The sequence below is a fragment of the Sus scrofa genome, chromosome 16, assembly GCF_054392235.1.
Source record: "Sus scrofa isolate SSC_HxYL_T2T_F1_AM1 chromosome 16, Sscrofa_HxYL_maternal_Yorkshire_Landrace_v2.0, whole genome shotgun sequence".
Classification (NCBI taxonomy): Eukaryota; Metazoa; Chordata; class Mammalia; order Artiodactyla; family Suidae; genus Sus; species Sus scrofa.
This window is the reverse complement of record NC_139398.1, coordinates 91109120-91177568: the sequence shown is the minus strand read 5'-3', so window position 1 is coordinate 91177568 and position 68449 is coordinate 91109120. Positions and strand designations below refer to the sequence as shown.

At 59.8% G+C, this 68449-nt stretch overlaps 2 protein-coding genes and 2 long non-coding RNA genes across 6 annotated transcripts; 2 read left to right on the top strand and 2 right to left on the bottom strand.

Moving 5' to 3' along the window:
- Positions 1-22772: 22772 nt before the first annotated feature.
- LOC146395719 (uncharacterized) lies at positions 22773-31299 on the bottom strand. The gene is made up of 5 exons (XR_014830852.1): positions 31174-31299; positions 29618-29694; positions 28547-28726; positions 25721-25992; positions 22773-25529 (listed from the first exon to the last, which is right to left on the bottom strand). It is a non-coding gene; the product is annotated as an uncharacterized LOC146395719 (long non-coding RNA).
- On the top strand, positions 23832-29837 carry LOC146395720 (uncharacterized). The gene is made up of 4 exons (XR_014830851.1): positions 23832-24022; positions 26722-26877; positions 27817-28491; positions 28643-29837. It is a non-coding gene; the product is annotated as an uncharacterized LOC146395720 (long non-coding RNA).
- Positions 31300-42675: 11376 nt separating the features above from the next.
- On the bottom strand, positions 42676-43939 carry MRPL36 (mitochondrial ribosomal protein L36). 3 transcript variants are annotated; one of them, NM_001435410.1, is given in 2 exon segments: positions 42676-43425; positions 43751-43939. In NM_001435410.1, a coding segment is annotated over 1 exon segment (303 nt). In that variant the 5' UTR covers positions 43413-43425; positions 43751-43939; the 3' UTR covers positions 42676-43109.
- Positions 43940-45461: 1522 nt separating this feature from the next.
- NDUFS6 (NADH:ubiquinone oxidoreductase subunit S6) lies at positions 45462-51511 on the top strand. The gene is made up of 4 exons (XM_003134167.5): positions 45462-45615; positions 46358-46411; positions 50292-50414; positions 51018-51511. Exons 1-4 carry the CDS (start codon positions 45487-45489, stop codon positions 51081-51083), a joined length of 372 nt encoding a protein of 123 aa, XP_003134215.1. The 5' UTR covers positions 45462-45486; the 3' UTR covers positions 51084-51511.
- Positions 51512-68449: the final 16938 nt, after the last annotated feature.

The window sequence follows — 68449 nt, the reverse complement described above, 5'->3', positions numbered from 1 at the left end:
ACAGCACAATCCATTGTGCTCACAGTGCCATAAATTTATGTTTTAAGTAATTTTTAATGCTTATAGCAGCTGGGGCTCTGAAGTGTGGAAATAGCTAACATTTCTCACCTTGTGCAGCCAAGGGAGAAAAATCTTTGCTCTTTAATTATACAGCCACGGAAGACAGCATGCGGGGAGCAGAGCAGACGTGATTACAAAATAAGAAATGATTGGCTAAGAACGTAGACCAAACGTTAAGTGTAAACATGGAGACGCCAGGACACCGCAGGTAAAGCCGGGGCAGAAACAAGCATTCTCCAAATTAATAAGCAGCTGTAATTTGAAGTCAACTGATTAAAAAAGGCAGCATTATTAGGGAGATGGAACTACAGACAGAGTGGAGACACTGCCTTCTAACCCAAGAGAGCGGGACGGAAGGGCCCAGGAAAAGGTTTGCTTCCATTTGCAGAGGAAGGAAGTGCCTGTGCCCAGGCTCACGTGAGCATCCAGTGCAGAGACACAGCCGTCCTGAGAGGTGGCAAGGGGGAGGGTCACCTGTGGCCTCCACCTGTCCCCGGCCTCCCAGAGAACTGCACTGAGATAAATTTACATAAACCTGTTACCCGACCCCTCCCTCAAGGGCACAGCACCCGGGGCTTCAGAATTAGGGAAGGAGGAGTTCCCGTCGTGGTGCAATGGAAACGAATCTGACTGGCATCCCTGAGGACGCAGGTTTGATCCCTGGCCTTGCTCAGTGGGTCAAGGATCCAGCATTGCCATGAGCTGTGGTGTAGGTCACAGACGCGGCTCAGATATGGTGTTGTTGTGGCTGTGGCTGTGGTGTAGGCCAGCAGCTGTAGCTCTGATTCAACCCCTAGCCCAGGAACCTCTCTGCCCACTGAAGCGCTAGGCTAGGTTCTCCACGGCGGTTCCCGTGGAGACTGGGCTCCCACGCTTCCCACTGAGCGGAGGGCACTCCTGTGCCCGGGTTCCCAGAGCTGCTGCCCAGCAGGTACAGAACACGGTGCACAGGTGCACGTCCAGCGAGAAGATGCGGGTGAAGGGCACTTACAGAAAGCATCCTGCTTAACCCAGTGCGTCCACAGTAGGTCACCCAGCGTGTCCTTAACAGACAGTCGTTACCGAGCAGGTTCTCCGACTGATGTTCCCGATCTCGGTCTCCCCACCCGGCGCCTCTCGGCTCAGACCCGGCACGTGGCGCGGGCTTGAGGGCTGCGTGTGGGTGGGGGGGCTCCCGGGCCTGGACCAGGAGGCTTCAGAGGACAGCAGCCGAAGCTGGGGTGACAGACGGCGACCCCACGCCCCAGAGGGTGGGAACCATGGCGACCGCACGAGGGTTGGGGGGTCTCTTGGGCTGGTCGGCCCTGCCTGTCTGGTCCTGGTGGGGAGCCCGCTGTCCCTTGGGGACCCGGACCCCACCCGCCTCCTTCTGATCTCCATCCACCCGGACAGGCCGGGCCTGCGGGGCGTCTGAGCCCCCCTGACAGCAGCGCGGGCCACCCTCCTGCCCCAGACAGGTGACTTTTGAGCCAGGACTGGAGGGGGTGGGGGGTGGGCCCTCTCCTCTCTGGGAGCCCCCCCCCCAGGGCTCTGGGTGACCCTCAGTCCCCACTGCCGCCCCCATCTCTCCGCCTCCGCTCTGGGTTAGGATCCGGGGGTTCAGGCTCTGACGCTTCCCTGAGCTTCGCCGCTCCCCCTGCCTGGCTCTGGCTGGGACCCCGAGGCTCACCCACCCAGGGGGGCCCCACGGGGACAGCACACCTGTCACCAGAAAGTCTGCTTTTATCTCTGGCCGAACCACCCTGAGCGCGGCGGGTCTCCTCTGGTCTTGGAAGCTAAGAAGGTGGTTGGGGAAGGTCCGCCTTTTATGGTCGCTCCTCCCCCGCCCAGACGCTGCCTGGGCCCTTCAGGGGAGGGTCTGGGTGCAAACTGCGCCCGGTCAGCGAGTGAAGGTCCCAGCGAAGGGACACCAAGCACCCAGCAGGTCGCCCGGCAGGAAAGGAGGCCTTGCTCCTGAAGCGCTGCCTTCCTTTAAAAACAGTGAAATTCCTGTTTCAAGCGCTTGTTTCACGGATGACACGCGAGCCCCCAAAGCCCTCTGCCGGCTCGGGCCTGAGGTTTTGCCTGAAATGGTTTCGGCGCGGCGGCGGTGTACACAGAGACAGAGCTGGCCTTGACGCCCTGGCCACGGATGCCCAGCCTTCGGACTGTGCCACGACGGCCGCTGTGGCTTTGCGGGCCCCGAGCCCCCGGGGGGTTGCCGAGTCCCAGCCGGTATGGGTTTGGGAACATTGAGCCTTGAGCTGGGAGAGTCTGGAACTGAGCGTCGCAGGAAGGGGCCTGAAGTTCTCCGGACCCAAAGCTGAGTGTTTTCTTCAGCGCCGAACACCTCCCCGGAGAAGCACCGCATCTCCCAGGGTAGCGCTGCCCACGGAAGGGTAAGCGTCTCCCGCACCGCCCCAGGGCTCCTTCCTCACAAGCGGCTGCGGGAAGCGGCCACTCCGCCCCGCACGCGGGGCCCAGCGCCCCCCCACCCCCGCGGGGTCTAGGCTCTAGTTTGAAGCAGACAGGACGCCAGGAGCCCAGCTGGCCACCCGGCGCAGCGGGGGCTCCAGGGAGCTGGGCCCTGAGGGGCCAGTGAGCTTTGGATGCTGAGGCCGGGCGAGAGCGCCACTCTGCCCGGGTCTGCGCGGCCCACAGTCGTCCCCGTCGGGAACCTTTACAGTGGCGGGAGGGGACGGTGGAGATGGTTTGGACTTCTGTGGAGGAGAAAACTAGCCACGGAGGGCAAAAAAGTGCGCATTACTCCTGGGTATGCATGTGTGTAAGGACTGAACATTTCACCCGGGGGACTTCAGTCTGAGTGCCAGCAACTGCCAGCGGGACCGACCGAGCCCAGTGGCTGAGCTCCGCGCAGCCCACAGCCTGGAAGAGGATGTGCGGGTGGGGGCGAGCCCCTCCCCCAGCATCCCCCCCACCCCCACCCCTGGGGTCTTGGGCCGAGCCCCCTGCTCCGACTTGTGAAAGGCGAGGTCGCCCCAAGCCTCCCCGCCTGCCTGTCACTAGGCAGGCCTCGGAAACAGACTCAGATCCCATCCCCGACAGGCGAGGCTCAGCTGGGTGTGAAGGCCACAGAGAAGCTGCCTCACCGTCACCTTCATGCGACGGGCAGGAGAGGACGGCTGTGGACGCTCCGTCCCCCGGCTCCAGACACTGCGGCTGAGCTGGCCGGCCGCCCAGGGTGGTTCTGTTTGGAACACAGCGCAGCCGATGCCTCCCAGTCTTTGCCCCAACGCGGTGACTCAGCCAAAGGTGGGCTGACCAGGGAACCAGGGTTCCAGTAAAATCCGCACCCCACCCCCAGCCTCCTGGTGGCTTCCTCCAGCGTCGAGGGACCAGGAAGGGAAGACTGCTTCTCGCGCACGTGGCCTCCTGGGCCCTGTGCCGGGCGGGTTGGCGGCATGGGCGTGGAGGTCTTTGCTCGCGGCGCCTCCACATCCCCTGTAACCACAAAGGGAGCGCTGGGAACCCCGAGACGGGCTCACCCACAGGCTCTGCGGCGGCCCTGTTCCTGCCCCCTGGCCGGGCTTGGGTGCCTCGGTCCGGCCGGGTCACGAAATGCCCAGGAGCTGACACCTCACATGGCGGGGTGAGCTCTGGAGAGCGCCCGCCGCTGAACGGGAAGGGGAACAACCAGTGATTTTGAGGCGTCCCTTCCTCCCTTTAATAGGAGAACGTGGTCCGACGGCCGCAGCCGGGGAGCCAGAGCAGGGCCCGGCCTCCTGCGTTATTGCGGCCGTTCCGCTCTCCCGCTTGTCATTGATGTATGCGGCGCGGGCATAAGCGACGCTCGTGGACCGCGAGGGCTGCGCGAAGACATATGGACGCGGCTCCCCCTTATCTGCGTTCGCAGGCCGCCCAGATCCATCACTGCAGGCGCAGCCCCGCTCCGGGTCCCGGGCCGCCGGAGGCCGGGCCGTGGACGGACGGCTCGGATGCTAGTCAAACGCCCGCTGTGCCACTTAGAAATTCCTACTGTGGGGCAGGGCAAAGGATCTATAATAATTTTAAGGACATTTCCCAAATGTTTATTTAGATTAAAGACGGATAACAGTAAAACTCCCGAACCTGCAGCCCGATAACTAGGTTTTATTAATGACCTGCCATACGCTGGGGCTGGATAATTAAAGTTTTTCTCCCCAAAGGAAGAGAGTGGACAAATTTATTTGATGGTGGGATAACCAGGGACACTGGTTGGAAACTGTTGATATAATCGGAGCTCATTCGATTTGCTCGCGACAGCCACCCCTATCAGCTAATTTCACCTGTGAATAGTTAATTACCCTGGAATGCATATGGGCGAGCCATTAATAAAATTTGACTCTGTCATAGTTTCTTTGTCACCCACATGGGCCTTTTATCTCCCGCATCGCCGTCTGAGTCTTTCTTTCCCCCTTTTCATTCCTTTCCATTCCCTCTTTAAAAAAAAATGAGGCCTGGGAAGACGGATGTGGGCCATGCGGGTTTCGGGCTGTGTGCGGACGGCCCCGAGCCCGAGGGAGCCCAGAGTGAGGCCCGGACGAAGTGGGGCGTGGGGGCAGTGCCCTCCAGACCAGGCCTGCGTGCGGCTGGCCTGGGCACGCCGGGCCAGGGCCTTAGCCGTGGACGTCTCGTGTGCCGGCCGCGGGGCGCGCAGCCCAGGAGCTCGCGGTGGGGCCGGGCAGCCTTCTCCCAGCCCAGCTCCTGCGCAGGTGGCCTCCTGAGACCCAGGAGGCGCTGGGTCTCTGTCACCACAGGTCTGTTCACACAGGGACTGTTCCGTCCTCCCTGAGCACGAAGTGCTGGGTCCTGACCTTGGAAGCGTCAGGCATTTCTCCGACTCCCTCAAGGTCATGGTATAAAATGGGGTTGATCACATGTGGTCCTGGTGAGTGGGGGCTTTAAAGGCACCGGATGCAAGCAGCATCTGGACAGACACCCGGGAGAAGGGGGCACAGAGGCACGGGAGGGGGTGGAGGACGGGGCCTCCTGCTGGCTCCCGCCCCCACCCCGTCTCTGGCAGGTGCACAATGGGAGTGGGGCTGGGGCAGCCGGTTCCCCCTCAGTGATTCCTTGGACCCTGCGGAGTGGGTTGGCCTCAGCTCCATCCACGCCGGATGGTCGGGGCTGTGTCTTCTGTGATGGAGGCTGCAATGGGCCGCAGGGAGGGCACGTGTGCGGCCCTGCCCCCAGCCGCGGCGCAGCTCAGAGCTGGCCCAGGCCAGGGTCGAGAGCTGGCTGCCCCGCTCACTAGCGGAGGCGAGGCGTGTGGGGGTGGGGTTGGCACTGGCGGGTGAGCACAGGCCCGGGAACCTGCTTGGTGTCCCACAGAGACCGGGACAGGAGAGAGTGGAGGCCCCTTCCCCCGGGACCCCAGGGCTTTGCCACACTGTTTCCTGGGCCCCCTCCCATTTCACCATGGCGCTGACAGTGCCCAGAGTCAGGCAGCCCTTCTTCCTCGTGGCCGCCCATGTGCCCGGGATAACGACAGGTGTGCGGCAGGTGTGGGGCCCATGCTTTGCAGAGGAAATCCGGCCCCACCCACGCCTGCCCCACCCCCTGCCCCGCCCAGGGGCCTGCAGCCCGACTGGACGTCCAATTTGAAAGAGGGAGTCAGATCCTGGTCCTCCACCGCTCACCAAAGGGAACTCAAAATGGATTAAAGGCTTCGAGGAGAGGCCTGAAAACATAAAGCTCCCAGAAAGAAGCTCCTGGGAGAACTCTCTGGCCGGGGGAGCCCAGCTCACGGGCCTTTAGGACCAAACCGAAGTGACACATCTACAAGGGAAGAGGTCGCACTGGCTGAGTGTGGCAGGATCCCGACGTGGGCAGGTGTTTTGGGGCCTAAAGAGATGGGAACGGGGTGGGCGGGGCTGCCCAGAAACCCGTCCCCTCGAGGTAACCATGCTGGCTTGACCCTTGGGCCCTGGCGATGCCGTGGTGGACGCCATGTGCCAGGTGAGCTGTCCCCAGTGGACAGTGAAGGACTAACCCTGGCACGATGGGATGGGGCCCCATTCAGAGAGGCGCCTCGCAGAGGTGACCCAGCTGAAATGAGGTCCTGGGGGACGTGATCCCACATGACTAATCCAGAGACGCGGCAGAGGGGAGAAGGCGGAGTCAGAGAAGGGGGGGCCTCTGCACCCCCATTCTGCATGGGCGGGTCTGCAGCCTGGGTCTGTCTGTGCTGGGGGCTGCATGGATCCTCCTCGGCCTCCGGAGCCACGTCCGAGGAAGGGAGAGCTTTAGAGACTCGGGGGCGAGAGGGTTTCACCCCTGCCTCTGCCCGCCCCCCAGACACTCGGGTGTGGAGGGTCAGGACGGGCCCGGAAGCCCGGCAGCCTCCGTCTCCAGGGAAGAGGCCCGGCTGGGCCGCGTCTGGAGCCGCTCGGACCCAGCCCTCCAGACCAGCCTGGGCAGCAGCGCACACAGGCGCCCCGCAAGCTGCCCCAGTGCACGGGGCGGCCCCGGCTGGTGGCGGGGGCGGGCGTGGGTGAGAGCCACGTGGAGGTCAGGACCCGCGGCTCCTCAGAATGCACAGGACGCCAGGCGCTCCCTGCGGGGCCCGTGCTCCCTCCGACCCGTTACGGAGCTGTCCCTGCCCCCCGAGCCCGGGGTCCATCCCGACCGTGGCCTTCAGCACCCGTCTCTGTGGGGCGCGAGCCATCCCGGACGTCCTCAGAGGGCAGGCTCCGGATGCCCGGCCCTGTGTCCCGCATCCCCAGCCCTAGGGCCCTGGGCAGGAGAACAGTGCTCCTGGGGGTCCCGGAAAGGACGCAGGGCCCCGGGAGTTGGGTCAGAGGCCTTGAGAGGGCAGTGTGGCCGGGGGGCCCGGATGGGGAGGACGGCCATTCTGAGCCCCGCAGGCGTCAGAGCTGCGGGCTGGGAGGGGCGCGGGCATTTTCTCTCAACTGTGAAACAGCGGGCAGCCTCTGGCGCCCCTGAGCTGGGCACATGGCCGGCGCTGGGACCCGTGGACAAGGTGCAGAGGAGTAAAGGCGCAGACCTGTCTACACGGCTGCGGTCAGGGCAGACGCAGGGGGAAGAGGGAGCAGCTGCAGGCCCCGGGCTCGCTCCGAGCCCACAGTCCTGACCGTACAGCAGCGGGCCGGCCAGCCCAAGGCTCCTCTGCAGCCCCAGGGTGGCTGTCCGGCGCTTCCCTAAGTGCTGGTGCCCTAATGCGCTGGGCTCTGGTCTCCCCAGCCTGCCTTAACCCGTGTCCACGGGTCACCGGCCGCCCTTACCTGCTGCCCCCGGGCCTCCAGACCCATGACAGCCGGGGCGCTGTGTCCATCCTGGAAGCCGGCGTGCAAATGTGTCAAGCGCCAAAGAGCTGCTAGGGCCTGTAGCCACGCGACATCCAGAGAACAAAGCCTGGCTGAGCGGAGATCTCAGGCCACAAAGGAGGCCAGCGGCCAGTTGGCTGGGGGGCCTCCCGGCTGGAAGGGCCCCAGGCTGGAAGGGCTGACAGGCAGCGATTGTAGCTGCAGCATCGCAAGGCCTCAGAAGCACCCTGACCTCCAGCACAGCTCTGCCCTGAGTAGGTGTGTGGGAGGGCACGTGGCACACAGGGTGCGGGTCTCAGCTCCCGCCGGAGTCTGCCCCCCGAATCCCAAGTGCCACATGCGAAGCCTGCTCGGGAGATGGACATGAAGGGCCTGTCGTGTGGGAGCGTTTCAGGCAACTAGGCTGACATAGGAACAGACCGAAAGCACACGATGGACAGACGGCGACGGTCCTGGGGGGCCAGGCCCCACGCACACGACCCCCCCGCAGACACAACACGTGCAGGATCACACGTCCAACCTGTACCATCCATGCATGCCTGACGCACGCTTGGGACATACAGGTCACACACACATTCACACTCACGGGGTCCCCCTCCTGCCCCCTCAGCTGTACCCCCCCTCCAGTTTCTCGGCCTTGCCGGGGTCTGGAGACCTCACCACACTCATCCCCTTTGCTCCCGTGACAGAAATCCAGGCCACTTGGAAACGTCACCATTTTCCTGGTGCTTTTTCCATTTTCCACCCCAAGGGCCGCCCTGCACCACACACACGCACGCACGCGCGCGCACACACACACACACACACACACACGCCTGCCCACCTGCCCGGGTGTGGTGCTGGGTTTAGCCAGGCCCGAGGGGCTCTGGCCCGCCGCACCAGCCAGCTGGGCCATCCCTTCTCCTGGACCCTCCGGCCGCCCTGACCTGGCACCTCGGCCCCTGCCGTTCAGCCACCCACCCGCCGCGGCCTCACTCTGTGCTCGTCAAAGACGCCACGGGACTTGGTTAGAGTGACTGTGTCAGGTTAAATGTGTTTCCGCGAACAAGACCCGGGCTCCTTTAGGAATGCCTGCAATTTGCTTTGTCTTCCTGAAAACAATGTTTTCCCCAAAGACCCCGCCGCGAGGGCCATTACAAAACGTGATTCATATTGCATAAGCTCCACGCGCTGGGCGCAAAGGGCCGCTCTGGCTTGAGTGAGGTATTTACGCTCTGCTGTGAACGCGGCATCTGTAAGTCACGCGGTCCCCGGGCGCGCGGCCCACGCCTCAGGCCCAGGCCGAGCAGGGCCCGCTCCTCCCCGCTCCGCACGCGGCGAGGCCACGGAACCGCTTCACGCGTGCGTCGCCCACCGCCAGTCGCTGGTCCCGGGCCAGCCCGCCGGCCCGTGACAGCCCAGGGCTCACGGAGGGGCGGGAAAGGCAGCCTCGACGTAAGTAAGTGACAGCTTGGACTCCGAGCAGACAAGGAGCAGGCAGACAACCGCAGAGGGACACAGGAAAGACGTGGGCAGGGCTGGCACGGATGACAAATCATAATGTCCATGTGAAGCTAATATGATGTCACATGCTGACTACATTTCCATAAGGAAAGACTTAGGGGGCACTTCACAGTGACCGGGGCTCAAATGGAAAATAAACTCCCGGGAAGACGCGAGGCCCCCCACCCCTGCCCCACGTCAGGAAATTAACACCCTGGTGGGACACATGCCCACGCACAGTGGGTGCAGGGGACGCACGGTGGTGAGGACCGGGCAGCACTGGATCGCCCTGTGACACACCCCGGCACACCCAGGCGTCACCCTGGAGAACCACGTGTTCGTGGGGCCAGGGCAGCCCCGTGGGACCTGGCGCAACTGTCCCAGGATGGAGACGGCTCAGATCAGCGTGGCACGAGTCAAGTCTGGGACCACGAGGGGATGAAACACCCCACAGCCGCGGATGAGCCAGTGCACCCCAGGCCATGCCATGAAGAGAAGCCCAGGGGGCTGAGACCAAAATCAGCGACTGTCTCCTGAGGTGCGGGTTGGAAGAAGACCCCTCCTGACACGTCCTGTTACAGCCTTGGCTCTGGACTCCTTTAGGCTCCACACAAACGAAGAATAAAATTAAAGCAAGAGGCAGAAAATGCAAGCCCGAAAATGGAAAACAAGCTAAAACAAAAGAACTTAATTATGTATCAAGTTGGTGACAAGACCCCGGGGAGAAAAGCAATGTTTCGAGTGACTTGAGAAGTCGGGGTTTTGACGGTTCCTTCCCGGGGACAAGTCTGTAAGGAAGTTCCCCTTAGGGGCTGGGAGGGGGCAGCCAGAGTCTGCGGAAGCAGAGGAGGGAGGCAGGGCCCAGGGACAGAGATGGGGCCAGCCCTCCCCACAGGGGCCAGCCCAGCAGGGGCCTCCACGCCCTGGCCAACCCACCCCTGCTCCCAGGGCGGACCTGCTTGAAGCCCCCGTGGTTCTGGGTGGCACCCCCTCCCCCATGCCTCCCCCTCCCCGGGTCCCTCGGCCTGGTGCCCACACGCACACCTAGGGCTCGTTCTAAGCCCGTGTGGGCCCAGGCCCATCCCCTCCAGCCCCAGAGGTGCTGAAGCGTGTCCAGGCTGGGGCCGTCTCTCAGCCTCAGCCCCCCTCTTGACCCCCTCCCGGCCCCTCCTCTCCTCAGCCAGCCTGGCTTTGGGCTCGCTGCCACCAAGGTGGAAGGGACGCTCCCAGACCCCCTCATCCGTCCCCATGAGCCCTCCAGGGTCCCCCGTGAGGACCCAGCACTCCCACTGGGGAGTTGCCTCCTCTTTCAAAGCCCCCCCATATCAAAGAGGCTCTGAGTGTCCCCTGAAGGCGGTGGGGGCAGCGGTCCGTGGCACACCACCTCATCGCAGGGGCTACGCCCTTCTCCCTGCACGAAGGACGAGGTTCCGAGTCCACCAAGCCTGGGGCCCGTCTCTGCCCCTCTTCTCCAAGGAGCGGCTCTGCCCGGCCGCGTGGCTGCGTCCCTCCTGCCAGGCTGGCGGCTCTCACGCACACTTTCTCGTGAATCCCAGAGCCTCGGGAGTGAGGCTCTCGTGCAGGTTCTCAGGGAAGGTGAGGTGAGAAAGGGCTGCGGGAGGCGGGATCGGGAAGCAGACAGCCCAGGAGTCTTCTCTCCAGGAAGACAGTCCCAGGAAACGCGAGCCCAGGGCACCCGCGGTCCAGTCGTGAAATGAAAGGGCCCGGCCGAGCCCCGACACAGCAGACCGTCCTTCCCATCCTGAGCCCGGACCTCGGCCACCCAGAGCTGGGGTGCAGACTCCCTGGCCCTCCCCGATGCCCACCCACCCCGCCTCCGGGGCTGTGGGAAGGTGGGAGCCAGGAAGGCACAGGGTCCCTGGGCAGAGGAGCCCCGGGAGGGAGGACCCGGCTGGGGTGGGGGACGCTGGCCAAGCCCTGCCTTCGGCGGCCTCTGTGCTCAGTCTGACCCACTGCCGTCTGTCCCATCTCCAGCGTTTCCTGGGCTGTGACCCCAGCCCCAGAGCTGAGCCCCTGGCCCCTTGCTGCACGGCTCCCCTCGCGGGGCCCTGGTGTCGGGGTGCCAACACGTGAGGGCCCTGTGCAAGCCTGGGTCTCGGGGACAGAAGTGTGGGTGGCACATGCCTCAACCTTTTGACTTTGAGGGGAGAGTGGGGGGCCGAGAGGGATGGAAGCCGTGGCCCCCACCTTCCCTCGCGGTGTTGGAGGCGGCTCTGACACCTCGCAAGCATCTTGCGTAACTGTAAGAAGATGTAACAATTCACTCCCTAAACATCGAGAACCAACTACCTGATCACCAGGGTCAGAGGAAGAAAGCCACACAGAGATTGTATTTCGAGGACAATTCAGCACCAAGGGATCAGGAGGTAGAAGCAGAAAAACACAGGCCAGACGCAGCCAGGGTCCCGCGCATGCCCACGGGTGCCCTGCGTTCCGGGCACGGGCTGTGAACGTGAGAGGAAGCAGCTGGGTTTAGGATGGTTTATCCGGAACCAAGATTTGCAGCCCAGAGAACAGACTTGAAGATGCATGCGGTTCAGTGAAAATCCAGGCTGAGCGGGAGCTCTCGGCCTCACCGCGAGTGTAATTCTGATGAAAAAGACCAGGGAGGGTCTTTCCTCCGAGAAATGTCCTGGTTTATGGAAAACGCAGGGGCCCAGAGGTGCCCAGGACCGGGACCGTCATCACGGTCCTGACGCCTGGAGGGGCCGGTCCCGTGGGGCCTTGCTGGGCGGACGCCTGTGCCCCGGCCTGGACCGAGGGCGTCTCACCTGTGGGCCGTGCCCAGTCCAGGCTCAGTGAGCCCTCCCTGGCACTCAGAGAAGGGGCTGGGGGCTCCAGAACCCTCCACTGGGTGTGAAGGGGACACGCATGCCCATGAGGTTCCCGTGGACGTGGCATATGCCCACCCTTCCTGGGCAGCCCTCGGCACCGGCCGCAGAGGGAACTCAAGAGAAATCCGGCCGGCACTTCATGAGCCACTCTGCCCTTGGCCTCTTCTCAGCCCGCGTTTCACATGCTGCTTCTCGGCATCCCGGCTGCTGACTCTCTCCAGGCACCAGAACACCCGCCCCTCCTGTAAGGCCGGGAGCTTTGGCCCCAGATCGAGGTAAGACCCCAGGAAGGGACAGCTTTGGTTCCCTAGAAGAGTCCGCCGACGCCTGGCTTTGGGACCCGGGTGCTCCGACCTAGCAGCTGGATCACCGTGGCGGGCCCTCACTCCATTTAGATTTTGTTTTGCCTTGTTTTACTCCGTGTTTTAATTACCAAACCTGTGTAAGCTCATTGTAGCAAGTCAAACAGCCTAATGAAAAAGGCAGCGTCTCTGCGCAGCCTTCAGACCCAGCTCTGAGGTACCGTGTTAATATCGTGTTGTTATCGCCGGGGCACTTCCCTGCACGCCTGCAAACTGGTGCTCGATTAAATTACACATATGAGCGGGCTCTTTTCTGTCTTACTAATTTTAAACAAAACCAGAACTCACGCCACACTTTGCCTTTGGCTCAAAGCAGATAAATTAGGAGGATCTTTTGAAAGTGACTCTACATCAAAAATATGAAACCCAGGAGTCCCCTTGTGGTGCAGGGGGTTGAGGATCTGGCATTGGTGCAGCGACTTGGGCCACTGCCGTGGCTCAGATTTGATCCCTGTCCCAGGAACTTCCACATGCTGTGTACATGGTTAAAAAAAAAAAAGAAAAGAAAAAAAAAAAAAAAGAAAAGCAGCAATTTCCTGTGGTTTAACCTACTATCTGGAGTGCTAGCTGAGCCGCCTCTGTTCCAGTGCTTTACTGGCGGGAAAGAGTTATTTCTTTTCTGCAGTGGACATTGTCAAACAGTGCTCAGGACCCAGGCTGCCTGGGACAAAGATTTATCTGGGTCTTAGGAACCGTGATTCGGGAGACAAACTCGGGTGAGACCAGAGGTGTGCTCCGGGGAAGAGAAGGGTCTGAATCTGTAGACAAAAGCCACGTGCCTGTTAGAGCTGCCTGGTGAGGGTGGGCTCGGCCCCGACAGGGTGGGTTTGTCTTCAAGGAGCCGCTGGGAGCTAGGCCGGGGGTCCCATGGGTAGATAGACTGGCACGAGTTGGCAGGGCAAGGCACTGGAGCTCCCGGCAGGTGTTGTGGGTGCCTTCATCAGGACAGTAAGTGGTCAAAGACCAGACGCCGCCGGCTGGAGCGCACCCGAGTCCCCGTCCTCAGGGGCCTCCAGCGGCATTGGAGAGACTCGGCACCCTGACTCCATCGTCACATCCCTTCCACGGCCTGGACCACCTGTTCCGCATGCGGGGGAGGCCGGACCGCCTTCTGTTCGACCTCTGCCAAAGGCCAGGCCATTTCCGAATTGATCCAATGGCCATCTTTCGACTCTGCTTGTCACACTCAAGTGCTCGCATTCTCTTTGATAAAGTCCCCAGCCTGACTGCTGGGAAAACTGTCACTTCCGATTTCGTCGACGTGGCCTGGTACCTTCTCCAGATCATCGCGGTTCGGGGCTCCCTCCAGGAGCACGGGGGGCCCTACCCCCAGCGCTGAGCATGCAGCTTTTGAAGATGTGCGGCTCCGGTGGGGAGAAAAGGGTCTCCTGTGACTCAGCTGTGTGTCCCCGGCCTTGGGGAGACTCTGCGTCTTTAAATCCTTGCTCGCTAATTTGCGCGGCAACTGTGTTGCGTGGCCAGATCCTGCCCTTTGCTGTTTCCCACTGGGTCTCTAGTCTTTTTCTGAATGAAAAGTGGGATAATTCTGTATATTAAGGAGATTAACATTTTCTCATACAACCTGCAGACATTTTTCTCCGTGTCATCAACTTTGGTATTTCCAGAACGTGTCCTTGCTGGATAAAAATACACAACCTCACATAGCAGAGTGTATGTGATATTTCTTTAAAGTTTGGGGTTTTCTGTCTTGGTTAAGAAAAGCTCTTCCAGGAGTTCCTGTCGTGGCTCAGTGGTTAACGAATCCGACTAGGAACCATGCGGTAGCATGTTCGATCCCTGGCCTCGCTCAGTGGGTTAAGGATCTGGTGTTGCTGTGAGCTGTGGTGTAGGTCGCAGACGCAGCTCAGATGCCACGTTGCTGTGGCTCTGGCATAGGCCGGTGGTTACAGCTCCAGTTTGACCCCTACCCTGGGAACCTCCATATCCCGTGGGAGCGGCCCTAGAAAAGGTGAAAAAACAAGAAAGAAAGAAAGAAGGAAGGAAGGAAGGGAGAAAGAAAGAAAGAAAGAGAAAGAAAGAAAAAGGAAAGCTCTTCCATTTTCCAGGTTATAACAAAATTATCTTAAAGTTTCCTTCTAAGGAATTGGTTTCTGTGTCACTACTGAATTTTAAGAGCGATGGGGCGCGACCCCGCAGCGGTCGGCAGGCACCGCACCCCACGTCCACCTGCCGGGTCCGCTGACCTTGGCCCTCAGGTCCCAGCTCGCAGTTGCCGCCCCAGAGATCAGACCTAACCCTCCCTTACGCAGGATCCAAATCAAACCAGAGGCCTGCGCCTGCGCCTGCGCCAGCGGCCCTTCCCACCCCCGCTTCTCCAACTGGCGGAGAGCATACGTAGAAAAAAACTGATCCTCAGCAGCACTGGGAAACAGCGCGGCCTCTTCTGCCCAGGAGATGAGACGCATTTCTGAAAACTGAGGATGAGATGAGATCAGGCTGAGCCAAAGAGAGAGACTCACGGCCCCAAGCCAGCGGGCAGGCCCGTAGAGGGGTCCAGCAGGGAGGGCGCCCCTCGGCATCCCATGGGGGTGCTGTGAATGGGTGTGGAGGGGCACCCCCTTCTGCTGGGCCACTGGTCAGGCAGAGGGAGCTCGGGGAGCAGGAAAGCCGAGAGGGTCCCTCAACCTTCGCCAAGACTTCAGACCGAATAAATACGTCGGCGAGGGGCAGACTCCCCAGGATGTTCCCCCCAGACCGACCGACCGACCCCCCGCAGCTCCGCCTGGTCCCCCTGGGCTGCCCCTCGGGACACAGCTGTCGGCTCCTGCTCAGGCCCAGGGTCCTCCCCCCACAGGGCCGAGCCGGCAGCGCAGGGCCTCCAGGACACACGAAATCCAGGGGGGCATTATTACAAATACTTTGCAAGGTATCTGCAGAGCTATCAGAGTCTAACGCAGCCGTAAAACTGAAGACACAGGCCTCACCCCAAAGCATCAGAGAGGGAGGAAACCCTATCAGACACGAAACGACGAGTCCCTCCACCCCACGCAAAACGCAGGAGCCAGGCTCATCCGCGGCGTGAACGCGGATCCAGAGCCCTCAGGACCCGGTCCCAGAGGCTTGGCCCCAGGGGTCCGGCGCCTCGCGGGGACTTCCAGGACAGAAACGTGGGCGAACGATCCGGGTAGGGACGTCCTGAGAGCTGAAGAGATCCGACTGTCAGCTTTGACGCAACACGAACCGAAACGGTTGGGGTGCGACAAGCCCCTGCGTGCTCTGGGCCGGTCCCCCACCGAAGGGCAGGAGCGGTGCCCGTGCCTCCCTTCTGGGGAGAGGGCACAGCCCACCTAGGAAGGAGGAAGCTTCCGGGCCCCAGACCGTCCCAGTGTCACTGGGATCCAGGGACCTGTGGGCCTCTGGGGGCAGCTCCAGGTCCTCTGGGACTTGACTGTCTCGTGTCTGGGAGGCTTTCTCAGGAACAGACTGGCTCGCGGGCACCGAGACTGTGCAGGGTTGGCTCGGAAGCCCCATTTATGTGATTCCGACTAGAACACGAACCTCCGCGCTGGGGAAATTCAGCACGTGGTGCCGAATCCGCACGCGGCCGTTTACAGGGCTGTGAGTTCAGGTAGGGAGGGGTCAGCACAGCGGGTGAGGGTTCCAGGCAGTAAGAGCCTATTCACACTTACAAGCATTGTCTCACACGCATATGCACATGCACACACGAGCCCACACACAAAGGAACAGGAGTACCAACACAGAACTATGACCTAAGACCACCTCTGGGAATTCCTGGGCCAGGGATTGAATCCGCGTGGCAGCACTGCCAACACCAGATCCTTAACCTGCTGCACCACCAGGGAGCTCCTAGGAATAACTTTGAAACTGTGATAAACCCCACGGCGTACTCTCTCGAGGCCCCTGCAACCCTAGGGGGCAGAGGAGCAGCTCTGGGGTTTGGGGGAGCTGCTGCCCTGGCCCTGGCCCAGCCCCGCCCTGCATTCAAACTCCCAGGTACAGCCTACTCCCGCATGGGGCCTGGGGGCCACGCGTTCCCTAGGCAGTTGCCAGGCCCCCATCTTCCTGGCTCCCGTGTGCGGGACCAGACAGCCCGTGGCCCGAGAGGTACTGTCCTCGGCCCGGGAGCCGTGAGCCTGTCGCCGTGAAGCCCAAAGCAGATGTCGAGGGCCAGACTCTGCTTGTCAGAGGCAGTTACAGGAAAGGTCTTTGCCCGGTTGACTGGGACTGTCCGGGTGTGGCTGGGGTCAGCTGGAGCAGGGGTGGTGTCTGTGTGGGTGTGTCTGTGTGTCAGCGTGTGTGCCACGTGCGCCCGTGTGTGTGCATCTTTGTGCACCGTGTGCCCCAGCCCTCGCCCTCTCCCCGGGGTCTCACCTGGACTGTCATTAGCCCCCCGAGAGTTTCAGGAAGCACCCCGACAGCCAGGGCTGGGAGCCCACTGCTGGGATCTGATGGACTCCATCAGGTGAGGCCTGTGCACACGGCAGGGAAGCCAGCCTCCGTGGCCTCGTGGCCTGGCCTCGTGGGGCATCAGATGGGCACCGTGACGGAGAGCCTTGCGGTTCCCGGGGGAGGCAGGCCTGTGCCTCATCAGCCCCATCAGGTCATGGGTGGATGAGCCGGGGCTGCAGCAGTGGCGGGCGTGGCTCTGACAAGGGCTGTGGGGCCAACAAGCCCAAAGGTGTTTGCGCTTTGGTCCTTTCAGAAAAGTTTGTCACCTGTTCTGCGTGCCGTGCCCACCTCGGGGGCAGCCGGCAAGACCTCCTCCAGGTCCGGGAGAGCAGGCTCTGCCCAGAAATACCTCGATCTATTTTATAGGAGGAGGTTACATAACAGACACTGAATTGTTCTAAAAAAGCGGGAAGCTGCATTTCTGACACACTCCGACAGCACTGCCTGCCTGTCCTAGTGATGGTGTTTATTTTGAGAAGTGCAAATTCTTTCTTTTTTTTTTTTTTTGTCCTTTTGCCATTTCTTGGGCCGCTCCCGCGGCATATGGAGGTTCCCAGGCTAGGGGTCGAATTGGAGCTGTAGTTGCCAGCCTATGCCAGAGCCACAGCAACGCGGGATCCGAGCCACGTCTGCAACCTACACCACAGCTCATGGCAACGCTGGATCGTTAACCCACTGAGCAAGGGCAGGGACCGACCCCGCAACCTCATGGTTCCTAGTCGGATTCGTTAGCCACTGTGCCACGATGGGAACTCCAAGAAGTGCAATTCTTATTGAAAAGTATTAAAAATTAATATTAAGTTCAAATCCGAGAATGATCCTTGCACGTGGGCAGTAAATTCCACATTATCTGAACTCTCAAGGCTCCTTTATTTTTAAATACGTTTTCCATCCAGAATATGAGCAGAACAAAATGGTGAGGTTTTTTAAGTTAAAAAGTCCCTTCCTGTCTAGGGTCTGGCAACAGAACCCAATGAAATCCTTTCCAGATTAAATGCTTTACTCCGCTCCGTTCCATAACGAGACGCTGGCAGAACTGATGGGATGGGGGGCGGGAGAGAAGCCGCATCTGGTTTAATTTATAGGAGAGAAATCCACCCCTATGCATTTTCAGATTCATGAAATCCTGACCCGTGGCCGTGACCCCACACCCACAGGGACTTCACAGCCCATAATACTCTACCGACTTAAAACCAGGCAAAGGGACGACCCCGCCGAAGTGGTTTGGGGAAAGTGCCCCTGCGCAGTAAGAGCGAGTTGCAGGGGCAGAGACGCTTGAAATACAAAGGGCGGCTCGCAGGTCAGGTTGCAGTGAGCCAGCCAGCAGGGCGTCCTGGCAGAGGAGGCCGAGGCGGCCTGGAGGCCAGTGTCCAGGGAAGGGCCTGCCCTGTTGTCCTCACTGTGTCTGTCTGTCTGTCTGTCTGCAGCAGGATTGCAGGCGAAACCCCAGGCCCTCCTCCCTGGGTGCAGCTTAGGGTCACACAAAGCCATTGTCAAGCTCTGGTGTCTGTTCACCTCTTGCTAAGTCAGGAGAATCTGGCCTTCTTCCGTGGAGCCGAGCCCCCTCCCACAACTGGGGTCTGGGGAGGGGCTGAGGGGAGGGCTCACGTTGCCGTGCGGTCAGCCAAGTCTTCCTGGGTGGCCGTCTGGGTGCCCTCAGCCCTGCCCCTCAAGGCCCTGTCCTCAGAGCTCCCAGGGCACAGGACGGGACACCCCCGTCGTCGCTCTGCAGATGAGGGACACGTGCAGTGGCCCCCGGGCCCAGGGCTCCCCAGGCTCTGCCGCTCAGACCCCGGCCGTCCACCCCGGGTGCACTGAGTATGGATCCTGCCCTCTGGGCGTGACCCGTGCCAGCGTCTCATTGCCCAGGAGCCCTGCTGGCAGCACTTCTGCCCACCTGGGGAAACCCATCTGCCCGTCCAGGGAAGGCATCTCAGGAGTGCCCGCTGCTCCAGAGCTGGGCAGGGGGCAAAAGTCAAGGCCCACTGGGTCTCGGCCGTGGCTGCCCTTGGAGGAACCTGGGCTGGATGTGTCACCCTCCTGGACGTCAGGGAAGGGCAGGAGCAGGAGAGGCCTGGCACCCTGGGGTCTGCAAGGAGGGTCACGGCAAAGGCCCCTCCCCTGGAGGCAGCACGCAGCCCACCTGGGGGAGGACGGTGAGCCGCCCCGCACTCCCCCTCCCCGGGGTGAGGCTGCTGCTGAGCCCTCTCCTAGAGGCCCCCCCAGGCCTTTCCCGCTGAGGGGTTCTGAAAGCAGTTCCGCGGGGCAGGTGGTGGGCACGGCCGGCCTGGGCAGGGCTCAGCCCTCCGCGTCCCCATCCCCAGGGCAGGGATGGGCCTGGACTTCCACTGACCCGCTGCGAATGTTTGGGAAGAGGGCTCCGCTTGATTGGGGTTGCGGGGGGGAGGGCAGCACGAGGGTCTCGGGCCCTGAGCCAGCAGGGTCTGCTGAGGCCGCCTCGACAGTGTTCTTCCGTGGGCTGGTGTCTCAGGAAGGGACCTGATCAGAGCTGTGGTCCCAGCCGCGGCTTCTGGTTTGGTCTCCCTGGAAGGTGCCTGCCGGCCGTCGTGGTTTTGCCCAGCCCTGGTGGCTTTGGCTTGTCCTCCCCTGCAGGGAACTCGCCTTCTGCAACTCAGCAGGCAGCGCAGCTCAGCAGGCAGCGTCGGCCCTGAGCCCTGGCTATGTCCTTCCTGGATCTGTGCGTTGGCCCATTGTGTTCAGTGTCTGCTTGTTCTCCGTCCCGGCCCCCACCGGTTAAATGGCAGCCACAGGGGCCTCTGAAATCTGTGTGTTGTCGCCTCTCTGCTGGTGGAGCCCTTCCCTCCCACAGAGGCAGGAGGCGGGCTCTGCCCCAGATACGGTGGCAGCACGTGGGGAAAACTCACAAAGGGGCTTTCTCGGCAGCTCTGCTGCTTCTGAGAGTCTGTAGCCCTCTCGCCCTGAGAATGTCCATTCCACGGGTGAACGTTAACGGCAAGGGGGGGTGGGCAGGAGGAGGGCCTGGACCTCGGAGTCCGCTCTGATGGGAAGCGCGTACAGAAGTTCCCAGGCCAGGGGTCGAATCAGAGCTGCAGCGGCCGGCCTACACCACAGCCACAGCAACACCCCATCTGAGCTGTGTCCGTGACCTACACCTCAGCTTGCAGCAAAGCCAGAAACTTACTTAACCCACCGAGGAGGTCAGGGATCGAACCCACATCCTCGTGGATGCTAGTCGGGTTCATTTCTGCTGAGCCACAGCGGGAACTCCTGCATACCTGCTTCTGCAGGTGCAGGTTTGCGGCCACAGGGAGCCGGGGGACAGGGACGCCAAGTCCATAGGGGGCAGTCTTGGTTTGCCGAAGGGACACCGTGACCTGGAGCCGCATTTGCTCCCACTTAGCAGAAAAATACGCTATAAATTTGCCTTTACAACAAAATCAACATGTTTTTTTTATTAAGAATGTCACAGAGCCAATTATTTGTGTTTATGTCACAGCTGTGTGTGTTGTTCCTTTTAGAACAAACAACACTCCCACTTTGCTGCAGAAAGAGCATGTGTTGATTTGACATGAAGGCGAGTAGCTGGGAAGTGGAACATTCCTGGATGCTGAGAAAACACTGAGTGTGGCGGAGGCTGCGGGAGGGCAAGGAAGCGCACGCGCCCACCCCTCCGGTTTCCCGCAGGCTGAGCGCGGGCCGTCCGCAGCCACGCATGCCGTGGGGAGCCACGGGCCCCAGCCTGTCCTGTCCCCTCACTCATCCTGCTCTCACGGCGTCCACCACAACCACCACCCCGTCCGCCCCCGGCCGGGATGTGCACCCACAGGTCAGGGCAGCCGAGGCGCACACACCCGAGCAAGGAGTTGGTCCTCCCGCTGGAAAACGCCATCAGACCCTCTCTCCGTGGGAGCTTGACCCTTCAGAGGAAGGCGATGAACAAAGGAGGAGTTACGGGAAAGGAAGAGGACGGGCGGGTCTCTTGGGCTGCCTCCTCCTCGTCGACTTGGTCGCTTTTGCTAGAAGACGTGCTTGTGGGCAACGCGGGGGCTGCCGTCTTGGTTCTGCATCTGATGCGTGTGATTCTTTTGGGGACACGCTGCCCCCGAGCTTCTCGCGCCGCTGCCCAGGCGGTCGCCTTGCCCACCCTCGCCCTCCCTGTCTCCCCCCCAACAGCCGTAACGTCCCGACCGTCTCCCCTCCTGGCCCCCCCATTCTCCTTCCTCATCAATTCGAATTTTGTCCCGGGCTTGCAGGTGCGGCTGATTGAGCCAGGCCCGCGGCTGGTGCGCAGGAACCATCGTGTTTAAGCTTCTAAAGAGGCTTCTGCGGGCTCCCTCCTCCGGACCCACGGGAGCCTTCGTGCACAATCGGGTGACAGCTCCATAAGGTGGTCCAGGACCTCGTCGCGGGGCTGTGCTAGCCTGTTACTCCCATCACTTTGTGACAGGTAGGAAGGCTAGAATTTTAAACACCTTCCCCTGACTTCAGTGGTATGAAAGACCCAGGGACCCAGCAGAGGGTCTTGGACACACAGGGCTCTGCCCCACCTCCCAGTGAGCTTACAGCCACCGAGCCTCACTTCCCAGGCTTCCCTCCTTCTTAGCTCTTCATGGTTGCAGAATGGCTGCTGGAGCTCCGGATGTGGGCCTGATCTCCCTTTCATCTGCACCCCTGTGATGGTTAGTTTTACATGGAAATTTGGTTAGGCCATGGTGCCCATTTGTTGGGTCAAACAGTCCGAAGTTGCTGTGAAGGCAGCTTTTGCTTATTTATTTATTTATTTATTTTGTCTTTTTAGGGCCACACCCGCGGCATATGGAGGTGCCCAGGCTAGGGGTCTAATCGGAGCTGAAGCCGCCGGCCTACACCACAGCCACAGCAACGCCAGATCCGAGCTGCGTCTGTGACCTACACCACAGCTCACCGCGCCGCCGGATCCTTTAACCCACTGAGCGAGGCCAGGGATCAAACCCACAACCTCATGGTTCCTAGTCAGATTCCTTAACCACTGAGCCATGACAGGAACTCGTGAAGGCAGCTTTTAGATGTGATTAACATTAAACCAGTGGACTTGGAGGCAGGCAGATGACTCTCGCAGTGCGTGTGGGCCTCGTCCCCTCAGTCAGTCGAAGGCCTTAGAGCTCCTCGCTCACCCCGCCAGCTCTGCAGCTTTCCCACCAGCCCGCCGCGTCGGGAGCCAGGTCCTCAGAATCTCCGTGTATGAGTGTAAGAACCGACACACACACCACGGATCTGCTCTCCACCCCCTCCTGTGACCCCACCCCTCCTGTGACCCGACCCTTCCTGTGACCCCATCCCCTCCTGTGACCTCACCCCCTCCTGTGACCCCCCCACTCTGGTGACCCCCCACCCCCTCCTATGACCCCACCCTCCTGTGACCCAACCCCTCCTGTGACCCCACCCCTTCTGACTCCACCCCCTCCTGTAACCCCACCCCTTCTCTGACTCCACCCCTCCTGTGACCCTACCCCTACTGTGACTCCACCCCCTCCTGTGACCCGACACTTCCTGTGACCCCATCCCCTCCTGTGACCCCACCCCTTCTCTGACTCCACCCCCTCCTGTAACCCGACACTTCCTGTGACCCCATCCCCTCCGGTGACCCCCCCACCCCCTCCTATGACCCCACCCTCCTGTGACCCCATCCCTCCTGTGACCCCACCACCTCCTATGAAGTGTGCCTGGAGCTGTCCTGCCAGACAGGCGGTCCCGAGAAATCCAAGGTGATTTCTGGAGCCGGGCTTCTATCCTCAGACGTTTTACCCCTAGCTGCTTTGCTTCAGATCGCTTCCAGAACTGAGCTGAGAGAAAAGCAAGGTTGTCCACTATTTATCTGTCCCTGAAATTCAGTGTTTGTTCAATTACATACAACCTCACAAGCAGAGAGGCCGAAAGTTCTCAAATCTTTTCACTCACAGTCATTGCTGTCCCTCTGTGTGGCCGGGTTAGAAGGAACAGCACAATGATTTCAAGAAAAAAAGGAAGCAAGTACTGACTGAATGGGAAACACCCTAATTAAATCGGTAGTGCCTCTAGATTGACATGGGCACACATAAAGGTGTGCGCGCAGGAAATAAACGTTCTGGTAAACGGAGCGTGCAAGGTTTAGTCAGCCTGGTACCCTGGAGGAACAGAAAGTCCTGGCCCGCAGAACAGCCGCAGGGAGACAGGGCCTTTTTCAAAATCAGCCTTGTGTCTACGCGCAGAGCCTGTTACTGAAGATTCTGAGAAATCAGCTGGCTTAAAAGAGCAGCTTTGGTTGTTTTTTTCTTTGGAAGCAGAAAAACAAATAACTCACTTTGGCTAAGATATTATTTTGGTTGGGAGTGAGAGAAAGAGATGAAAAAGCTCTTTATTAAAAACCAGACAACCAAATTAAATCCTGTAAAAACAGAAGCCACCTCTGGACCGACAGCTGGAGAACCCACCGGGATCGGCGGCCGCTGAGGCACAGCCTCGTCCCACGCACCCTGGCTCGCCGGGTTCCGCGCAGAGTCAAAGGTCTGAGCTACTCCGGGCGTCCGGCCTCTTGCACTCAGTTGGGGTCAGGTAGGGTGGCACCTGGGAACATGCACCCCAAGGGCCGAGGGCAGGGTCCCTGGGGGTCTGTGAGGTCACCTCTGCTGGTGGGGGGCAGTGTGGTCTCGGAAGGCGTGGTCCGGGTTGCCACGCCCACTCCGGTAGAAGTGGGGCCCCTCCCGGGTCAGGGAGCCCACTCAGGCCTGGAGGACAGGTGCAGATAAGACCCTGGATGACAGGAGGGTGTGTGCGTGGTGGTGGGGGGGCACGTCTGGATCGAGGCGCGCGGGAGACCCCGCCCTGCGGTTGGTTGTCCGGGATCCGCCAGACGCCTGGGTGCTGACCGCGATGCCCTTGTGTCGGGGCAGAGTCCGTGTGTGGGCGAGCTGCCCCCTAAACAAGCCCACCAGGCGCTCCTGCCCATTGGCCAGCACATGCCTCCAGGGCCGCGGAGAGCCGAGGGCGTCCACAGGACAGTCTAGCCCCCAAAAGGACCCGGTTCTGACCACTTCCCAGAGCAGAGGCAGTAAGAGACCCGAGGATGCGGGCGGCGCCGGCCCGGTCCTCAGCTGATGGAGGGGGCGGGACGGGGACCCGACATCCTCGGGCGCGGGCCCCACAGGAGGGCCCACGAGGCCTCAGTCCCTGACCCGCAACCCCGGACTGTCCCAGTGGAACCCTCGCCACGCACAGCGGTGGGGATGGAAGTGCGGCCGCTGCTTCAGAGCAGTCACCCCGTGAACCAGCATCAGCACTGCGGGTCCGCAGCCTGGACCACCGCCGGCAGGGGCTCCTGCGCATGCGCACAGACATCCGCCGCCCAAACGCACATGCGCGCTGGTGCACCGACTAGAGACGCGTCTAGTCTACCTACCTACCTACCTGCAGACAGATCCCACATGATACGAGCGTTACAAACGGGATATTATTCAGCCATAAGAAGGAATGAAATCCTGACACACGCAACAACACGGATGGGTGTAGAGACGTGATGCTGAGAGGAGCCAGACACGTCTGAGCCCTCAGCATGAGGGACCCACAGGAGGTAAGATCCCGGAGGCAGCACGCGGGTCAGTGTTGCAGGGGCCGGGGGCCAGCGGGTGGAGGGTGACTGCTGAGGGGCCAACTCTCCCTGGGGTGGCGAACATGCTTTTGGACTAGAGGGAGCTGCGGCTGCAGAGCAGTGACCACGTGCCACTGAGGGCGTATTTCAGGGTCACTTCCCACTCTGTGAGCTTCCCCTCAGCTGAGGAAGAAGAAACACCAACGCCCTGCCCATCCCTTGCCAGAGGCCACCGCGCACCTGACCTCGGCGTTTGACCTGTCCCTTCTGCCTCACCGCCAGGGCCAGAACCAAAGGTGACCCGGCCCTCAGGCCTCGTGCATAGGGCTCAACCCTGAGGTGACATCCCGTGTCCCCAGGCATGTCCAGAAAGCAGTGGGGCCCAGCCACTGTGACATGAGAGGGGGCAGTGAAAGCCAGGGCCAAGGCCTTCGGTGGCTCTGTGACAAGGTCAGGTCAGCGCCCAGGGCTTGGGCCCTCCACGTGAGCATGGGTCCCAGTGGGTCGGGAGGCGGCAGCCTGGTGACTACTTGGAGCCCCTTCTGGGGGGATTTTTCCTGAAACTGAATATGTTCAGGCTCCATGTTACAGGAAAATACTTGACGGTTGTGTGTAGACCCGTAGACTCACACACATCTTGTTTGTCTTATTTTTCTTTAATTCTGGGGCACAGAGTCTGGTTTTGCTAATAAGCACTCAGAAGCGTTGGAATCTGAATTCACAAATCCTTGCATCACGGGTGAAGCCCAGCCACTCGGGAGCGAGGGCAGAAGCGACCTCTTGCGCTCATGGGGCAGGGCCAGCGGATGGACGGGGAGGGGCAGGGTCAGCAGATGGCCTGGAGGCCTGCGGGGAGCCTCCCTTCCTCCAGGGCCAGAGGGGCTTCTGTTCCGTGATCTCCTCGCTGCAGTGGTGCAGATTTCTGAAAAGTTGCGTGGCAGATATTTTCCAAGTACATTTATGTATCACACGAGGGGAAGCTTAGCATTTAGAACGCTTATCCTTCTATGAAAAGGAAAGAATTTCTTTGTGGAACAGATCGCCAGTCCCAAATGTGTCTGTTCTATGACACTGACATTTTTCTCTGCCACTTAGGGATTTTTAACTTTGGGCATTTTGCTTAACTGCTGTGAGCCGCCAGTTCCTTGCTTGTGAAGTTGGGGTTGGAGTTCCTGGCCCACAGTGCTTTGCGAGAATGACGGGCCACGACCGCGAAGGGGACGAGGCTGTTCTGGACGTTGGTTCACCGCTCTGGCTCCTCAGATTCGGAGACTGATTCTGTAGTTGCTTGCTCTGCAGCACAGTGATGCTTTGCCCTGTCTACACGGAGGAGCTGCTGCCGCTGTTACGAGCAACAACTGACCAACACTGAACCCACCCGAGATGCATTTGGTGGCTGGAGAGCAGGGCCGGGGTCCAAACTCAGAAGAGAAATGGAGAAGCCCAGAGAGGCGCGAAATAACAGCTACCAAGGTTTATGAGTAAGACACTGAGGAAAGGCAAAACACGTAACAGAAATAATAAATTATGAGGTGCTCAAGGAAAAACATATCCCACCAAAGCTGCAGTGAAAGACTTAGAAGACAGAGATAAAAAGATTTCATCCCCCCAATTAAAACTGAAATAAAAGAGACAGAACAGTGAGAAAACAATAAGCCCGTCAAAGAACCTGTGACATACGTGCAATTGGAGTATCTGATGGGTAAACTGACGCAGTGGAGCAGAACCCGTCTTTAAATCTGTAATTTAAGATATGGGAGAAAATCCAGTTCTGCCCCGTGGAAGATGTTATCAGGTACCCCGGAAAATGGACTTGGACCATTCAAACCAAACACAGCATTGGCAGGATGCAGCGAAAACGTCTCTTCCCGGGAAACTTGTAACTTTAACACCAGAATCGGACACAAAGAAGAGCATGTCATCAGTTATCTTTGCTTTTCCTCCTAGAGAAGCTGGTGAAAGAAAGAATATTAGGGTTGCGGTTAGTAGGGAAAAAAGAAATAGTAAAATTAGGCAAGAAAATCAACGGAATATACAACAAACAACAGAGAAAATCTACAAAGCCAGAGTGTGTAAAGGTTAATAAAATCAGTAAGCTTTTAACAAGATAGATTCTGATAAAGGGGAAACACAAAGCAGCAGCAGCAGCATCTCACAGACCCAGCAGACAGAGAGCGCAAGGGCATGTTATGAGTTATTCCGTTCCAGTGCATTCGACAACATAGACAAACGGACACGTTCTTCTAAAGATATAAATTACCACAACAAACTCGAGAAAAACTAGACAGTTTACATAGCCCTGTGTTTGTGAAAAACATTGAATTAATAACTAAACGACTTTTTACATAAAAAGAAAATTTCTGGCCCAAATTTCCTCACTGGTGGATTCTGTCAAGCATGGGAGGGAGAAATAATATCAAATCCTACAAAAATTCTCAGAAATTAGAGGAGGTGGGAGTCCCTGTTGTGGCTCAGCGGTTACAAACCCGACTAGTACCAATGAGAATGCGGGTTTGATCCCTGGCCCTGCTCAGTGCATTAAGGACCTGGCGCTGCTGTGAGCGGTGGTGTAGGTCACAGACGCGGCTCAGATCCCACGTGCCTGTGGCTGTGGCGTTGGTGGAGGCTGGCAGCTGTGGCTCCGATTTGACCCCTAGCCTGGGAACCTCCATATGCTGCAGGTGTAACCCTAAAAAAGAAAAGGAAAGAGCGATTCGAGGAGGCAGTGTCACTTCCCAAAGTCTTCCACGCGGCTGCTGTAGCTCATTCAAGACGCGAGCCCCTCGCCTTACAGAAATCAGCCCCCCTGCGGGTGGTCACATTTGTCTTCTCAGAAGGTAACAGTAAATTTCCTTTTCTTTTTAACCCTGTCTGTGCTGTGTGGGTTCTCTGAAGTGACTATGAATTGCGTTTATAATTCAAAACATCAGATGATCCACCTTAGTCCAAAAAGTGAAAATACGGTCTGAGCTGGTCTCCGGTTACACGGTCTCAGCAGAGAGCAGTTTAGAGGCCCCCTCTCTTCTGAGCTATGTGGGGGGCTCTTTCTGGAAGAGCGATGAGGGTGAGCCCGAGGGAGGGGTGAGAGGCGGGGACGGTGGGGGGGTGGTCTGGAGCCTGGAGCCTGACGGCCATCAGGTTAGAAGCTGGCCTGCATCCCGAGTGTCTGGGGTGCTGGTCAGTGACGCGGTGGAGGCCAGGGCTGCAGGACTGGAGTCTCGCTGCCCGGCATCCCCCTCTTCCCGGCCACGTTACCGCCTTTCTCTGCAGGGGTCTTTTGAGAACAGGGCTTCCAGATCCGGCAGCTGCCCCTTCTCTAGCAGCTGCCAGGCCCGCACAATCTTTTGTTCCCATCAACACCAGGCCTCGGGGTCGGGTGGGGCTTTATCCCCCAGGGTCTCCACCTCCAAAGCCCTGAAGGAGGCCCAGTTCTTTCCCTGGGATTTATTGCAACGGCTGTGGCAACTGGGCGGGCAAGGCACCTCTGGCCCAGCCCCCCTTTCTCTTCTTTCCTCTGGCCCTTCTCCTCCCGGAACCCCCCCGATGGACGTGGCCGGACAGGACAAGGCGGGCAGCACATCTGTCAGGACTGCCCCCAGCCTCTGAGCACCCGGATCCCCGCTCCCGGATGCTCCCGGACAGCCGGGGACGCAGAGCCCCCGGGAGCACAGGTCTTGCCAAGCAGGCGACAGAAGGAAGTCAGGACACTCAGCTGGACGCGTGCTCAGTGGGGGCATGAGCTCAGGCAGGAGGGCGGGAACCCTTTCTTCTCTCAGAGCTCATGTGCACGTGTCCTGCGGTGTCCCCTGCTCTGTTCACCGAACTGGAAAGGACGACGCCAAGGGCTGAGCTGCGTGCCCTCCCCACACACCCACAGGTCGAAGCCCTAACCCCACCGTGAGCCCACTGGAGACGGGCCTTTAAGAGGTAGCTGGGGTTAAATGAGCTCGGGAGGGTGGGCTCCGAGCAGGTGCACGCGTGTGAACGTGTCTGGTGTGGATGCACATGCACACGGGCCGTGGCACATGCGTGAGGGCTAAGTGCCGGTGTGTGCGTGTGAGTGCATGTGGACACGTGCTTCCGTGTGGAGCAGCCGTGTGCATGCCTGTGGGTGTCAGCTGGGTGCCTTTTCCCAGGAGGGCGTGAGGTTCCAGGGCTGGGCTCCGCCGCTCAGCCCTGGGGCCCGTGGTCCCCAGACACCCGGACAAATCAGGCCGGCTCCGCTGGGGGTAACCCGCTCCCCACATTTACTTGTTTCTCCCAAACGAAAGCCTCTGTTTGGTTCTAATGAGTGGCTTTTCTAAAGAGAAACAGTCATAGCAGCAGACGTATAAACAGGTTCTGTAAACATGTAATCGCGCGTGTCACGCAGCAGGCAGCATTTCCCTGGAAGACAGAAGCCCTGGGAAATAACACGGACGGACGTGGAAGCAGTGTTTCCTTGACAGAAGGTAATTCTGAACTAAGTATTCCCTGAAAGAAAAGCGGAGAAACGTTTTTACATGCCTGTCATTTGTCCTTGGAGGGCACCGAACAAATATGTTTTTTAACACGTGACACCAGCATCATTCGGGTGGCCTCGGGCCATATGCTGTTTTCCAGTCCGCAGAATTGGAGGCCAAGAAAACAACTCCGCATTCAGAGGAACACGCAGCACAGGCTCGTCGTAGCCACGCAGAGTCGGCGCTGCCAGCAGAGAAGGGGCCGGGACCCGGGGGAGCAGGTGGGAGAGGCGGAGGCGGGAAACCGTGCTGGGCCGGAGACAGGTGACCGCGGCCGCTGCGGCGCAAAGGGCATCCCCTGCGCTGGGGTCCCCGGGGCTGGGGCACCTGACACTGTTGGGTCCCCCCGCTTCTGCAAATGTGGTGAAAGCTACAGACCATGAGCACAGACAGCGCGCCCTGCGTGTAAAATCAGGGGCCACACAGCCGGGCTCTGGAAGGCACTCTTGCAAGAGCGCGTATCTGTCCTGGGGGCCCCCCTCGCGGCTCCCCTTCCAGGGCCCAGAGGCTCCTCTGGTGTGTCGGCCTGACCCTGGGTGCCCCCTCTCCAAACCGGCCTGCAGGTGTTTCCCCGTCTGTCGTCGCTAGAGCCACGCCCACCCTGCAGACATCACACGTGTGCACACTCCTCGCTCCCACGTGCACACACGCCACACGCATGCACGCCCGTGCGCCTGCGCCCTGCCCTCCGCCCTCTAGAGGAGGCCCCGAGGATCCCTTCCCTGAAGGTCGGCCCTTGGGGGGCCTTGTCCCCGCAGGTCCCGGGGGACGGCCCTGGGTCTGAATCGGGCCCTGCACTGGGTGCTGCTCATGGTTCCCGGGAAAGGCCACCACGACCCTCGCCGCCGTGCCTGGCAGAACAGGTCTCGGCGCGGTTTCTAAAGCAGGTCACCCCTCTGTTCGCAGGTCACGATGGGCGCAGTGGCTTCCTGGGCCCCTGGCTCCGTGCTGGGAGGGTGGGGTTAGGGCGGCAGATTCCTTATGAACGAGGGGAATGGGGGCCCGGCCGCCGCCACCTCTGAGCCGGGAGGCTGGAGTCTGGCCCAGAGCGCCTTCTCCGCACGCTGGCACTCACCTATAAATAACAGCGGTGGCAGGTCCCCTGTCAGCAGTGCTGATGGACGGTCCCTTCGCCGCCATTACAGGCTGCGACTGTGGGAAAATTAATTTAAGTGGTAGTTAATTTCTAATGAATTCCGCTCAAGCGGTTAATATGGTCCCTCGGTGTTATGGGAACCTTCATGGATCATTGCATTATGTAAATAAATTCCACTTTACGCTGGTTTATTAGAAAAGAGTGAGATTGGGGAGTCTGGCTAAACCTTGTCTGCAGACACACACGACCAACAGGAACTTTGCAAGGGGAAGCGGGAGTTTTGCAGATGCTGACCGGGCCCCTGGTGATCCAGCGCCCGTTTTCACACTCTGGGCGACTAATTGCTGTGCCCCGGGGAGGAAGAAGAGAGGTTTTGCCTTAAAACCCCTGTGGATGCCATAGCATCCAACCCCTCTGAGAGCTGCATCTGAGGACGAGGCCGCCCCAGGAAGCCTGGCAGGCTTGGAGCCCGAGGCTCAGGCAGGGGCAGAAGGAGGAGGCGGCTGGCAGGGCGGGGTCCCACCTCTGGCTCCCGGGAGGGCAGGGCTTCCCCTTCCCTGCCCAGGGAATCAAGGCGCCCCACCCAGTGACCCTCCAGGGGCCGGTCTGTGCCCGGAGGCGGAAGCCTGGAGCAGAGTCTGACGGGGTAGGCCTGCAGCCGTCGGGCGTCGACTCCACTTGGGGTAGCAGGTCTGTGCTTCCAGCCCAGGTGGCTCTAACAAGACCTCAGGCGCGCAGCTCAAACAGCAGGCACTTACCTCTCGGGGTCCTGAACCTCCGGGCCCCAGGTGCTGGGACTCAGTCCCTAATCTGGGGGGGGAGGGGGGGCTGCTTCCAGACCCGCAGAGGTGCCTTCCTGCCCTGTCCTCACGCAGCAGACAGCGAGCTCTTGGGGGCCCTTCTGGACCAGGGCCCCATCCTCGTCACCTCATCTAAACTTAATCCCAAAGGCCCACAGTGGGGTGGGGGCTTCAGCACGGCCTGGGGGGTGGGGATGGCCGTGAGCCCTGCAGCTCTGCTACGTGCTTGGCTCTCCCTGGAGGCCTTCCACACAGCGACTGCCGCATGTGCCTCTGGGGGTCACATCAAAGGCCCCCTCCTCTGTACCAGCACCTGGCTGGGGAGGTAGATCCCCTGGGCCATCTCCCCTAAGTGTCCTCTCCAGCTGGTGGCCTCAGGGCCGCTAAACTCCCTTCATGGCCACTGAAGATCCCCAGGGCAAATGCCCAAGAGAAGCCTGCCCCCTGCAGCATGGCTCACACGTCCCCAGAAACCAAAAAGAAGCCCGGCAGCTGGCACAGCTGTCCTGGCAGGGCTGCGGGTGGCTCTGGTCCCAAGCCTGGGTCTGTGACTTGGGCGGGTCCAGATGACTCCAGAGAGGAGGGAAAGCAGGAGCCAAGGTCAGACTCTCAGAGCAGCTGTGAGCCGTTTAGCGGTGACCGAGTCAGGGAACAGCGGTGTCAGGCCAGCTCCTGCGAAACCCCAACCTGCGATCCTGGCAGGGCTCTCCCCGCGTGGGCCAGGGGGCCACCCACCGCATCGCGGCGCAGCCTGCCTGCTGCTCCCAGGGGCCGTGTGCAGCGAACGCATCCCGCCAGGCCTGCTGGGGCAGCCCTGCCGCTGAAAGAAGACGTTCCGGAGACGCATTTCCGGAACCGTCTGCGGAGAAGGGGAGCCCCGCCTGGCCTGGAGCATCTCTTGGGCCAGTGGGAGGGGCGTGGGGCCCGGCCACTCTCTGGGTCCTAAGACAAGGTGGCCAGGCTTTGTCTCTCCAGGGAATCCCGGGCCTGCCTGCAGGTCTCACCTTCTCCCGCTCTTTCAATCCGGGGACCGTGGTTTCGGGTGGGGAACTCGGCCCTGGGGTTTTCCTAAGCAAGGTCCACTCCGGGTTTCCAGGTGAGACGCTGGCAATAAAGAAGAGCCAGCCAGGCCCCAGCCAGGGGGGCACCGCCAGACGCTGGTTGCTCCGGGCTCCTCCGGGCGGCGGGCTGTTGGGGTCATGCTAGACCCTGGGGGGCCTGGGCTCAGTCCTCACCTCCTGACATCGAGTGGCCTCCGCATCCCCACGGGAGCTCAGAGGAAGTTGCCAGGGGACCTGATGCAGCAGACAGGGGGGCCACCTGGACAGCCAGCCACGCTCCTCCAAAGGACTTGCCTCCTCTAGGATCAGCGCCAGCCCAGGGGCCTGGACACCAGCGGGTCCCTTCACCTGCTGGCAGAGAAGCTTCCAGCAAGCTTGCAGCCTGGATTTCCCTCTTCCCAGTGGAGGTGGGGGGTCCTAGGGGCGAAGTAGGAGACGTTTCATTTCTGCAGGGCGGGGCACAGGTGCCTGTGTCACAAGCACACGTGCCATCGACTGTCCACGGCTCTGTCATTGCCCCTGAGGCAGAGCACTCCCAGTGTCGCCCTCCACACCCCACGCCCGGCCCTGGGGGCTAGTTGTCTGGGGACCTCCTCATCCTTGTCCTTTCGAGCTGCGTCCGCACCCTGGGGATGGGGACGTCTCCCATGCTGACCCCACAGATCATCGGCCGGAGCCTCGGGCGCCTCGAGTGCGGAGCCACTGGGCAGATGGGGTCCTGCTCCCGGAGCAGGACTGCTGAGCCTGCGGCCAGCTGGCCGGTTGGCGGGGCGAGTGTGAAAGTCCCGGAGGACCTGGAGGAGGTAGTGACAGGGACAGGCAGGCACCCGGTGTGTGGGGGGGGCGGGGCGCTCTGCATCTGCTCCTCCAGGAAGCAGGGGGCTGATCAGAGGCAGAGGGACCAGGCCGTTCCTGCAGGGGTGGGTTGGACGCTGGCTGCTTTGGGCTGTGAGCTGTGGGGCTGGGCAGGCTCTAGGCACTCGCGTGTGTGGGGCCAGGGTGGCATCCGCTGGACCTCGGGGCTCAGCTCCAAGGACTCTGCTTGGACGAGCATCGGCTATGCCCAGTGGCGGGCAGAGGAAGGAAGCAGAGGGGAGGGTGGGATTGGAGGGAGGGGAAACCCAGCAGGCCTTGGGGTGAAGCCCCCAGCCCCACGGATGGGGGTGCAGCTGCATGTGGGCCTGGGCAGTGATGAGGTCCGGGGGACAGATGGCGCCCCCCACCCACCGGCGCAGCAGGATGCTGGCACTTAGACCCCAGCGGTGGCCACCTGCCGCCACTGGCTCCGATTCTAGTTTCTGGCACCTGAGTGGAATTCGCTTATAAACAATGTAAAGTGAATATCGAGAAGACGCAAAAAACGTCTCATGTGTGTGTGGTAACTGACAAGGCGCCCCCCACAAACGGCCCAAGGGTGTGACCGGGCAGGATGGAAGAGCAAGGCCACTGGTGCAGAGGCCACACGCGCACCCTAGGGGCTCCCTGGGCCCCTCCCTGGGCCTGTGCCTCACGGGATGTCCACCTGGTGGCCTGGCCGGGTGCCCACCCCCAGCTCGAGTGCAGCCGCCCTGCCGGGAAGCGGGATCACGGAGGACCCCAGCTCTCTCCTGTGAGCGCAGGGGGCGCGGGCCGTCTGGGTGACGGAGGACACGGTCAGGCAGCAGGGGCAGAACCTCCGACTTCAGAGGCCGCAGGACGCATGGCCTGTGAGCAGGCGACCCAGGACAGTGTCCTCGTGTGACCGGAGACTAAAGTCAGCGCTGCTTACCCGACGTGGAGCGAGACCTGCTCGGGGACAGGTCTCTGTCACGGCGGTTCTGAGGCTCCGCTTTTGCGTGTATGTCCCCTCCGGCTGCAGAGGCTGTCTTCTGGGTTGTCACCGTGTCCTGGCACGGGGTGTGTTTTGACCGACGCCGCGGCTCGCGGTGTGGGCATCACCAGGGAACACAGCTCTCCTCCGTCTCCAAAGTCTCGGCCTTGGCACGTGGCCACTAACTCGTGGAGATTCAAGTCCTCTTTATAAGTGAAAACGCTCTGACAGGACTTACCGAACTTGGGGTCACTCTGTGCAGCAGATGGCCATCACACATTCCCTGACACGAGGGCCATCACCCCATCCGCCCCCCGCCTCCCGGTGGCCCGAGTGCTCCCGTGCCCCCTCCCCACACTTGGAGCTGAGGGTTGATTCCCGTCTGCCCCCGCCTCCCCAGCCCAGTCTGGGCAGAGCCCACGGGGCCTTGGCTGGGCGCCCTAGGGCCTCCTTCAATCGCTGGTCCCTGGCGCCTGCGCTCACCGTGGTCCCTCCCTGCGCCAGCCCCAGCCCTTGCCCCCAGCCGCTCACCCCTTCCCAGGACTCCTCCCTCCTCCGGGGTCCAGGCTCCCACCCCCTCTCTACCTGGAACCCCCCCACACACACCCAGTGCCCTGCGGAGTGGGTCTCCACTGCCTCTGACGCAGCAGGAGCTCCAGCCCTGCCAAGGGGAGGGACCGTCATTCAGGGCTGGGGGTGGGGCGGCATTAACACCTCCCGGGTGCCAGTGGGATGCAGTCCTGGCTCACAGGAGAGAAAAAGCATCAGAGTCCTGGCGGGGAACGGAGGAGGTCGGGAGAGCAGATGGAGAAGCACTCCCGAGACCAGGTTAGGCACCTGGGGTGGGGGTGGAGGGAGACGGGGAGAGACAGAGGCGAGGGGGGAGGACCAGCCTTCCCGAGGGCCTGATGCCCGCGCCTCAAGGGCCTGATGCCCGCGCCTCGGAGCTGCGCAGACCCAGACCGAGGACTTAAGAAAGGTCTTTTCAAAATGGACAGATGCTGCCGGTAGCTGAGATGGGAGAGAGAAAGGGACGCCCGGCCACCCTTCCTCGGGCGTATAACAGTGTCTCCAGACTTGGATGGTGCCATCAGCCTCGGGCGGTGACAGCAAGTTCTAGCTACTCAGCAGAGCTAAGCCAGGGCTCAAATGGAGACAAGAGAAAAAGAAAAAGCCTGTTTAGGCAGAGCCAGAAGAATACCCCTGCACGCAGTCAGTGACAGCAGCAAACAGCAAAATCTGCATTTCAAATAGTAGGGGATCCAGATCAAATTCTGAAAATACCAAGAACTAAAAAGCCAAATAAGACCCTTCCAAGAAAAAGTACTAGAATATCAAACCAAGAGCTGTCATTGGAAGCTTACCGCTAGCAATTTTTTTTTTCTTTTTTCTTTTTAGGTCCTACCTGTGGCATATGACATTCCCCAGCTAGGGGTCAAATTGGAGCTGCAGCTGCCAGCCTACGCCGCAGTCACAGCAATGCCAGATCCTGGCCACATCTGGGACCTAAACCACAGCACAGGGCAACGCTGGATCTTTAATCCATGATTGAGGCCAGGGATCCAACCCGAATCCTCACAGACACCATGTCAGGTTCTTAACCCCCGAGCCACAGTGGGAACTCCCAGCACGAGCAATTCTGAAGAAGTTTCACTGAAAGTTCTTTCCACACGGAGGGTCCTATCCCTCAGGGATGCAGGGAAGGTTCTCAACAAAGATGAGTGCTGCCCACAATGTAAGTTGGGCATCTGTTTCCTTTCCTTTTACCTGAGCAGCAGAGCCCTAGCCAACCCTGTACACAGCTGAAAGGCAGGGTTTCTCCTCCTTCTTTGCAAAGAGGGGCAGCCTCTGGCAAGTAAGCAAAACTTTGGGGTGAATTGGAGAAAAGCTGCTTCAAAGGAGAAGGGGCAGCTGGTTTGTGCTCTGTCCCTTCCCCGTCTCACTGCCTGAATGCTGGACAAAATGTCTGGTGCTCCAGCCACCATATTGTGCCATGAGGATGCTATGAGACTGGAAGCCAAGCTCCAAGAATTACAAGTGACAGGAGGAAGAAAGAGACCAGGAAACCCAAACACAGAAAGCTGCCATAACAGCCCAAAGAGCCTTCTGGTAGCCTTCCACCATGTAAGAGGGCAAGAAACTGCATGTGTTGTTTAAACCACTGCTCTTTCCAGCCCCTGTCTCTTACGGTGGACACAATAGATAGCTGATTGCGTGTCATCCAGCCAGCAGGCAGGACTACTTCCAGGCATGAACCTGCACACCTACCAGTGATGCAAAATAAATGGGTAAATCAAAGAAGAATCACAAAGTCGGATTCACTCGCCAGAGAAGACGCCTTGATCCCATCTCCAACAAAGTGGGTAATTAAACCAATAAAAGTGATAAGTGAAACGCTTATAAGAAAATTCATTTCGGAATAGGCCACCCCATATTATGACCCACGGAAAGAATCGTTATACCTTTAGATGGAAATCTCAGGAGAAAGCCACACTCCGGACTCCCTGAGAGACAGCAGATGAACGGCTAGGATTTCTGCCCCGTAATTCCGATTATGTTTAGGATAACGGTATCACTCTCTGAGGAGAAGACAATGAATCTTTCATGATGCGCCAGCCGAGGACTCGGTCTGCGCCCCACACGTGGGAGCCGCTTGGCTGGGTTCCTGAGGCTTGCCAGGGCTGGCTTGCTGACAGCTCTTTTTCTGAATACCAACACAGCCAAAGCCAATTTCTCATGCAATGCAAAACAGCCCTCTTTGTTCTGTACATCTCTCATTGTTTCTGCGCTTTTTAAAACAGGAAAATGACAAGTAGGAACTTGGAGAAAAAAAATAACTCACCTCTAATTGGAAATCACTACCATAATTATGAAATGGGAAAAAATGCCCAAGGAATCCAAAAAGGAAAGAGAGGAGTTCCCGCTGCGGTGCAACAGGATGGGAGGCATCTCTGTGGCGCCAGGACGCAGGTTCAATCCCTGGCCCCGCGCAACGGGTCAAAGGATCTAGATAGCATCGTGCAACTGCAGCATAGGTCACCATTGCGCCTCGGATCTGGTCTGTGGCCCAGGAACTCCATGTGCCACCAAGAGAAAAAAAATTCATGTAGATGCAGAAAAATGCCCTGAAGCAAAAATAATGCCTACACTATCCTGTACCCACCTGCTGAAGGCATCTGAGTGGCCCTGGGCAGAATGAGGACGGCCGTGGTTCCTGACTCAGCCGCCGTCCAGGTGCGTGCTCAGGCTTCGGACGGCACACAGAACGGATTCTCGTGTGGATTCTCGGGACTTGACCCACGCGTGTTTCAGGAGCCCGTGACGGTGCTTGCTTCTGGGGGGAGACACGGCCTGAGAGGAAGACCAGCAGCCCCTCCTCTGTCACCTTCTGCTTGTCGAACAGCTCAGGGGCATCACGTACTAACAGGAATTTACGAGAAAACTCTTTCCCAGATGCTCAATACCACGTGTAGTAGCTCCAGCAGCACCTCCATCCACTCAAAACTGGGAAGGCGCCCTTCCCTGAAAGAGCATCTTTGAAGACGTGATTCTGCTAAGGATGCCGTCGTCCTGCTCAGGCTGGGAGAGCGCACGTCTGCTGCGTTCAGTCACCGAGTCTGATCCCTTGTTAAGGCAGCTCCTCTTGGGAAATAACATGCCCGTTTCCCCCCACATCGTCTGGGCCTCTAGGAAAGAGTACTTGAAAAACAGTTGATGCAATACATTGATGTCTTCCTGGCTTTTCCATCTTAAGTCTCCTGCCCACCTGGCCCCTTGGAAGAACAGCCACGGCCAGCTGCTGTGTTAGCGGGGGGTTTACTCTTAAAACATGATCCTGACGGCTTTCTATTCATCCCGAAGAATAAATTCTTTCATCACGATGAGAAAACTGACTCAATGAGTTCTTAAGGTTTTTGATTTAAAATTTAGGGAAAGTGCATTGTCTCAAGACTTAAATTTTGCAACAGCAACAAAAAGTCAAGAACAGCCCAGGTGACAGCAGGAAGGAAGGGAGGCGTCTCCGTGGGAAGAGCATCTGGAGGATGGAGGGAAAGTTTCACAACAGCGCGCCCGGCATGGGATTTGATTTAAAAACACACACGTGTTCAGCCGGGCGGAGAGGAAAGCGGGTCCTGGGGGCGGAGGCAGAAACCATGACGCTTTCTTCAAGTCTTCTTCTGGCTTATTTACACACTCTGACTTTTTTAATGAGCACGTGTTCGAAGGTCTTTGGAGCAGAAATGAAAACCCCATCCTTCTGCTCACCCCTTGTGAAGCTGACTGACTGTCACATCCTCTCACACAGGACGTGGGCTCTGACGGTCAGAGGCTGGACTTGCAGTTGAGAATGTCCCAGAACAGGGTTGGCCTACGTTTTCTGCAAAGGGCGCAAACAGTGCAGATTCCCCCGGGGCCGCTGTTCTGCTGGGCCCTTCAGGTGAGGGCACCCAGGAGGGCAGATGGGTGGGTGACCGTGGCAGCGCCCCAGTAAACCTTTATTGACAAGAAGGGGTGGTGGGGGCGCCCACCTCTGGCCAAGACAAGCGAGAAACAGCCGTCTTCTCCACTTCTGGAGTTAAGGTTAAAGAATCGCAGCAGGAAAAGAATACAGAGCTTCCTCAGAAATTAAATGCAGAGCTACGGTAGGATCCAGCAACTCTATTTCTGGGTGTAAATCAAAACTTGAGGCACTCCCGTCACGGCTCAGCAGTTAACAAACCCGACTAGGATCCGTGAGGATGTGGCTTCAATCCCTGGCCTCGCTGAGTGGGTGAAGGATCTGGTGTTGCCAGGAGCTGTGGTGTGGGTCACAGACGCAGCTTGGATCCCGAATTGCTGTGGCCGTGGCGTAGGCCGGCAGCCGTAGCTCCGATTCGACCCCTAACCTGGGAACCTCCCCTATGACGCACCTGAGGCCCTAAAAAAAGCAAAAAAACAAAACAAACCAAACCAAAAAAACCTTGAAAAATATGTGCATCCCATGCAGCATTATTCACAAGAGCCAAGGTGTGGCAGGAACCCAGCTGACGGTCAGTAGGTAAAAGGCTAAAGAGGCTACACGACATACTTGATTTTCTTAATGTAGACACACCACGGAGTATTATTCAGCCATAAAAAGCAGGAATCCTGCCATTTGCCACATGGATGGACCTGAGAACATTATGCTAAGGGAGCTAAGCCGGATGGAAAAAGACAAATCCTGGATGAGCTCTCTGGTGTGTGGAATCGGGGCGGGGGGGATTCACCCAACACTCAGAGCTGCGGAGAATGAATAGGTGGTCGCCAGAGGTGGGGGTAGGGGGTGGGATGGGAGAAGTGGGTGAAGGGAGGTCAAAAAAAGGTGCCAGCTTCTGATTACAGGATAAATAAGTGCTGGGCATGTGATGTGCATCCTTGCACCGAGTTTCGAGGCCGAGCTGCGAAAGAGTCAGGATTAGAGGTTCTCACGACAAGGAAGAAAGTTTCTCACTATGTGGGTGATGGAGGGTTTCTAGATTTATTGTGGTCACAGTTTTGCAATGAATACAAATATTGCCTTGACGCTGTACCTCTGAAACCAGTGTAGTGTTACATGTCAACGACGCCGCAATTCAAAAAAACAGAACAGAAAGACGTGCTTGAAAACAGGTTATATTGGGCTCCAGCATTTAGTGGATTCCGAGGCTCACGGTCCCCGGGACCCCACAGCCCCCAGAGGAGAGGGGAGGGTGGAAGGAGCCTGGGATGAGGGCAGGTGCCGCAGCCGCGGGAAGGGAGGGAGGCTGTGGGGTCTCCTAAGTCAGGCGAAGCCCAGAATGGTGTCTGGTCCTGGTCTGACGGGACAAGGGAGGGAGGACTGTGTTTCCATCTGAATCCTAGTTTAATACCATTGTGTCCAACACATATTTTTTTATAACTTCAACTCTTTGAAATTCACTGAGAAATTCATTTTTTGAAATTCATTGACCCAGAAGATAGTCAATTTTGGTGCATCTTCTGCCTGAACCTGAAAGAATGCTTATCCTGCTGATGTTAGGGAGTGGTTTATAAATGTCAGTTATCAAGTTGATCAACAGTATTGTTCAAATCTGCATGCTTAATATTACTCAATCTACTTGTTCTGTCAGTTGTTGAGAAAGTATCGATATCTCCAACCATAGTTTGGATTTGCCGATTCTTCCTTGTAGGTCTATGTTTGCTTTATGTTTTTTGAAGCTTTGTTATTATGTGCATAGACACTTAGGATTGTTATCTGTTCTTGACAAATTAACCCCTCTTGCTTAAACAACCCCTCATTATACTTGTTAATAGTTAGTCATCAAAATTCTACCTTGGGAGTTCCTGTCGTGGCTCAGCAGAAACGAATCTGACTATTAACCAAGAGGACACAGGTTCGATCCCCGGCCTCGCTCAGTGGGTTAAGGATCCAGTGTTGCTGTGAGCTGTGGTGTAGGTTGCAGATGCAGCTCGGATTTGACCCCTAGCCTAGGAACTGCCATATGCCACAGGTGCGGCCCTGAGTGAAAAAAAAAAAAAGACTACTTTGACCAAGATCAATAAAAGCACTGCACTTTCTTTTGATTAGTTTCATGATGCATCTTCTCTCCTTTAAGGTATAACTAAACTGGGTTCTTGGAGACAGCAAATACTTGAATTTCGCTTTTTTAATACAATCTGACAATCTCTGCTATCTGATTGGGGTGCTGGGACCACAGAGTGTGACTGTGGCTAGGACTGCGTTTAAAGCGTTCCCGCTGTGGCTCGGCAGGTTAAGACCCACTAGCATCCATGAGTGCGTGGGTTTGATCCCTGGCCTTGCACAGCGGGTTAAGGATCTGAAAGCTGTGGCGTGGGCCTGGGACCTCTAGCCCGGGAACTTCCGTATGTCACAGGTGTGGCCCTAAAAGGAAAGTAAAGGGTGAGTTTAAGTTTACGTTCTTGTTCGTTATTTCTTATTATAAATACATTTGCTCTTGTCCCTCTTGCGGTTTTATCTAACTTCTACATTAACTGGATATTTCAGCATTCTGCATTTCCTCCATCATTGGCTTATTACATATATCTTTCCGTTCTGTGTTTAGTGCTTGGTCTACTGTTTATGGTGTGGAACTGCGACACTGCCGTCTGCCTTCAAACACTCGTTACCGGGTCAGGATTGGAGGAGACCCTCGGGAGAGCAGGCTCCCCGCCCCGTGCTGCTGTGGTCACACCCGACAGACCTACAGGGGTCCTAAACACCCTGAGATGTTGCTACCACTTTTCTTTAACACTTACCGTTCGAAGGATCTTTAAGTGAAGGGAATGTCTTTCGTTTAAAGTTACTGTTTCTGGCTCCCTTCCTTTCTGTGTAATCTGTGTTTCCATTTGAATTTTCCTAGCTTTGAGACAGTCTTGTCTCCCAGCTTGATTTTCAAAAGACATGTTCACTGAACGGAGACTTCTAGGTTGGCGGTTCTGCCCAGAACTTTGGAGAGGTCTCGTCGGCCTCCGCCCTGCATGGTTAGCCGTTATTCTTCCTTTTCCTCTTTATGAGAAAGGCCTTTTTTTCCTCTGTGGCTAAGAGACTTTCTCTTTATCGGATTTTTAGCAATTTGGTAATGATGTACTATTGTGTAGTTTTCTGCTTGTTTTTCCTGATCAGACTTGTTCGTCTTCTTGGATTTGTGGGCTTATTGGTTTCATCAAACTCGGAAACATCCAGGTCATTACTTGTCAGCTATCATTTTCTTCCCCGCTCTTCCCGGGACTGCAGTGCCACTCATGCTGCAATGCTGGCTATTGTCCCACAGCTCACTGAGTTCCATTGTTTGCTTTCGTTTTTTGATCTTTTTATCTTTATTTGAGCTCCATTTGCCCTAGACATTCCTTTGGGTTTTTCACAAGGTTTAATGAGGTGCAATTTGCCTAGAGTAAGACTCTCACTTTTAGTGTAGGATTTTATTTATTTATTTTATTTTTGCTACACACGTGGCATTTGGAAGCTCCTGGGCCAGGGATCAAACCCATGCTGCCAGATCCTTAAGTCGCTGTGCCACAAGGGCACTCCTTCTGAGTTTTATAAGCAGATAGTCATGAAATCATCACTGTAATCAAACTATAGAATAATCCCATCACCCCAAACATTCTTTCATGTCGCTGACCATGCCCCTACATTTTGAATAACCATGGCACCTTGTACCAAAATTCCTGCTGGGGTTTTCACTGGCACTGCGCTGAGGCTGCAAACCAACTGGATGGAAGTGACAACACGGGGTCTTCTCGTCTCAGTATTTTATTAGAGGTTACTCCCCAACAGTGCCTTAGCTTTAAGTACACAGAATGTGTCTCATTTTGTTAGACTGCTATTTGAACAGCATCATACTTTCGGTGCTATTATAAATAGCACTTAAGTCTCAGTTTCTATTTGTTCATGGCTCGTATACAGGGATACAAACCTCTCACTCAATGGATAATTGAGAAAATATGGAATGTTTCTAGTAGGTTGTGGCCATTGTGAAGTCAAAGCCCAGTTTAAGAAGCTTATTTAATGACCTGAGCAAGGGGTTTGCACACTCTTTCTGCAAATATGGCCAAAACAAGAAGTATTTCAAGTTTTTCAAGCCACACCGTCTTTGATGCAGCCCCTCAGCCATTACTCTGGCTGCTGTAGCAGGTGTAACAATACATAAGAGGCTTGGCTGCTTTCCAGTAAAACTCCTTTTTCAAAAATGTGTGGCAGGCTGCATGTGGCTCCTGACCAAAACTGATTTTTCTGTGGTGCTGCATGCACTCTTGGGGCTGTAAGTGCCTGTCCACCTGGGTATCAGGAAGTTGGTGAGTATAAGATTTAGTTGGCGCACGGTCTGACCTTAGATCAGGAGAAAAGAACGGTTCAAAAATTCATCACGATGGAGTTCCCGTCGTGGCGCAGTGGAAACCATGAGGTTGCAGGTTCGGTCCCTGGCCTCGATCAGTGGCTTGAGGATCCCTCATTGCTGTGAGCTGTGGTGTAGGTCAAAGATACGGCTCAGATCTGCTGTTGCTGTGGTGTCAGCTGGCAGCAACAGCTCAGATTAGACCCCTAGCCTGGGAACCTCCATATGCTGCGAGTGTGGCCCTAGGAAAGATTAAAAAAAAAAAAAAAAAAAATTCATTAGGCAGGAACCCTGGGATAGGTGACCCCAGAACACTGCATGCCAGTGGCTCCAGCTCCTGGTCTGCAGAGTTCAGGACAGCAGTTTCACTGGTTTAGTTCACAACCACTGCCATGCACCCGTGTGCACACACACACACACCCTGCATACAGCAGTACACACAAGCAAGCATATGCACCAACCACACCCGTGCATGCATGGTCACATGTGTGCACGCATACTTTTCAAGTCTCAGACTCAGGATGACAAACAATCGATATCCAAGACACCTTTATATATGTATAAACAAGTTAAATTTCCCTGGACTTAAAGATTGCTATCTAGGCCTTCCCTGCTCATCCCCTCGGGAATGTTGAGAACCCGAGTCTGAACCCAGATGGGCACCTTAGGTGGGCTGAGCACAGGGACAGGGAGCTATCCGCACCGTTCTGTGGTGGCATAAAGCCAGCTTCCCCTTCACCCGTGTTCTGTCCCCGTCTGCTCAGGCGCAAACGAAATTGCAAGGAGGTGAGAAGGAGCCGTTCCCAGGTGGGGCTCTAGGTCGGCTGGATCTGGAGCTACAAGGCGATGAGACACCAGCCAGAGTCCGAAACCCAAAGGCCAGCGGTTCCGAGACGTGTTTCCCTTTGACTTTCCTTTCGATGCGGCAACACCATCTCCCACGTGCACGTGTTTCCCAGGCCTCGGCTACATCTGTCTCTGCTTGTGCTTCGGGTTGGTCTTGCAGTAGATAAACCACCGTCCGCGTCTCTTCACGAGGTAGCAGTCCCTGCAGCGCTTCTTGAGGACGCCCTTGGTCTTGAAGCCCAGGGCCGGCTGCGGGCCCAGCAGCGGGCGCGCAGAGAGGAGGGCGGCCGCGGGGCTGGGCTGCGCACCGACTGCAAGGGCGGCGCGCGGGGGTCCGGCTGCGAACGTGGAGAGCGGGCGACCGCCCAGGTGCAACAGGGGCCCTACGGCAGAAAGCACTGTCCTTAGGAAGGCGGTGGCCATGTCGTGGCTGGATCTACGGGTGAAAGAAGAAAACTTAGAGCTGCTAGTGGTTTCTGTCCCCGCCACTGAAACTTCCTTCCCCGCGTCCCTGCGCTCCGGACACAGGCCGCGCGGCTCGGGGCTTGGTAACCAAAGTGCTCCGCCGGGAGAGCATGAGTGCGGCGAGCGGCACCGGGCCCCTGCCCGATGCTGAGACCCCCGCCCGGCTGCCCGGCCTGTAGGAGTCCCGCGTCGACGAGACCCTGGAGCGGCCGGGCCAAGGGGTTGGGGGCAGAGGGCACGAGGTCGAAGACAGTACCCGGCCCGCAGGGATCAGCCCCGGTGCGGCCCCTTCTCACCGCGGTGACCTCCGCCCCCGGAAACTGAGGCCAGGGATCCCCGGGACGTCTCCTTCGGGGGGTCCCGAGCCCTTCCGTGTGCCCTGCCCCCAGGCCCTGGGGATCCCTGTATTTCCCACCTGGAAATTGGGTGCGGGGGCCCGCGGCTGCGCGCCTTGCCAGCCTCTGCGCCTGCGCTCTAGGCCGCGCTTGCGCAGTAGGAACGGAGACGCCGCCATCCGGTGTCCGCCAGGAAGGAAGATGGCGGCAGTCAGGCGGCTGCCCGTGCGGGGGCCGGGCTTAGAGGCGGAGCCGGGCTTAGAGGCGGAGCCGGGCTTAGAGGCGGAGCCACGCGAGTGCGGGGGCGAAGGGCATCAGGTTCCGCCCCAGAAGGCTGCTTTACCCGTTCTTGGCCCTCTACTTCTCGGACCAGTCTTAACCTCCTCTGGGCTCTCCGCCCAGATAGCTCCCGACCCTGTAGGCCACTGGGTGTCTGAGATTACAGGGGCGCTTCCTTCGAGGGAGGGGGTGTACTCGTGAAGGGATGCAAAAATGGGAATGAAAGGTATCTGTAATGAAAAAGAAGTCACAAGCAATGACTTAAAAAAAACAGACTTTAAAATACCCCCCAAACTGATAAATACCAACTTCAAAACAAAATCTAGAAAAACCCCAGCTTGTATTAGGTGGACTTCCTGGGAGAAATGTAGAGAGACTCAGGGAAACACGTGGAGACAGGCCCTGGTCCTGACTTAACTTTTTTTCTGCAGCATTATGAAAACTCAAACAGTAAAGTTGAAAGACATTTATAGCGAACACCCACATACCCACTGCGAGGATTCCACAAGTGCACTTGCTACGCCTGCCTTTCTGGAACGTGTACGTGTGGACACATCTACTTTCCATGCACAGGAACGGGAGCTGCAGACGGGGGTTCATCTGTGTGCCACACCGGCACCGCAGCACGCTTTGGCCTCTGGCCGGGAGAGCTTGGGCTTGCCTCTGAGCACCATCTGTGGACACCCCTCCGTTCCAGGAGGTTTTCTGGGCACTGTTGCCTCTCATCCCCTCCTTAGCTTCTTCACCTCCCTGGAGTCCAGGTTGTGGGTGAGACTGCGCCCCAGCTCTGGGATTGCCCCTGCGTCCACTGGCTGGCCGTGTGAGCTGACCCTTTGGACAGGTCTTATGTACGGGCGGTTTGGAGGAAGCCATGAGGAGCCGGGAGAGAAGCAGGGCCGGGATGCAGGCCGAGGTCCCGCACAGCGGGCCTTTCCGGGTTTACTTGTATGGGGGAGTGCCATCGAAAGCGTTTTACTGGTACTTCTATTGGGCTTTGATGCAGGAACCCGAAAACATCCTATTCCGGCGGCCGCACAGAACTGCGCATGGGCAACATGATGCAGTTCCAGGATCCTCCCTAAGCAGAGACCCTTCTCCAACATTCACCAAAACTCGATCCGTAACCCTCATGATTATCCATTACCATCGCAAGTCCGCACTGCATCTTCCGTTTCCCTCCTCCCCTGCCCCTGGTAAGTGGAGCAGCCCTTAAGTGTTAAGCTTGCCTAGTTTCCCGCCTTATCCCGGCCGGGCCCCAGCCACGCCCTACACCTGCCGGCCGCATCGGCCCGACCGCACCGCGCATGCGCGCCTCCCAGGGCGCACTAAAGCGCGGCCGAACCCGCCCAGCGGAAGCCGTGCGCGTGCGTCGGCGTTCGGCGTGAAGGCGCGCGGGGTCGAAGGTCAGCCCCGCAAAGATGGCGGCGGTGACCTTCCTCCGGCTGCTGGGTCGGAGCGGCGCGGGGGCGCGGAACCTGCTCGGAGGCTCCAGGTGCTTCGGGGTGCGGACCTCGCCGACCGGGGAGAAGGTTACGCACACCGGCCAGGTAACCGCGGTAGCGCGGAGAGCGCCCATTTCGGGGCGCCTCGGTGGGCGGGGCCCCTCCCAGACCCCAGGTCCCGCAGTCCAGAAACCCAAGGCCCCTGGTTTCCTTGGCCTGGCGCCTCCGTGCCCCAGGTCCAGTGCCCAGCGTCCCGCACCCCCTGTTCCCCCGGCCGGGCCTCTAGGTCCCCCTAGTCCAGTGCTCGCGGTCTGCTCTCCCAGACCCCGCTCCCCTTGTTCCACGGGCCGGCACCCGAGTCCTACGATCCAGACCCCACGGGCCCCAGCCTCAGCGGTCTCGGGCAGCTCGGGGGTTACAGTGGGGAGGCCTCTGTTGCGGTCAGAAACTACCAACTTCTAATGTTTGTGCCAGATGAAGCACCAGGAGGGGCTGCTGTAGTCTGTCTCTTGTCTGCAAAACAGAAACGGCGTGAGACTGTAATCCTAAGCCGAAGGAGGAGAGAGTAGTTACCTTCGTTGTTAAACATCCCCGAGCAGGTGCAGAGGGGAAGGAAGCTCTGGGCCCCTTCTGAGGTAGAGGGTCCCGTGACCCTCACCTGGCCGCCCTCTCTTGCTTCCACCCCACCTGGCCAGGTCCGGTTCCGGGGGCTGCTTGCTGTCCTCTTAGGAACCGAAGTGACGGGTGTGCTGGTGAACGGCCTAGACGTTAGGAAAACACTTTTCTGGTTATGTTCATGACACGGAATCGGACGTACAGCTCACACACCTGGTCTTTTTCTTTCCAGGCCTATGACGATGGAGACTACAGACGAGTTCGGTTTTCAGATCGTCAGAAGGAGGTAGGTGAACGGCGTAAAGAGAGGTAAGCTTTCGTACAGCTCCTTATACAGCCAAGAAGAGGTGAGAGTTAAATGTGTAAAATTTAACTAAATTCCCCTGAAATTGTGAGCATTACAGTCTCTCGAATTCTGCATTGCTTCTAAATGCGTATCTAGTTCTGTTTTTTTCCCCGCCCCTGAAATATGTAACATGACATTCTGTGAGTACAGTGCTGTTTTACGTGTAAATGGGAGTGAACTTTATTCCTTTATACTCCTGAGACCCTCAGATTAAAGTAAGTCACATCAACTTTTTAAAATTACTCTCTCATCCACCTTTCGGGGTATGTTTTCTGTGGGTCACACCACAGAGACGAGGCTGGTTCTTTCAGGGACTTGGGCTGACAAGCTGAAGGTGGCCCATGGGTGGGTCTTCCCTGAGTGGGCCTGAAACACCAGTGTGACTGCTGGACACAGGACCCTTCTGCCTCAGCGGGCCTGCCCTCTCCCCCTTCCCGCAGCCTCCCTCCACCCCTCGCCCGCAGTGGTGGAGTCACTCTTCCCCTTCAGCAGCCTCTTGATTCGCGTCACCCTCAGCTGTCCCTGAATCGTTTCTCCCCTCCCCTCTGATCTCAGTGTCTGGTTCCTGCTTCCGTTCCCTCGTGGACCATGTCTTGGGGCCGGGTGGTAGGTGAAGTTTGGTGCCCTGGACCAGAGCAGTTCCAGCAGATGGGTCCCAGAGCCCTGGGGTCAACCCTGGCCTGCCCCCCGCCCCCAATCTCAGCCTGTCACAAACTCCTGTCTGTTGGGAGTTCTCCTGTGGCTTCTGGCTTCTGATCGCCCTTGCAGGGGACAGCAGGGGAGAACTCCACACCAAACCAGAGGTATCGAATCAGAGTTCCCGAAGCCGGTGACTGTGGCTAGAGGAGGCAGTGTTGGGGGGTCGCCTCGCTGTCACTGTCAGCTCACCCTAGTCCTGAGCTGGCTGCAGCCTCTGTCCCCGCTCAGGAGCGCAGTTCAGGCTTTGCTTCCTTTGGGAGGGTGTGGACACCAGAGACAGGTTTACCCGATGAGGCTCAGGGTCCCTGCTGTGCAGCCGCTGGTGGCCTGTGAGCGTGCTCCAGGCTGAGACATCTCCCTTCTGCTCGGTCACCCCAAAGCGCCCCGCAAACCCTGGCAGAGCCCAGCTGAGTTACTGATGTTACTTTAAACAATCCCTGTGGTTCTAAACAGCTGAACTGGGGCCATGGAACATTGGTTAGTCATTTGGGTTATTTCTTTCTGCACTGGTGTTGATGATTTATAGAATCATATTTTATCTTATTTTTAGTGATTTCACCCCATTTCGACATAAAGGAATAAGTTTTCTTTAGAAACTACTACTTCCAAGAGTGATTTTTTGTAAGCTTACGAATTTAAATCTAAATGTCTGCGCAAATCAGAGATCAAGAGGAAGATGAAAGGTCGGGCTTGGGTTTTTCTGCGAGTGACGGTGCCAGGACTGCTTTTTACCCAGGGAGGGTGTGTGTGTGATGCGTGTGTGTGCATGTGCGTGTAGGAAGCTTCTGCACACTTTCCTCCTAAGCCCCAGGACGGCTTTGCTCCCTGTCCTTCCCCGGGAGAGGGCGGCGCGCGCCCGGGGGACCTGAGCAGCCACCTGGATGCGGAGGCTGGGCGTGTGGCGGCCACTGTCCTGGGCCCCCTGGTACCTCACGTGCCAGGAACGCGATGCTGATCTCAGGGCTGGCGTTGGGGTCGCCCTGGAGCTGAGGCGCGGATGACAGGCATGGGGTGGCCTGAGATGGCCTCTGGCAGCAGGTGGCCCTGGGGCGCAGGAGCTGGTCGTCGCGGCTGTGGGGCCACGTTTGTCACATGGGTGGACACCGTGGGGTCTTTGCAGGCATGGACAGCAGCGGGGACAGCGCTGCGCTTCCTTGCTCCTGGCTCCCTCTCTGGCAATAGAAATCTAAGGGGAAGCTCTAGGAAGGCGTCCTCCCTGGCTGACTAAGCTTTCTAAGACCAGGACATCGCCCTTGGTCAGGCGGGCATCCTCTGCGGCCGTGGCTGAGTGGAGCTGTGCCCTGGATGGGCTCTTTCTAGGCTCGAGCGCTGCTGAAAGTAGGTGCCTCCCCACTTGGCAAGCGAGGTCTTTGACTCCTTCTCCTCCTGCCGGGCGGGCCTCTCCGGGTGAGGGTGGGATGCGGGCCGGCAGGGTGGGAGCCGCATGGCCCGTCCTCAGGCCCAGCGCTTGTCACTGCTGTCCCCGGTGGTGCCAGGGTCACTCAGGAGCCCAGCGCCTCCTCCCTCAGGCAGTTTCCACCGCGGCATCTGCGTGCCGGGACGGCTGCCTGGGGAGGAGGTGGCCCCCCGACCCTTGGCCTCCGGCGGGGGTGGCCTGCCTGGTGCCGTCTTGCTCTTTTCGCAGGGGAGGTTCACAGTGTGCAGGAGGGGCCGGCAGGTGGGAGCCAGGGGCCCAGACGCAGAGCCTGCTGCCCAGGGCACACTGCAGGTGGCTTGAAAAGGAGAAGCCTGGGTGGGGGACGCTGCTGGGCCTGCTTCAGGGGATGGTGTGCCTCGGGGACTGCAGGGCACACCGGGGGCTGTGTGGCCCTGTCAGCCTGCCCACCTGTTCAGCGGCGGCCCCATGTTTCATTTCTGTCCCCTCGGTGCTCATGCGGGGGGGCCCCCCGGCCTGTCTTCTGTCCACTTTGCAAACTGGCCACAGTAGAGCATCGGGGTGGGAGTAGTTACCAGGTGGGGTGTTTGAATTGCTGCTCTAAAAAGCCACGCTGGCTGGCATGGGTTAGGCTCCACGGGCGTCAGCCAGGCACTCCATGCCCACTCCGCATGCTGCCAGCCCCCCGCCTGGTGTCCTGCGGTCTGACGCTGGCTGGCACCCCATCCAGAAGGTGTTGTGACTGCAGCCGCAGCATCACACCTGAAATTACAGCGATTCTCGGAAGTAGCGAGGCAGTGGCAGTCGCTCTTGATTGCGGCGTGTTCAAAGGCTTTACGGCCTGTTCCGCTCAGAGTCCAAGTGAGTTCCGTGCGTCGCAGGGATGCCTCACTGACCCGCAGGTCCCTGCAGACTGCGCACCCCCCCGCCCGCACTGTCCCCACTGCACTCGTCCAGGCCCGTCCTTTCTTGGGGCCTTGGCGGCACCCCTGCTTGGGTGCCCTGCTGGGGTTGGATCGAGCGGCTCCACCGGATCGGTTCTGGGTCTGTGAAGAGCTGCTTGCCCAGCGTGTGTGGCGGTTCTGGTTCTGGCCGTGTGGGTGAGCATCTCCGGTGCAGCCTCGCCAGCCGGAGGCCCGTCACCTCTTTGCTTCCGAGCCGAGGCGCTGCCTGGAGGGAGCAGCCCCCCAGGAAAGAGGAGAACGGCTTCCTTTCCTTCCTTCACCAGCTTGAAAACGCTGCGTCGATCCCTCCAGCGGGGAAGTCAGTGGATTTCAAAATGTCTCTGTGTGGCCGCGTGGTCTCAGGCCCCCAAGTTCCCACGTCCCCGTCCCCACATGGAGCTGCCTTCCTGCTCCAGGGTTGTCTGTCCCTCGTCACGGCGTGGCTTGGTCCCCGTAGTGTAGTGGCGGATTGGGGATGGGGGGGGAAGGTGCCCCAGGGGCGGGCAGGATGTGAACAGCCCTGCGTCCAGATAAAGACAGCTGAGAATTTTCTGTGCTGTTGCAATCTTGCACCTTTTCTCTAAGTTTGAAATTATATACGTGTATTTAATTATCTGTCTCGAAGATCTCCAGTGAGAGTTACATGAAAACAGGACATGCCTCTGTCTGGAGAGCGTGCCTGTCTGCGGGGGCGCGGTCTGCACGGATTGCAGTCCTGCCAGTCTCTGCAGGCTCCCCGTTCCTCCCGTTCCTCCCGTTCCTCTCGTTCCTCCCGTTCCAGGTGAATGAGAACTTTGCCATCGATCTCATCGCAGAGCAGCCAGTGAGCGAAGTCGGGAGCCGAGTGATATCGTGCGACGGTGGCGGGGGTGCCCTCGGCCACCCGAGAGTGTACATAAACCTGGTAATGTGACCTGGGCGCCCACCGCAGACACAGGACGGGCTGAGCAGGGGCCGTCTCCGGGCACCTTTGCGTCGGGGACGTGCGTGGGCCGCCCCGCTCTTCGCCTTCCCGGGACACGTGGGCGGCTGGCTTTCCCCCAGAACCATCGTGTCGGGGCCCGTGTGACCGTTGACCTGCGTGGTTGACAGAGGCGCCCACAGCGCTTTCGGGAAGGGGAACAGCTCCTGGGCCGCTCGAGCAGAGCGGGCGCCCTGGACGAGGCTCGGGCGTGCGCCGCGTCGGGGCAGGAAGGGGGTCTGCAGGACCCGCGGGGCCCTCCTGCTGTGTGCGGGCCGCACCCCTCCCGCCCTTCCAGCCGCTGCCCAGGCTCAGCCCGCCTTGCGGGCCGGGCGGGCGGATGGGCACCGGTCCCCAGGTTCCAGGGCAAGGAGGCCTGGGTCAGGGAGGGGCTGGCCGGGCCCAGCGGCCCGGGCACGGCCACGTCCCGCGTCCGGCCGTGACCCCAGAGCTGCGCCGTCGGGCGCCCTGGTGGGCGTGTGTGTCAGGCCCGCGTGGAGACTGAGGTAGGTGGGAAATGGGGGCTTTTCCTCTTGAATTTTTCAGGACAAGGAAACGAAGACGGGGACGTGCGGCTACTGCGGCCTGCAGTTCCGGCAGCCCCACCACTAGGGGCGCGCGCGCGTGGGTCGGGGCCGCTGCCCAATCAAGGCTGTTGAACCCGGGCGGCCGCAGGCTCCTTTCTCCCAGCGCGGACCTCGCTGCCAGGGCTGCCAGAGGCATCGGTGGGCACCGCCCACCCACACCGAACTGCACCCTGCAGGGGCCTGCCCCCTCGGGCACGTGACCACTGGGGGCGGGGCTCCCCATGCAGGGCCGGGGAGACGGGGGAGACTGGCGGGCGGGGAAGGGGGCCGCGGCTGGTCCGAGGGCTCGGGCCGTCGCTCCTTCCTTCTGCTCGGTGGCCGCGGTGCAGTGTCCTGAGCCTCCAGACGTGAAGGGTCTATCAGCAGGTGTTCACAGGACAGCGCCATCTGTGTTTAATAGTCTTGATTATGATGTATTACAACAAAAATAAAAATAAAACTGAGGGAAGAGAAGGAGGCGTGGTGGGCCGCTGGGGATCCCGGGAGGGGAGAGGGTGGCGGAGGCGGGGGAGGCGGTCCTTCCGCTGGTGAAGAGAGTTCCTGAGCAGCAGGCAGCCTGCAGACCCCAAGAGCAGGAGTGCTCAGCAACACCGGGGAGAAGGGCACAACTAGGTGCCTTCTGACTGTAAAAGATGGGTCGATGGTAACGGAGGAGCTGTCAGAAGGGCGCCCAGCCTGTCACCTGCTGTCCTGGGGGCTGCGAGGCACCAAAATGGCACAAGCGATGTGAGATTCGCCCATCAGAGGGGAGCAGCTCTTAGGGTATGCGGAATCCGGGGCTACTCCTGCACCGGGGCTGGCCCTTGGTGCGGGTGGCATGAGGTGGCCATGCCCTCCTGTGGGCAGGTTCACACGGGTGGGTGCCGCCCGGGGCAGGGGTCTCTCACCGAGGCTCCTCAGGTTGGCGCTGCAGCCCAGGATGGTCGGGTTGAGGGCCTTGGACTGGGTGTGTGGGGGTGGGAGGGGTCTCCAGGTCTTGGGGGAGTGCAGTGGGAGCCTGCAAACCTCAGGCATGGAGGCAGCGTGAGTCCAAAAGACTGCAGGCTGGCTGTGAGCTGCGCCTGAGCAGTAAGGGGCCGGCCGGGGAGGGGACCAGGCCAGGATGACTCGGGCTGCAGAGAGTGGAGGTTGGATAGCAGGTGGCCCCACCCTGGGTCCCACGGCCCTGTACGGCGGGCCGTGGGGAGGGCCGCAGCAGATGGGAGGGGCCCAGGCCTAGCTAAGGCTGCAGAGGCTTCCATCTAGTTTGCCAAGGTTTTCAGCTTAGGTGGATGTTGGGTTTTCTCAGTGCTTTTCTTGGAATCCCCCAAATCTCTTGGGATCCACCACTTTTCTGTCCTTTAAGCTCTCTTGGTGACTTGTGCTCGTGTTTCTGGGCAGAGCCAGTTTGTGCCAGGAGAGCCCTGCGTCCTTTTTTGTTACCCCTGTACCTCGCATGTGGTCTAAAACGTCCTTTCTCTGTCCTGAGGCCTTGGGACCAGGTTCCTGCTCCCCTGTGGGGTGAGGAGGGGGGGTCCCTCATTGTTTATTCTCTGGATGGGAGCCCCCGGGAAAGTCCCCTGGGCCTGGTCACTTGCGGGCACATGGGGTACAGCTGATTTCCTGCCACAGTTCACGACATTCAGCTACTTCTCCAGCCAGTTTTGGTAGGTGGTGGTTTTCTAGAAATGTCACCCTTTTACCTTAGTTTCTGCGGTTGCTGCTGTGAAGTGGAGCCTGAAGATCCTGTCTGTGTGTTGAGGGTCTGCAGTGATTTCCTCTCTGCCTGATGATTGTGTGTCTTGTTTTCCTGGCCTCTTCTCACAGCGGTTTGTCACTTGTGTTGTGTTTTCAACAAATCTTAGGCTTTTTGATCCTCTTTGCGTATTTTTGGTCTCTGTTCTGTATTCTCTTCTGCTGTTCTTTTAACTTTTCAATGTGGATGCTTGACTGGGCTAATTTCAGCTTTTCTTTGCTATAAATTTCCCTCTAGTATCTGCTTTAGCCACATCCCCCTAATTTTGATAGGTTGTATTTTCATTACCATCCAGTTCTGAATGTAAGTATTTATTAATGACCAAACATGAAATTATTCTACATTTATGTGATGGGTCATAGTTGGAGGCCAGTCTCTACATGGTTTTTGTCTTTGAAATGTGTTGAGACCTGCTTTGTGGTCCATTTCCTGGGCGATTTCTAGGAGTGGCTCATCTGCTCGCGAGGCGTGTCCGTGAGTGTGGCTGGGGTGTGTTGAAATCTCACTCGAGGCAGGTCTGTGGTTCTCCACGTGCTCTCTTGCTTGCTTCCCTTTTAAAGAACTGTATTTGAGGCTCTGCAGTTTCTGTGGCTCAGAACGGCTTACGTGTTCACTGAATTGAGGTCACTTTTGTTTGTTTCGCCTTTTCCGGCTGCACATTCAGCATGTGGAAGTACCCAGGCTAGGGGTTGAATCAGAGCTGCAGCCGCTGGCCTACACCACAGCCATGGCAACGCCAGATCCGAGCTGCATCTGTGACCTATACCACAGCTCATGGCACCGCCAGATCCTTGGCCCACTGAGTGAGCTCAGGGATTGAATCCACATCTTCATGGATACTAGTTGGGTTCGTTACTGCTGAGCCGCGACGGAGACTCCTGAGGCCACCGTTTTTATCTCTGGCAAGATGGCACGCTTTGGTCTGCGCTGCGTGTGCTTCGTGTGGCTGTGCCTTTGTCGTTTGCTGAGTGTGCGTGTGTCTTATTTAGTTCTCTTGGGCATGAATGTGTCTCTGTGTTTCTATTGCGTCTCCAGCGCTTCTCGGATAGACTCTCTGTGTACAATATACTTGGGTTTTTTACCCAGTTTGAAATCCTTTGTCTCCTAACTGGAGATTTTAGTCCAAGTCTGTTCACTGTCCCAGCTGTGACGTGTTTAGGTTTAAACCCACCGTCTCATTCTTTCCTCTTCGTTCCATCTCGTCCAGGCTTCTCTTTCTCCTTTGCTTAGAGGAATTTTTTTTTTCATTCTCTTTTTTTCTCTAATCCTGTACAAAGTTATTTTTCTTCAAAACAGAAAAGTCAGATAAAAGCTGGGGAAGATGATGACAGCTCATATGATTCAAAAAATTCCTAATAAAACCAAAATACAGGTCGATATAAAAGACACCCAACTTTTATATTGGGAAGTGGGAAGGGGGAAGAGGCCCAAGAATCACCCCAGAAGACAGGGCTGTGCACACACGTGTGAGGCACATCCCACACACCCACCAAACACCTGGCTGGCGGGCGGGCCAGGTGGCCCGGGAGCTGAGGTGTCCGCGCCACGTGTGGGAAAGGGTGTCCACGTCCACGCCAGGCGGGCCACACAGGCTGGCCCGACGAGGTGCTTGTACTCGTTGAGGGGCAGCGTGAAGCCATCCGCAGTGTGGATCCCGGCAGCGCCACCTGGAGTAGCCAAGACATGGGAGCAACGCGCGTGTCCACCGCAGGGGAGAGGACGCGGGATGCGGCACAGGTAGGCGGTGGAGGGCTCCTCAGCCGTGGAAAAGGCCCGAGCGATGCCGAGAGCAGCACCCTGGACGGCCCTGGAGCGTCTCCTGTGGGGCGAGGTCAGGGCAGAAGGCGGAGCGCACACTACCTGAGGCCCCCGCTGCGTGGATCTGAACCACGACGCGGGCGACTGCTCTGTGAGACAAACAGCAGACCTGTGAACGAAGGGGCAGCTCGGGGAGGAAAGGCAGGCTCTCGGGGCGGCCCCGCACACGCGGCCGCGTGTCAGGTCAACAGCGAGGGACCTGCACCCAACGTCCTCCAGCCACCGGCGTGGAAAAGAGTATCAGTGCGTGTGTACTTACGACGCCGCGTCACTTTGCAGTGCGCCAGAAACCACGCCACGTGGTAAGCCTGCTGACCTTCCACTGAAAAGGAGTTCCCGCCATAGCTCAGTGGGTAGCAAACCCAGCTAGTGTCCGTGAGGAGGCGGGTTGGAGCCCTGGCCTCGCCCAGTGGGTTAAGGATCTGGCATTGCTGTGAGCTGTGGTGTAGTCGCAGAGGCGGCCCGGATCCCGTGTGCCTGTGGCTGTGGTGTCGGCCGGCAGCTGCAGCTCTGATCCGACTCCAGGCCTGTGGGACCCTCTCATGTGCCACAGGTGCGGCCCTGAAGTGAAAAAACCAAGTAGAAAAAAGCCCTTCTTCCATTTCTGGCCCCTTCCCCCAGTCTCCGTGAGAAGCTGTGTCCCGCCCTGGGTGTGGCAAGGTGTGCACGTCTCCTCCCGCGTCTGCGCCCACGTCCCTGCTGTCCTGCTTGGGGACGGGCCCTGTGGGCTGCGGAGCAGTGCTGAGAGAGCTTGGCCCGATCTCCAGTTCCAGTCGGTCGCAGAGTCGCTGCAGTGGTGGCAGAGCAGCCGCACGCAGGTGCCTACGGGAGGCCTCGCGCCGCGGGCACCCTCCAACCGTCAGTGGGGCGCTGAGGACGGAGGTCTGCGCGGTCGCTGCTGTCCTTCGTGTACTCGGCCACTTTCAGAGGTGACTTTAAATCCTACACTGTTTCCATGTAGAAGTTTTCAGGGGACTGAAGCTGTTCGAGGAAAGAGCACCCACCGTGCGGCGTCGGGGCCAGTGCTCACAGCCTGGAGGGCCGCGTCCACCTGCGTCCCCGTCCACCATCCTCCCCGCCGACCTCAGGGCCCCTCCCGCAGCCAGCAGCTGTCCTGAGGCCCGGCCAGTGGCCCGGGGCCCCCACGCCGCGGGCAGGGGCGGGTCTGGGTGACCTCACCCTGGGCCTTGGGGTCCTGCCCCTCCTTACCTGGTCTCTCCTGCCTTGATAACGTGCAGGGGTTGGGCACCGACCTAAGGAGCGCGGATGGGGTGCCGTTAGGAGGGCAGTGCACTTTCCCAGGAGCCAGGCTCAGTCCTGCCCCACTCTGCGTGGACCCAGGGCACTGTGGCGGGCTCTGGGGGGCGTGAGGTCAGGGATCCACCGACTTCACACAGACCAGGTGTAGCCGGGGATGCCCAAAGTTGGGGCCCTGGGCAGGTGCAGGTGTGCCCGCTGGGGCACTTGCTCAGGCCAGGGGCTTAGGACCTCGCAGCTGGGGGGCGGGCGGGCCTCCTGAGCCAGGGCGGCAGCACCTGGTTTTACGGGGATGCGTGTCACATTCCCCTGCAGAGGTGGCTGTTCACAGCGGCCATATGTGTGGCTACTGCGGACATGGTGGTCCCTGTTTTCTTCATTTTGGTTACTTTTTGTCAACCTTGGTCTGAACACATAAAATGGAATATTCCAGAAATAACCAGTCCACACGTTTGCATGACATTCTGGCAGCACAACGAAGTTTCCTGCCCTCCTGCTCTGTCCCACCGGGGCCGAGAATCGCTGCCTGGCCCCACGTATCCCGCTGTTGGTCACTGTACCTTCTCATCAGACCCACTGGCGTGGTGCCAGGGCTTGTGTCCAAGTGACCCTGGGTTCCTCAGCAGTGGCTCCAAAGGGCGAGACTGTGTCTGCAAAGCCCGCGGTAAACCCAGGCCTCAGACGCCCAGGGCGGGTCTTGGGAAGTAGCTTCGCGGAGGAGGGCGCGGCGGTGCGGGGGGTCCAGGCAGAAACATGTTTCCGCAGCGGGAGACCCCGCAGAAGTGTCTCCCTCACAGAGGTAGGGGGGCCAGGTGTCCCGGGCCCCGCCCCTCTGTCTGAAGGCCCAGCGAGTGAGGTTTCCAGGTCCCCTCCCTTGGGTCCCCAGGCGGGTGGCCGCCTCTTCCTGCCTCCGACTTCACGTGGCCTTGTAAGGACGCCGGTCCAGTCCCCTTACCCAGTTGCTCCTGCGGGGACCTGGTTTCCAGGTAAGGTCCCCCTTCTCCGTCCTGGGTGGCCTGCGTTTTGGGGGACACTCTCCCCAGGCAGGGAGCAGGCTGCCCTCCCCCTGCTCCCCATGTTGGGTGGCAGGGAGACTGGCCAGGGAGGGGCCGCTGCTCTCGGTGCGCGAGGACTGACATGGGGAGACGCCGCCCTGCCCTGTATCGGGTGTGACGGGGTTCCAGGATGGCCGGGACAGGGGCTGAGGGTGCGGTCCCAAGGACCAGCCAGGGTCGGCCTGCAGCTCCCTGCGGTTGTGGTCAGAGGGTGAGGCAGTCCCTGCTGGCACGGGGCGGGGCTGCTGGATGTCTGGAACCTGCCTGGCGATGTGACCGACCCACGAGGCCCTTCGCAAGGAGATGGGGACGGGCTGCCGAGCCGCTGGGAGCCGGGCCGGGAGCCGGGGCTTTTCCAGGACGGTCAGCGCTCCGGCTGACCTGACACCCGAAACGGCACCATGGGAACTGTCCCTGCTCCGAGGTCTGTGACACTGACTCAGCGCCCCCGCCTTCCTCGGCTTGGGCTTTGCAGGTGAGTCTTCATCTGGCATCTTATTTCCCACCTGCTGGTTCCTGTGTTGGAAGTGAGCTTCTTGCAGGTGGCACAGGGCTCTTTAATCCACTCTGCCAACATCTGCCTTTTTTTTTTTTTTTTTTTTTTTTTTTTTGGTCTTTTTAGGGCCACACCCATGGCACATGGAGGTTCCCAGGCTATGGGTCCAATCAGACTGTAGCCGTTGGCCTACACCACAGCCACAGCAACATGGGATCCAAGCTGTGTCTGCGACCTACACCACAGCTCACAGCAACGCCCGATTCTCAACCCACTGGGCGAGGCCAGGGATCAAACCTGTGTCCTTACGGATACTAGGCAGGTTTGTTAACTGCTGAGCCAGGATGGGAGCTCCAGCGTCTGTCTTTTAATGGATGTATTTGGACAGTTGGTACCGAGCGGGGTTCCTGGTACGTGGGGCTCACTCCTGCATGTTGCGTTGTTGTTATTTCTCTGTCCTTGTCCCTGCTTCCTGAGGGTCACCCGGACAAGCTTAGTGCTCCGAGCCCTGGCGGGGCAGGTGACCTGCAGCCCGGCAGGTGGGGGCCCTCCCCAGCGGCCTGTGCTGAGTGAGGGCTGGGCCGTCTCACTGTGCATCCCCGGCCAGGCTCTGGTGGTTCGTTTCGTCTGCTGGCTTCGCATCTGGGGGGGGGGGGGGGCTCCGAGGTCCCCCAGGATGCCCGGCCGTGACTCCTGGGGCTGGCACCCAGCTGGCCTCCCCCCAGTTTGTTCCATGGCGCATCCAGGGTCTTCACTGGGCAGGAGGCCGTGGAGGGACGTGCACCGCGCCTTCCTGGCAGCTGAGGACCGCGCCACTTGCTAAAGGAGGGACACAGCTGGACCTTTGGAAATGACAGCGGCTTGGCCGTGGGTCAGACCTGGAGGAGGGGAGGGTGTGGCCGTGTGCATGGAGGTGGCTGAAAGGCTGGGCATGGGACAGGCAGCCCTGGCGTGACCTTGGGCTGGTGGCCATTGGCTGTGCTGTGCTCTCAACACCAACACATCGCCACCACCCGGCCCAGCACCTGCCCTGCAGGGCCCTGGAGCCACCTCACAGGGGAAGCGTGGAGGCTGAGCGAGGGCCCAGAGGCGGTGCCTTCCCCCAGGCCGGGTCCAGGTTCGACTCCCCAGCTCATAGATGAGGCGGACACTGGGCGCTGGGCGTGCTGCCCTCCCTCCCGGGGCCTGGGGGCTGGGCTGGCTACGTCAGGCCCCTTCTGCTCTGAAGCACGTGGGGGTCCACCTGACTGGGAGTGGCACCCCCTCCAGTGTGGGGGCCCTCCCACTCCCCCGGCCTCTACCTGCACCTGCGTGGTCTGTGCAGAAGCCCCGCCTACCCGCCGTGCTGCAAGTGACCACAGGCCCGCATCTCACCAAGCTTCACCCCAGACCGCCAGCCTGGAAGGGCCGACGGTTCAGCTGGGACTCTGGCCCGGGACACAGCCTGTGGATTTGCCCTGTCCTCCCAGTGTCCCCGAGGGTGGCCAGTGCCCAAGCCACGTCCCCCAAAGGCAAACGCGAGGGCCTGGGAACCGGGACGGATGGAGGACCAGCCTTTCCCCGGATCCAGCTCAGGGAAGGCTCAGAATACTGGCCCCTCCATCCTGCAGCCCTGGACGCGGGGCTCCAGGTGTGACCTGCCTTCTCTGATATACGCTGATGTAGGCGTCACCAGCCCGCCACCACGAGGACCCAGGCCACTGCCAGGTGAGGGAGGGTTAGGGTTAGAGTCAGGTTTGCAGAGTGGGGGTCCCTCTCATCAAGGGCCAATGAAACAACGGATGAGGCAAGTGGGCCCTTGACCTCATGGGGGGAAGGCTGGGCCCCCAGCTGAGCGTAGCCTGTGGCTGAGGCCAGTGGATGTGGCAGTGGCAGGGAAATGAGGCTCGAGCGTGACAGCCCCACGGTCACCCACACGTGTGGGCTGTGCCCCAAAGGGGACTCTGACCCAGTGAGTTGAAGGGTGAGAGCCGGGTCTGTGAGCAGCCCCACCCCTGAGCCCAGCGGTGCGTCACCTGAGCAGGGTGGCCACTCAGGCTCTGTGATGCCAGGGGCTGTGCTGGCCTCTGGAAACCCCCCCGCCTCACATGCTCCCTGTGTGCAGCCCTGGCTGTGGGCACAGAGGCCGCGGGGCTCCCAGGTGTCGGGCTGAGATGCACCTGACCGGGCGCCTCGAAGCACCTGCGACCAGGATGCGCAGCACCCAGTGGGGCCCAGGCCGTCAGGCCCCCGAGTTTCTGGTTATGGCTGTGGCAGCAATGGGGAGCAGGATGGATGGCGGCTCTGCACAGGCTCGTGTCCCCCAAGGCAGCCACAGCTACTGGGGTTTGGGAGGGGCCTGGGCCGCCGTGTCCACAAGATGGCAAGGGTCAGGACTGCCAGCCTCAGCCAGGAGCCCGTCCTTGGGGGACAGCGCAGCCCGACTTCTCGAAGGTCGCACAGCCTCTCGTTTCTCCTCAGGGGCTGGAGGGCTGGTGGCGTCAAGTCCCCGCGTGGATGAGGCGCGGAGGCCAAGCCCCCATGACCGTAAGAGTGGACCTGAGAGGAGGTGCAGGGGCCTGGTCTGAGGTCAGACCCCTCCGGGTTGGGACCTGCCACCTGCTCACCTGGTGCAGCCGCAGGACCCGCTCACCAGGTGGGGGTGCCTTTGAGTCCACGAGAGAGGGACACAGGCCACCAAAGGCGTTTCAGGGACAGACCAGAGATGGGGGCCGGAGGAGGGAGGAAGGACCGTGAGTGAGGAAAGACGTTGGGGTGATGGGCCGGAGGCCTGTCCTCTGGGGGGGGCGTCAGGAGGGGACGGCACGGGAGGGACGGGCCGAGAGGGCTGGTCACTGCATGCGGCTCCCCTCCTGCCCAGGCCCCAGGACCTGGAGGGGGCGCCTCCCTCCCCACCGCCCCAGCAACCCCTCCTTCCTGTCTGCTCGTTTTGTGGCTCAGGAACGTGCAGGACAGAAATAACCAACTGTCTCCTTCAAGTTCAGGCGGCCACTTGGGTCCTGTCTGGCCTCCATCCCCTGAAAACACCCCACCTTATCCTGGAGAGTTTTATCTGAAGCAGAGATTATTTCCACTGTCATAAACGTGAAAAAGCAATCCGTTCGTGGTTTAACGGTTTCCAGGGAGGATGAAGAAAGACCCCAAAGCCACGTAGGGCCGTCTTCCCCACGGGTGGCACCGTGCTCATGGCTCTTCATCGGGAACCGCTGGGAACCGCTGGGAACTGCTGGGAACGGGAGGCCCACGCCTCGGCCTTGGCGCTTAAAGCCTCCTGTGCCCTGATTGGAAGAAGAAACTTGGCTTAGCGTTGGGTGAGATGCTGGCGCACCTGGCCAAGGCCGCACCTGTTCTGCCGAGAGGCACCCTGCCCACCACCTCCCGGAGCAGCCTTGTAAACATCTGTGGTTGGGTGGGGGTCGGGGGCTGGTGAAAAGCGGAGAGAGGAATGCCGGCCGTCCTTCCCCCAGAGGCAGGTGCAGGGGCCCTGCTGGGTGTGGCCAGCCTGAGCCGGCCCTGCCCGCCCCCGCCCGGCTGCCGCCAGCCCCAGCCTGTCCACCAGGGGGCAGTGGTGCCTAACCGTGGCCGCTGGTCCCAGCGGGTCGGCCCCCAGGGTGGTGACCACAGAGCCTGGCGGCCCTTTAAGCCTCTGACACCTGGCAGGTCCATGGCAGGGAGGCAAAGCCTTTGTGGAAATGACGCTGCCTTCCCAACCTGCCCGGGAGGGGAGGGGTTGCAGTCACATCCTGTGGCGTCTTGGCTCCATTCCTCAGACAGAGCCACCAAGGTCCCTGCAGCAGGCTGGGCCTGGCTTCGACCCCAAGGCAGGCACTGAGTCCCTCGGTCCCTTCTCTGGTGACCTTCAGCTCGTTTGCCCCGCTGGAGCCGTCTGGCAGGACTGCTGCCCCTGGGGACGTTTCCTCTGGCCAGCCGGGTGGCACGTCTGGTCCAACGGGTGGGCAGCAGGGGCAGCTGCTGCGAGGCCATGGCCGGAGGGGCTGGGTTTCCATGTGGGCACTGCCTCCCATCTGGTGTCTAAGCCGAGAAGCTCCTCCTTACCTGGGGGCGGCGGGCCCGGTCTAGGAACAACCTCACCCGGCCAGGAGCCCCCGAAGCGAGGGCGGGCCCTACTGCTGGACGGGCGAGGAGGTGGCCAGGCTGGCCCGCTCCGCCTTGCTGGCTCTCCAGCGTGTTCTGGATGGTACGTGCCGGTGCCCTGGTGGTCAGGGTGTCTGGCTCGGCAGGGGTGTGCCTGGGATGGAGGCTGCTCTCGGCGCCCCTGCGTGACCGCCGGCCGGGCCCCCTCGCCTGAACTGCGCGGGGCTCCTCAGAGGCTAATAGCAGTATCACTGTCCTAATTCATTAGACACGGGGAGACTTTAAATTTCATTTTTGTGCAGTTATTTAAAATTTAAAATGATAACGTCCAACTCAATTAAATGCCAGTTGATCACTCCAAATGCACCGTCTTATGACACGTGAATCAGGAGTCTCGGGACCTCTTAGAACAGCGTAACCTCCGTGCAGACGATCTGCTCGGGGCCGTCCTGTCGCGGGGCGGATCTGAGCAAATGAAGAGAGGAGGCGGACGCCCGGCGGGTCCAGTCTGAAAATGACCTCCGCCGTCGGACGCTCCGGGAGCACTTCCTGCACATCAGGTCCCTTCTCTTGCTGTGTGACGATTATGCTTTTTTATGTGACCTTTCTCTTTGAGGATTTCTGGCCTTTTCATAATTTAGAGGCTCCAGCGGAGAGTCTGTTCTCAGCCTCTGGGGCGTCGCCCGGAGGCCTGTGGGGACGGCCGGCCCTGCCCTGTCATCCCCCGGCGCCGCCTCCGCACTGGCTTTGCGCGTGTGGACCCACCCGCCCGCCAACAAGCTCCCGTTCTAGAAACACTCATAGCACCTGTGCTCCTGCTCGAGGCCTGGAATCCACCGGATCCCCGGCTGTGAGGTCAGCGGGACCACCGCCTGGACCCAGGGCAAGATGCCAGGCAGAGCCGGGCCCTGGGTTGGTCTGAGCAGGACTCGAATCCGGGCTTGCTGGTGGCCGGCTGGGTGGGGCCTCGACGTGCGTCCCTGCAGCCTGTGGGCCATCGGTCGCGCCTCCTCCTCAGGCGCTAAGTTGTCTGGAAGCTCAAAGCCGGTGGCACCAGTGACCAAGGACCCAGGGCTTCAGTCCCTTGGCTGGTGGGCAGCGAGGACTGGGCTGGGGAGGTGGGGGGGTCGGGAGGTGGGTCCCGGATGGGGCAGGAGGCGTCTCCTCCACTGGAAAATCAGCAGCTTCAGAGCTGGAAGGAGTCGGTCTGCGACCTCTTCATGGTGACCTGCGACCTCTTCAAGGAACCTCTGCCACCAGCCGAAGGTTTGGGGATTGGTCCTGCTCCGGGTGGGGCCGCTGCAGAAAAAGCCACTGAGGGCCCTGGCCGGGTCTGGGGTGCCGGCCACCGCTGACTTTGCCCCCCTGGCTCGTGTGCAGCATCAGTCGGAGTCCAGTGCACACGCAAGTGCGGTTGCCCTTGGTCGTGCTGTCCTGTTTCCCCCGGAAACGGTCCTGGCTCGACGGGAGGTCAGAGGGCAGGGGGTGGGGCCCCGGCTGGGAGCTCAGTCTGAGGGCCCTGGTGGTCCGGCCGGGGTCCCCTTCCAGGTGGGGCCGCTGTATCTGTGGAGCTGGGCCCAGCGTGTGTGGCGGCCTGGGAGCAGCTTATCTCTGTCCGGGCGTCCTGGCACCCCGGCCCCGTCCTCAGCGGCCACCGGGGCCCCCAGCTGTGGGGTCTGGGCACTGCACCCAACTCGGGCTGAGCCCCTTCCTTTGGCTCCAGTACAGACCATTTGTTTTCCCCTTTATTTTGCTTTTACTGTTTATAAAACCACAAAAGAAACTGTTGGCCCGAGGGATAGTCCGTACGGAGAAGAGGGAAGCCGACGCTCAGAGGAGCACGTGGCCTTCATCCCGGCCGGGCCCCCGGGCCCCGCGATGGCCAGAGCAGCAGATCCCGGGACCAGCCCTCCCGACTTGGGGAGGCAGAGGCTGCGGGCAGCGAGGCGGCAGAGGGGACCAGGTCACGGCGGCTGGGGTGCCCCCGCGCGGCAGGCAGCGGTGGAGACTCTCGATGCTGAGAGCGGGCGCCCTGGCCTTTCCGATGCAGACGCGGAGGGCGGGCGCGGGCGGGGGATGCCCGGGCCACTCTGGTGGCGTCTGTCCTCCTCCTCACCCGGGCGTCCAGCAGAACTGGGCAGAACCGGGTGTCCCACCGCGTCCAGTGAGCCCGTCTCCTCCCCCTTCCCTCTGGGTCTCCAGACAGTGACAGGCCCGCCCACCTGTGACCTGTCTGGTCCCCTTCTCAGCGGTGCCCCCTGCCCTTCGCGCCCCGCCCACCCTGACCGGGCCCCCCCTCAGCTCCCGGCCCTTGGACGCCACGTGCTGCCACCCTGTGGGCCGGGCCAGCCCCGGGTAGGTCAGCCTGACGGGCACTGAGGGCTGTAGTTCCTTGACCCCGGGAGGGCCAGGCCCTGGGTGGGGACTCTGGGCTCTGAGGGCAGTGGGTGCTCCTGTCCTTCAAGCCCCAAGACCATCTGTGACACCCAGGTGGTGTCTCAGCCCACCCACCGCCTGGGCCCGCACCCGACTGTCGCATCCGCCTCCCCGCCGCCAGTGGGGCCGGGACACTCTCCCCGCCAGCTCCTCGCAACTCCGTGAGGAAGCAGCGCTTGTTCTGACGTCTTCTGGCGGTGCTGCCTCCTGGCCAGCTTTGCCAGCAGCCTTGGGGGCCTGGGGTCCAGGGGCCGAGGAGCAGCTCCCGCAGGAGCTCCTGCCAAGGGGCCACGGAGTCCCCTCCTGGTCACGTGCTGATCTTAGAGGCCCGGCGGGAGGCGAGCTCCCCTGAGGGTCCTGAGTCGCTCTCGTCCTTCCCCAGAGACAGTTCGGATGTGACTCAAGGCTCAGCCCTCTGGGCTCCCAGGGGGACTTTGTGCAGTGGGGCGGGGGGGCTGCCGGACCGAAGGACGTGAGGCAGCCCCAACCCTGACTCCCCCCATGCCGGTCCTTATGTTAGGGGGGCCAGACACGCTCTGGTGAGTTGGCCACGGGTCCGGCGGGGGTCCGTGTGTGCCCGCCCAGCCGGGGACCGCCCAGAGCTCCCCTCCCCGCACCGCCCCCGTCCCCCTGGACGCCTGCCCCTCTCGCTGCCCAGGGCCTGCGGGCCGGTCCTGTGCCCGCCCTGGGTGGCTTGGAGCTCCCCGTGTTGCTGCCCCCTCCCGGGGCTGGGCGCTGAGGTGGTTACACGTCTGCCCGCCCGTCCAGCCGCCTCTGGGCTCGGCCGTTTCCACGCGTCGGGTTCTGACTGGCTGGCCTGGGCTGTCTCGCTCCCTGGTTGTGGTGTGGTCTGACCTCTGCCCCGTTCCTGCCGCCCACTGGTGTCATCAGGTATTTTAAAAGTTCCCTTGTTCACCTTGGCCAGCCATTTGGGTTCAATTTTGGGGTGTTTTTTATTGGCTCCCCGGGAGTTCCTCGAGGCAGCCTTTGTTTTCAGAGCGTTCAGTGAGCCGTCGCAGCGCAGAGGCTGCGGGAACTCACCAGCTCAGCGGACTCACCACTGCCGTCTCCTTGTGCCTGCGTCGCGTCCACGGGCTGTCAGCGCCACCGAGCCCTGTCGTTACCGCAGCTCCAGGGGCCGCGTCTCCTGGTCGCTCCTTCAGCTGTGGTTCATTCCTTCTGGACCGTCTGTGCCCCGTCAGGGGTCATTTCCCGTCACTGTAAAAAGCCATGTCCTGCGGTGTTTCTCACAGGGACGGGTTTCCGCAGGTTGGATGTGCCCTAATTTCTGTAAGATGTTCCCGCTGGGGATGAGCTTGGGCGGCAGATCTTGTCCTTTGTGCTGTATTTATTTAGTGTTTTTCCTTTGTGCTTGAACGATGCTCTTCCGTTGGTTGGTGGCTTCACGGCTTCCTCCTCTCTCGAGAGCATGTGGTCCTGCGGGGAAGGGGGCGCTCTGCCTTGTCTCTGCCAGCATCCGCTTCAGTGTGCACCCTCTGACTGTGGTTGCAGCATCGAGGGACCCCAGGACCATGTCCCCCCCCCCCCCCGCTGGACCCATGAGAACCAATTGTTTCTTTAGAAGAAGCTGGCAGCTGCCGGAAGCCCGCACACCAAGGGAGAACCTGCCCTGAGCCAGGGTCTCCTGGGCATTTTGCAAGTGAGCACTCCTTTCGGCGAGCGGGAGGCCCAGCCTTTGCCAGCAGCCTGGCCGGCACTGGGTACGTTTGCTCTTTTTAATCTTTTCCAAGCTGATGGATAAAAAATAAGACCTCATTTGCCTGGATCAGAGGATTTTTTTTTTTAACCGCGAGTCCACTTTATCTTGAATCCACACACCAGTTCTCGCTGGCAGGACCTGGCCCCTGGGTGGGGTGTCGGCCTTGGTCTGTTTCCTGCGGGTGGCGGTGGTGGGGGTTGTGGTGCGGGTGGGTGAGCAGTGGTCTTCGTGGGTAGTGGTGGGTGTGAGCCTCTCCGAATGGCTCAGCCCCAAGGAGCTCCCGAGCCCTCTCCCGTCACGTCTCACCAACCTGCACCAAAGCTCTACGTGGCTGGAGTCGCGCAGAGGGCGTGTTCGCTGTGTGGGGCGGGGGATGAAGCGTCCCGTCCCGCTGTGGACAGATTCCCGTGGGTCGGGGGACAGTTCCTCCTGGCGCTCTGCTTCCCGACGGTCCTGGGGTCCACCCTGCCCGGGGATGAGAAAGCTTAGGCCGCGGTGTCTGGAGGCAGAAGACACGAAAAAGCGAGGCTTCCCTGACCCATTTTTCCTCCCTGGACCAGATGACGGCGTCGGAGCGATGCTGGAAGGTTGCTGGGCAGGGGCCTCTCTCAGTTTGGGGTGACACGTGTTCATGGTCCGGGGATTTTCAGCCCAGCAGCGTGGTCGCACCCGTCTGCGCCCCCATCACGACGTCCTTGTCACTGGCTGGTCCTGAGAACTTAGGGAGAATGAGCCGCACGCCGTCTCGTCATTTTCCCCGTATGCCCCACGCGGGCTCCTCGCGGCCTCGCCGGTGGGGTGGTCCCGGGCCCCGTCTTCCCGCAGGTGACCCCCGCTGCGCAGCCAGCTGTGAGCTCTGGGCGCCCCGTTTGCCCGAGTGTGTGGGGCTCACGCTTGAGCAGCCAGAGTGTAAATATGGTAAATATTTTATTCAGAACAGGCCTTGTCAGCTTGAAGGGCTCCTTTCAAATTTCACTCTGTCACTCTGTCTCTCTCACCCACGCACACATGCACACGCGTGTGCACACACACACACGCACACACACGCCATGATCCCACTCGCCCCCCCAAAGGTCCCTGAGCCACGAGTTTGTGCTTTGTGTCACCTTCCTAGGCCGACACTAAATGCCTTGGCAGCCTGAGCTGATGGCCCCCTGGGAACCAGCACCCTCCTCCCAGAATCTTCCAGAAGGTTCTCTGGGACTCTCTTCTCCTGGTTGGCCCTGGCAGAGGGTCCTAGGGCCCATGGGGCTGCCCTGAGTGGTCAGTGGATGTCAGTGAGGTGCCGTGGAAGGTGCTAGAAGGCTCCTGGGCAACAGCATCTTGTCCTGAGTTGAGCCCGAGGCCAGGCCCCGCGGTGCTGGGCGCCGCTCCCGTGCAGGTGGACTTGCCAGTGACCGAGGCGTCACTCTGCCTCACGTTGTCTCCAGCGACGCCCGAGCTTGAGGGACTGAGGGACGTTTGTTCAGCACATGGGGCCTCGCCCACACCCCGTGGGTCCCCACCAGGCCGCGTCGTGAGCCTTTGAGTCCCAGGGTGGCTCAGTGAGGACGCAGCCGAGTTCTACCTGGTGACCTGCCAAGAGCAGGAGAGAAGAAGATCCCTGAGAGGCGACTTCACAGCCGCTCAGGCTGCCCTTAAGGCCCTCGACGGACCAAACCAGCAACACGCTTCTCCAGGCCCAGGCCTCCCCCGTCTGCTGTCGCCGATGGCCCGGCCTCCCTCCTCAGGCCCAGGGCTGGGGCTGCGGGGACCCCGCGTGGGCAGGCCCCGGACCCCGTCCTGGGGGGCTGCGGCCCTGGGGGCGGGTCTCGGGCCGGAAGCAGGGCCTCAGTCTGCAGAGCGCGCGCCAGCTCGGACCTCCCCCGAGCGATTGGGCAGGACGTGTGCTTTGTGACGGACTTGTCTTGGGGGGCGTGGGGTCCTGGGCGCTCACCACGCGGCAGCAGGCGTCAGGGTCATCTTCCTTTTGAGCGGGAGTGAGAGGCCACTGTGTGGGCACGTGGCGGTTTGTCCACCATCTGTCCGCTGAGGCGGCCCCATGTTTCACCTTCTGTGGACGAAGAGCTGCTGTGAACTGGGGGCATTAGCTCTGGAGACCCCGCTTCCCGCCCTCCTGGGTGTAGGACCCAGCTGGGTGCTCAGGGAGTTCCCTGCTCAGCCTCTGATTTGCTGGGTGGCGTCTCGCATCCCAGGTGTGAGCACGGCCGGTCCACGGGCTCCGCCCTGCAGCTCAGCACACACACCAACCTGACCGCCCAAGCCCACACCCTGGCCCCCGGTCGGAGGGGCTGAGCCAGGACAGAGGGGCAGCCGAGCCTCTCCAGGGGTCCCTGCCTGCTTCTCTGCAGGTGCTTCTGGCCCCACCTGCCCTCCCTGCACTGCCCCTGCCGCCTACCCTCTGCAGAGCGGCCAGCGGCTCCCCTTATCCTGGACGTGGGGCTTGGGGTCCCGCCCCAGTGGCCCCCTCCTCCAGAGCCCTGGCCTGGCTCTGGCTTGGCCCCCCGCCATGTCTTGGCCTGGAGGCCCCGTCACGGTCACATCCCCCCATCTCAGCCCCCCGGGCCTCCCCGCCGCCCTTTTCTCTTCCTCAGCCCTCGCCCTCCCTGGGCTGGGACCACCTCACCGCCCCCCTCTCCACCCCTCCTGGGTGTCTTCCCCAAGACAAGAGCCCCTGTTGGGGGCAGGGTCCGGGACACCGGGCGGAGCTCGGCTCAGGGATGCTATGGACTCTTGGGTGGGGAGGCCTGGCCCGGCTCCTAGGGCGTCCCCAGTGAGA

Coding starts and splice junctions, on each gene's coding strand:
- MRPL36 (XM_085001566.1), bottom strand. CDS start 43,412: ATGGCCACCGCCTTCCTAAGGACAGTGCTTTCTGCCGTAGGGCCCCTG.
- NDUFS6 (XM_003134167.5), top strand. CDS start 45,487: ATGGCGGCGGTGACCTTCCTCCGGCTGCTGGGTCGGAGCGGCGCGGGG. Junction 45,616..46,357: donor AGGTTACGCACACCGGCCAG/GTAACCGCGGTA, acceptor TTTTCTTTCCAG/GCCTATGACGATGGAGACTA. Junction 46,412..50,291: donor TTTCAGATCGTCAGAAGGAG/GTAGGTGAACGG, acceptor CTCCCGTTCCAG/GTGAATGAGAACTTTGCCAT.